The sequence below is a fragment of the Myxine glutinosa genome, chromosome 5 (genome assembly GCF_964187855.1).
Source record: "Myxine glutinosa chromosome 5, kmMyxGlut1.1, whole genome shotgun sequence".
Taxonomy (NCBI): Eukaryota; Metazoa; Chordata; class Myxini; order Myxiniformes; family Myxinidae; genus Myxine; species Myxine glutinosa.
In genome coordinates this window covers 27,074,509-27,146,597 of record NC_136265.1, presented here as the reverse complement: position 1 = coordinate 27,146,597, position 72,089 = coordinate 27,074,509, and the positions used below count along the sequence as shown (strand labels likewise).

General features: G+C 47.6%; 1 long non-coding RNA gene across 3 annotated transcripts; it reads right to left on the bottom strand.

Moving 5' to 3' along the window:
* Window positions 1-33,381: 33,381 nt before the first annotated feature.
* Window positions 33,382-66,794, bottom strand: LOC137427802 (uncharacterized). 3 transcript variants are annotated; one of them, XR_013623436.1, is made up of 6 exons: window positions 66,697-66,794; window positions 64,738-64,928; window positions 64,620-64,649; window positions 64,464-64,520; window positions 48,240-48,357; window positions 33,382-33,649 (listed from the first exon to the last, which is right to left on the bottom strand). It is a non-coding gene; the product is annotated as an uncharacterized LOC137427802 (long non-coding RNA). The 3 variants fall into 3 exon arrangements; XR_013623437.1 differs by lacking the exon at window positions 33,382-33,649 and adding an exon at window positions 42,831-42,907; XR_013623438.1 differs by lacking the exon at window positions 33,382-33,649 and adding an exon at window positions 42,892-42,910.
* Window positions 66,795-72,089: the final 5,295 nt, after the last annotated feature.

The following is a 72,089-nucleotide window of genomic DNA, read 5'->3' as shown; positions in this document are numbered from 1 at the left end:
ACAATTGAAATATAATCAATGAAATTATTTTTATGTCGCTTATTTCCTTAATCACGTGTTTGTGGTTACCTGCTCTGAGGTGCAGAAATGTTTCTAAACGAGGTTATTGATGAGTTTTCCACACAGTACAAATATCTAAATAACGAGGTTTCTGTGCAATATCCACAAAATATGAACTGCATAACAGACTAGTAATTATCATTTCAATATCATGGTGTGTACCTTGCTCTTCTTCAGCAGTCCAGGTAAACTTCACATCAGTTCCAGACATAATTAGTGCACCCATCGTTCAACACCTGTGCATACTGTCAGAGGAATTTACAGTACTGAGGGATCTCAGGTGTACATTAAACACGCTTCACTCAATCACCGCCATGTTCGCTCTACTCTTCTTCTTCATCTTCTAAAACTAAACTCAATCATTGAAGGTCCAGGTGTCCAAAGTGGGATTAGCCTCATCGTAAATACAGGAACAGGACACAACACGTGATCAATATGGTAAATAAAATCATCTTTGTTTGAGATTTTCTTCTCTTGTTTATCAAATTGAAGATTAAACAATTATCATTCTTCATGAACCACAAGATCCTTGTGTCTGTGTTTTCTTATCTTCTGGTAATTTCTTCACTATTTTTGCCATTTCCGGATAGTTTTCGGATTACCATGATGACATAACCCAATTATCCTGTCTCGTCGTAACAGAGGAGGTTATTTGTACCTGTTTTTTGTCTGCAGAGTCGAGGCTCATGGAGGAGCGAGAACGAGAACACAGAATGGACCAGGATATAACAGAACAAAAAGAAGAACAGAAGGAGAGGTGAGAACACACCTGGAGGAGGGTTGAGGGTCAAAATAGAGGGAGACTGGGAGACATCATGGATGTGGGGAAGAATGAGGGCAATGGAAGGAAGACCCTGGTTTCCATGGAATCAAGTTGAGCAAGGTGTGAGGCAGGTGTACTCGGCCGTAGGGGAGAGAAGTACTCCATCAAGAGAACAGTTTCCCAACACAGGTGTGAACAGGATGGACACAGCCGGAAACTCTCACTCAGAAATGGAAGAAAAAGCTGTAAACTGGAGGAGGTGGACATGGGGAGAGTTAATTGTGGTGGAAATGTGAGGGTTGGAGTGAACAGCTCTCTTGAAGATCTTGAGTGAAGAATGAGATTGAAGAAACTCAGGAAGTTGGTTAAACAGGAGGGAAAAAGAGGAATGAATGAGTCGAGGTGAGTAGTGGATCTGGATTTGGGGAGTTTCACCAGGAGGAGGTCACGGGCAGGTTGCGGATGAAGACCATGCAGGTAGATGGGAGTTCAGGTGAATCAAGGAATGACTTTGCACGACGGAGGATGACAAGTCGGTGACTGATTTGCTTATGGAGAAGAAAAGGAAAGTCTCAACATGATAAAATAGATTATTATGAAACAGCAGAACTCGATGTATCAAACACGATAATCTAAGATAAGAAAACTAATCACACGAGAACGAACGTTTCCCTAAACTTACCGACTATTTTCAATCAAATGAACAGGATGGGTCAACAGCAGGTGAACAGGTGTTGAGATGATCTCCGAGTGCTGTGGATCTGAGTGAATCCTCTTTTTATCAGAAACCAAATTGCTGATAATACCCGATTTGTATCTTCTCAATTTGTTAGTAAATCAATGCCAGGTAAAGCTGAATGCTCCTACAAAGCAGAAAATACCAAACACACATTTACATTTCAAAGAAACCCAAATACATCACTTGGGATATTACAACACAGGATGTATCTAAAGAGTTTGTACTCACAATGGAAGCAAATTATAAACTACACATGAAATCACAATTCATGAGAGTTTTCGGTCTGCATGGATCGTCCAACCGCCGAGCTGTGTGCACACTCTCCTGCAGGTACCGTTCCAGGGCTCGAACCTCGACACAGATATAAACTGTTATCCTGGTGCTTTACAAACAGGGAACCAGGGCAAGCTGTGTGTGTCTGTGTGTGTGTGTGTGTGTGTGTGTGTGTGTGTGTGTGTGTGTGTATTTATTGTAACGGTTTTGGGAAACCGTGCACTGTGTGTGTGTAAATGATTGTAAATATACCCCCTGTGGTAGTTTTTGTAAATGTAATGATTCTTGTAAATACCTCCGTTTCATGTAAAGATCAAAGGTCGTCCTTTTAGTTAGTCCATCGCACACACGTAGAGAACCATAGGATCCCTCAATAGTTATATCATTATTATGTGTTCCAGTTTGAGGCTCTGTTTTCCATTAGTTGACTCTGCATTGCACCAAATGAAATAAGGTAGAATCCCCTTTTAATTGCCCAAAACCTGCATTGCCAACTGCTTTGCCAACTGCATTGCCAACTGCATTGCCAACTGCATTTGACTCCATTGACCACGCGGTCATCACGGAGAAGAAGGGCGTGGCCCGCCCCTCGTCATCATGGGCGGAGCCAGGAAGAGGCCGTGCCAGCCAACCGGCACTGCAGTGAGCGACCCGGTAGGCGTGCCCTTGTAGCCCGCGGCTTGATCTCGGGGAGGACCATAAAAAGGGTGGATGAGGGACTGCTTGAGAGATGCGTAAGGGGCCAGAAGAGAGAGAGAGTTTTGAGGGAGGTGCGCTGGACCAGAGGCAGATTCTGTGGAGTGTTGAGAAACTTCGGAGACGCAGGAGGCGGAGGACGAATAAGAAAGCTGCCGGTGTGAAGCCGAATACGTGGAGCTGCCGGCTCCTCGCTGCCAGCCCGGAGCGGAGCTGTTTGCTGGGTTTTCGCCTCGACCCCAAAGCGTGGATCGGAGCACGTGCTTGGAGCCGGACCTCGACGCCTACCATCTGCCTGGCCCATTCTCTGCCTTCCCATGCCATCGATCCCTGGCATCCATCTACCCCCATTCGTGTGAGTGAGTTCATTCTGTCTGTATTGTCCTGGGTATAAGTTAAGCTGTATAAGGAAGAATTGCTCTGTGTCCTTCTGCTCCTTCCATTTTCCGTATATTACTTTGAGTTCTTTTATTCTCTTTGATTTTGGTGAGTGTAAATAATTAATAAATATCTGTTCCTCCATTCTTTGATTTCCTTCTTCCTCATCCAATCGTTTTAGAGATTTCCCCATTGAGTTCCTGTGGCACGATTTTGGCCAACGCTTTATGAATCGGGTTTAGTCTTTGCTAATGGTTCGAACCGCGGGCTGCTAAAATCGCTCAGCAAAATACCATCTTGGCCGCGGTTTCGAGCGGAGTTACCCACCTGCCTTGTGGAGGGATTGGCGGGGTGTACAGGAATCCCTTGACCAATCGCCTCGGCCAATCCCACCCCTCAGGGGAGCGGGGTAGCTTCAGGATCGGAGACGGCCAGTGCAAATAGAAGGGGGATTAACCCCCCCACTTTGCTAAGGGTAGCGCCATCTTCCGTTTCCGAAACAATATTGTTATGGTTTTTAGAACCTTCACTTTGTAAATTTTGGTAAATGTTCCCTTATAAATAATCCCCTGTAAATATCCCCATTATTTGGCTAGTATTAAAGATCGCACCCTAGTTAGTCCATGTACAACAAGTAGAACACCATAGGACCTCTCTGTAGTTATCTCATTATTATGTGTTTTAGTTAAGGATCTGTTCCCAATGGTTGAATCTGCGTTGTATTAATCAAATAAGATAGGCCCCTTCAATTATCCCCAATCATCTCCCTCTCTTCAAAGTGCAGTAGCGGTATGGCAGCTTTCGCTGCCCTTTGTTTTGGTTTTGTTTGCTGGCCCCAAGCCGCCATTACGCACGTGGTAATCTGGAGGAAAAAGGGGAGGAGTGGGTTCGAGCGCCAGGAACGAGGCGTGGCCTGTCAATGTCTCCTCAAGAGGTAGAGCCAGCGAGCCCTCGCCGGCCAACCAGGGCCGAGGTGAGCCGACCGGTAGGCGTGTCCTAAGAGCCGGTGGCTGGATACAAGAACGCCCAATAAAAGCGGCTGCGAGGGTCTGCTTGAGGAGATGAGTGCGAAGGTCCGAAATACAAGGTACCAGATGAGAACACGCTGAATTGTAAGGCAGGAGAGTGGGTCCGTTGACGACGACAATACCGATTTCTTGTCTAATCCCTTACAATAACTGTATAATCCCTTAAAATTATTGTCTAATCCCTCACCGGTACCCCTCGCTTCGTCCCTCATTACCCCCATTTGGCCCTCTAATCGCTCACTATCAGCCCTTATTTGCTCACTCTGAGCATCCATCCGATTCCCCATTTGTCCCATACTGCTTTTCAAACCTCTAATTTGGTCTCCCAATTGCTCACTATTCTTTTCCATAAGGGCCGTCATTTGCATTAAAAAAAAGATTCAAATCCACCGGTGGCGCTACCACGGTCGCGGGCGTGGGCGCCGTGGCCATGTGCGAGGCGCCATTTTGCGCGCCCGCAACCTCGTGCGCGACGACGCCATTTTGTGCGTCTGCTACCCTCACTGCTTCGCTCTCCTCATGTCCCTCAATTTGGTCCTGGATCGACCCTGCCTCACTCTCCTCTACCGGAACCCAGCCGTCTTGGTCTGCCATAGCGCGACTTTCAAAATTCGGGTTTTATTTTCGTAAAACACAATTAAATTTTGCCGTTATAATTTCGAGCGCGTGAAGCGCGCTCCGGATCGAATTCCACTTCCCGACACCAATTGTTACCCTAATGGTACAATTGGTGTTCCAAAATTTGGGCTAAATGAATTTAGTCCCAGGTCCGAATCCAACTCCTCGACACCAATTGTTACAGATCGTGGTTAGATGTTATAGACCGAGCGGTTGGTGACCGCGACCTAACAAACTTACCCGATTCCACCCGAACGTTGGCCGAGTCGCGCTACGCTAAATCAATTAAGGAAAGGACACAACGGCTGGGTTAAAATGACACGACACCAGGGGTACAGTTCTCAAGACCTCCGGAGGAGGTTATAATATTTTGGAACGTTAGATTACAAGGACAAGAGAGACAGCATAGGAAGGTAGGCACTTAATCACGGTCTTATAGTAACCCCGACAGACCACAGATAAACAGGACAAGACTGACTCACACGGGGATTGATGGCAAGGAAGGGCAGGTAGTCGGTGGACAGCACAAGGTGCACCTTGTGCTCAGGGACAGGATAGCGCGGCCCAAAAGATGCAGGGAGGTCTCTCAGCGCTCGGAGGTGGCGTCTGGTTCTCTTCACTTCAAGCTCGGGGTGCATCTCACGTCACGTCCGGTAAGTCGCTGCGTATATCCGGCGGGGAGTGACACGCCCTCGGCTCGTTAGCTCCGCCCCAGATGGAATCGGCCCGTTGCTTCTTATTGGGTGCGGGGGGTTACCGGGCTCCGCCCTTGACGAGGGGCCGACAGGCAGCCCCTTCGTGGTAACCCCGTCGGCGCACATGGGCAATGGCGGCTAACCGAGCCGGAGTGAGGACGCACACTCCCCGCGCGCTGTTGTGGTAGTTGTTGTTGTTGTTGTTGTTCATGGGGAAGATGGGAGGAGGTATGGGGAGGTCCTAAACTCACTACTGGTGCCATACAATCACATTCTGGTGCAACGAAGAGTCAGAATTAATGGAAACGAGTCCTTAACTGACATAGACTAAGAATAACTAGCAAGATGTCCGAAAGTTGTCTACGTGAGATGCGGTGAACCTGGGCACGACATTCAATGGGGGAAAAAGGGGAAGGTCGGTTCTACAGAGTGTTATTTACAGGCAATGGGACTGGGGAATGGGGGATTGGGGATAGTTGGGGGGTATTGGGGAAATAGGGGAATATTTACAAGCGGATATGGATGGAGGCCAAATCCCATATCCGCAACAATATATATATATATATATATATATATATATATATATATATATATATATATATATATATATATATATATATATATATATATATATATACATACATACATATACACACACACACACACACACACTTCTTTTTTTTTTTGGTTTGTTCCTCACAATTCTTTCTCTTATGATTTTCATATCTTATTTCTCTTATTTCATATCTTTTATCATATCATATCATATCATATATCATATATTTTCATATCTTATATATATATATATATATATATATATATATATATATATATATATATATATATATATATATATATATATATATATATATATATATATATATATATTGTTAGCGACGCGGCTTGGATGTTATTTACCGAGCGGTGGTATTGCCGCGACCTAACAGTTGCCCCGATTCTTCCCCAACTCACCCGATTCCACCCGACGTTGACCAGTCGCGCTACGCTAAATCAATGAAGGAAAAGACACAACGGCTGGGATTAAATTGACACGACACCAGGGATACGGTTCTCAAGGCCTCCAGAGGAGGTTCTATTAGGGCGGAAGGTTAGATTACAACTACAGGAGGGACAGCATAGAAAGACAGGCACTTAGACACACTTATATTAACCCCAACAGGGTTATATATATATATATATATATATATATATATATATATATATATATATATATATATTTATATATATATATATATATATATATATATATATACGTATATATATATATATATATATATTGTTACAGGCGCGGTCTTTGATGGTGATTTACCGAGCGGTTTGGTATGACCACGTCTGCAACAGGTTACCCGATTATACCCGGACGTTGACTAATCGCGCTATGCTAGATCAATTAAGGGAAAGGACACAACGGCTGGGATTACAACAAGGATACTACACCAAGGGTTCAGTTCTCAAGGCCTCCGGAGGAGGTTCTATTATGGGATATGCGGAAGGTTAGATTACAGGGACCAGAGAGACAGCACAGTAAGGTGGGCACTTAATCACAGTCTTATAGTAACCCCGACAGACCACAGATAAACAGGACAAGACGGACTCACACAGGGATTGATGGCAAGGATAGGCGGGTTGGTCGATCGCTCCAGGTGCACCTGGGCTCAGGGCAGAATCGACTCGGTTCGGTCCAGTCCAAAGATGCGGGGAGGTATCGTCGTGCTGGGGGTGGCGGTGGCTTCCTCTGCTCTCCGTAGTTCAGGCGCATCTCACTCTCACTTCCGGTGAGTCGCTCGTATATCCGGCGGGGAGTGACATGCCCACGGCTCGTTAGCTCCGCCCCAGATGGCATCGGCCCGTTGCTTCTCATTGGGTGCGGGGGTTACCGGCTCCGCCCTTGACGAGGGGCCGACAGGGAGCCCCTTCGTGGTAACCCCGTCGAGCACCTGGCCAATGGCGGCTAACCAAGCCGGACTGAGGACGCCCACTCCCCGCGCCGTCGCCGCGCCACCCCCCTCTGCTGTTGTAGTTGTTGTAGTTGGCGCTTCTTCATGGGGAAGAGATGCGGGGAGGTATGGGGAGGTCCTAAACTCACTACTGGTGCCATATAATCACATTCTGGTGCAACGAAGAGTCAGAATTAATGGAAACGAGTCCTTAACTGACATAGACTAAGAATAACTAGCAAGAGGTCCGAAAGTTGTCTACGTGTGATGCAGTGGACCTGGGCACGACATTTAATGGGGGAAGAAGGGGGAGATCGGCTCTACTGGGTGTTGTTTACAGACAATGGGACTAGGGAATGGGGTAACGGAGAGTTGGGGAGTATTGGGGAAATAGGGGAATATTTACAAGCGGATATGGAGGCCAAATTCCATATCCGCAACATTGCACCCTTCTCTACCCTCGGGGCGTCCCGACCCGATAAATTTTTACCTATTTTAGTGGGGCACTCAGATGTAGTTCCCTCTACTATTAACTCTACCCTGAGTGCGACAGTTTTACAGATATTCACAAATGAGTAAATATGTCCCCCTGCGACGTTGCACCCTTCTCCTCACAGAAACACACCCACAGGATAACCGAATCCGGAAAGAATTCGCAAACTAAACACACAGCCGGTAGGGAGCATTATTTACAAGACTACGCTGATATTTACACTACGATCCAGGACCTGTTTTTGGAGGAACACATGCAGATGTTATGCATAGAGAGAGCACGCATGCTAGCATCGATACACCAACCCACGAGTGCTCTGTGGCCTACGGCCTTTAATAATGTGCAGAGCACCCCTTCCCAGCACCAAAAGCACCACCCCATCATGTACTGTCAGCACCATCCGGTGCACCACCATTCTTCGTTAAAATAAAAACGACAACCCCTAACCCTGCAGGTGTCTCTTGCTCTTCCTGTGGTGCACTTGGCCTTCTTTCCGCTTTCAAAAATAAAGAAAGGCGCCAACCGCGTCCATTTCTATATTGTGGCCTTCAGGGGGCCAACTGTAAGTGGTTCACCTGTTTGGCATAGGTGCCACGTTGACCCAGAGGTCCATCCACGGGTGGTGCTTGGCCGCAAAAGAACTGCGGTCCGTTGTGGGTGGACACCAAAATTGCGGTCCCTATGGTGTATCGATCCAGGCAGCAAGCAGCGAAAGTGCAGGCCCACAACTGCGGAACCAGCACCTCTCTCTCCTCTCTCTCTGCCCCAAAGCCAGATCCTCGGAGGTGGGAGACAAAAGAAAAGACAAGTGAGTAAGGTGGTAAGGGCGCAAAAGTGCACGCAATGTAAGGTAATGCACACTGGGGGCACATGGGAACCAGGTGAGACAGGTACGTTCCTACCGTACGCTCCCCCCCCCCCACCAGGTAACCTACATGGCCCCTCCCTTACCCCTTACTGTATCCACAAAACACAACACTACCCATAAACATCTACTTTACAAATCCACAAACATCCCTACTGTCTTCCCCGTTCCTCCCATATACCAAATTCGTCTTCTCTCCCTCCTAACCAATCAAATTTGCCATTCTCAACTCTCATCAAAATTTGCCATCTCCAACTCAACATCAAAATTTGCCATCACCAATTCATCATCAGTCCCTCCTAAGGAGGGAGAGATGGAATCACCCCAATGTCTCATCCACGTCGTGATGCGTCTCACCAATCCACACAGCAATTCTCATTTCCTGCACACAGAACAACGAAAACACAGGTGTGGAGTCATCATCATCACCACAGGTAAGTGGCTGCGTATGGTGCGACAGGTTCATCAATCCTAACTATTTCCTAAATGACTTTAACAACTTTACATTACCCGGGGTCTTTCTCCTGCCAAACCTTTGGCCCTCTTACACTATGGGTTCTAAAAACCAATTCCCATTGGCCAACTGTGGTGCTTTTCAATTTGGGGTCTCACTCCCCCGATTCAACACTCGGTGCCCTCGCACAATTTCTGGGCTGTGACGTGTAGCTCTCCCAACAGGTCTACCCACCTGCACACCTCCACCACTGCAGTTGCCTCCGAGCTTACCTGCTCCTTACCCTACCCTAACTACCTGGGGAAGGCCCTCTGGCGCTCTCCCCACTCGGTGCCCTTTCTGGCACTGGGCTACCCGGGTCCGTCCTCCAGATCCTCGGGCCCCATCCACAACTCTACCGGCTCCCAGAGCCCACCTGCGGCCTCACCTGGCCGACATCCTCACAGTGGTGGAGTGCCCAACCAACTACACACACTAACAGGCTACACGCCCAGCCATTTCCACAACACTAATGCCCCCATCCACAATACCATTCTGTCACCCACACCACAGATGCCAATATCCAACCACAATTTACCTATACCCTCTACCTAACACTTACACTACCCGCCCCGGGTACCCGTGATGGGGGTCCACTCTTCCCCCATTCACACCTTCGCACCATGCACACCACTCCATACCACTTACTCCAACTCTCTCCACACACCTGCACTTGCACACCTGTGCTCTCACTCTTGGTGCCGCCTGCACCCTTCTCTCCCCAAGCGCATTCGCGCTGATCCACAACACTCACTACTCATACCCTGCTCCACACTGCTCCACTTCTCACACAGCATCATCTCATCTAACTCCTCCCCTCTGAAACTTGCGCTTCCCAGTCGTCCCTTTAAACTATTGCGCTCCCTCGTCATTATCATCCATACTACTCTACCTGCGTCCCCACTACAGGTATCAGTCACTAACTAACCTTAACGTCACCTAATGTCATCTTCGCTAGATCCCTACACACCATATCCTAACCCACCCGGGCTAGTTTTCACTGCCATCACCCCATAATCTATAGCGCATTTGCCCCCACTGGGAAGGGTGGCAGGGATGCCACCCTTACCCACCGGGCACATCGCTCACTACCAATTTTGCACATCAAATTTCAACAAATCAAAAATTTGCCAATCACTACCCATCATCTGCCAATCACTACTGCCAATCCCTTGCCAATCATCAAATTTTGTTTTTTTCTAATTTTGGGTCCAAAACACTAACCTCATCACCCAGTCTACTCACTACTGCCTCTCGGTGCGCCAATTCCCGTCCAAAGCCCGGCTTCGTAAAGCCAAGCCATGAATGCGGGTTGTTCTGCGCCAGCGGCTGGATGCGTCCGGCATTCGGTGCAGGGACGGGGGCTTACCCGTGCCGAGATCCCACGCACCATCTCGGCGTGGAGCCATCCCATGGCCCGACCTCGACCCGCCGGAATGCCTCAACAAAAAGTGGTCGCCATGACGACCCTTTCTATCGGGCTGCCAGCTCCGCCTAGTGGAGCACGGACGCGGCCGTTCAAAGCGAGGCCCGGCACGCACCGAGGGCCCGCTTCGGCTAAAAGTCGACCTAACCGCTGCTCCGTTTAACGTCGATGCTTCACCTGCCTGCTTACACCCCGCAGCCCGTTCCTTGCTCACACCTCCAGCCGTCTCCATACTCCTCGTACCTTTCCTTACACACCCAGGTACTCTCATTCCACTCACAGACTTGGTCACACACCTGACCACTGAACACCTTGGCACACATTCGTTGGTCGCACACCTCACCAACACACCTCTTCGCGCCCCCTCCTCGGTCACCTCCTCTGTGACAATCACAGGTGTGCTCTCATTCGCACACCCAACCACATGCCTCACTACCAATTCCAGCGTGCATTCCCACTCACGCCCTACCATTCCAGGTGTGCATCCTTCCACTCCAGGTGTCCATCCTCGCTCACCTGTCACAACCAACTCACGCTCCGTGCCACTCTTACTACTCTCACCTCCACTCTTGACAGCGCACTCACCCTTACTCCCGACAGCGCACTCTTTCCTCATGCACCTGTCCATTACACACCTTTCTCGCGCACACTCTCCCGTCACACCCTCTGTAACACTCACCACAGGCGTGCATTCTCCTCCACTCTTGACAGCGCACTCTTTCCCCATGCACCTGTCCGTCACACACCTTTCTCGCGCACACCCTTGCGCACACTCTCCCGTCACACCCTCTGTAACACTTTCCACACCGCGCTTCCCTGTGCTCCCTCGCACACGCGCTCCGACCAACTCGCTCCTGACGGCACACTCACTCCTCGGCGTGCACTTTTTCCTCACACACCCCAGAGTCGGACTTTCTCGCACACCTCCTTTTTCGCACACCAGACCTGTCGCACACCTCACCAACGGCCTCTCACGAACACCCGGGTCTATCTCGACCCCCAAGCTTATCAAATCACCTGGCGCATCATACGCACGACCATATTGGTCACCACTTACACCGGGTCCTCTTCCTCTTCGCTTCTCCTCCATCACCTGCGAATCCCTCATCCGGTTAATGAGCACATCATCACGATCCAAACACAGACTTTGGACCAATTCTTTTACTTCCTCCCTTATCTCTTTCTTATCCTCTCTCCGTCGCTTCTTAATTTCGCTCACCCCTTCTTCCACTTCTTCTAATTTCTGCTTCACCTCTTTTATTCCCTGGTACGTCTCCTCAAGCTCGTCCTCTAAGGCTACCTTGACCGTTTCCATGTGCGTCCTCACCTGCCGGTCCTTCGTCTCCATTACCTCTATCACCTCGTCCAACCTCGTTGTCAGTCCCTCACGTACCACCTGACATTCCCTCTTCATCGCTATCAAGTCATCTTTTAGTTCTTTCTGTGTCGCCTTTAACCCTCCTATTACCGCTGTGTTCTTCTTTACCTGGTCCATTAGTTCTTTTTGTCCCTCCGTCAGCTGTTCCACCTCCTGCGTCAGGTCCTCTATGCCCCCTTGCAATTTTACAGTCCCCTTTCTCACCTCCTTCTCCATGCGCTCCTTACAGTGCCTCACCTCCTCGCGCACTCCTCCGACCTCCTCACTCACTCCTCTTCTGATCTCCTCTCCCATTACTTGCATCTCCTGCCCAGATGCCACCCTCATCTGCTCCATTTCCTCCCTGTGAGCATCCAGTTTGGTTTCTACCCCCATTCTGACCCCTTCTATCTGCTGCCCCATTTGTTTAACTTCCCTTTCCGCTTGGTCCCTCATGTCCCTCAATTTGCCTTCCATCCTGTTTTCTAACCCCTCTAACCCCTTTTGCATCCCTTCCATTTGATTCTCTTGAGCGGCCATTCTGTTTTCTACCCCCATTAACCCCTTTCTCACCTCTTTTATCCCGTTGTCTAACCCCTCAAAATTATTGTCTAACTTCCCAAATTTCTTGTCTAATCCCTTAAAATTATTGTCTAACCCCTCACCGGTACCCCTCGCTTCGTCCCTCATTACCCCCATTTCGTCCCTCATTGCCCCTATACTGTTTTTTATTTCTTCATTATTCTTGTCCATAAGGGCCTTCATTTGCATAAAAAAAAGGTTCAAATCCACCGGTGGTGCTACCACGGTCGCGGGCGTGGGCGCCGTGGCCATCTGCGAGGTGCCATTTTGCGCGCCCGCTACTTCGTGCGTGACGGCGCTATTTTGCGAACCTGCTACCCTCACTGCTTCGCTCTCCTCGCGTCCCTCAATTTGGTCCTGGACCGACCCTGCCTCACTCTCCACTACCGGACCCCAGCCGACTTGGTCTGCCATAGCGCGACTTTCAAGATTCGGGTTTTTATTTCCGTATAACAAAATCAAATTTCGCCGTTATAATTTCGTCGAGCGCAGTAAACGCGCTCCGGATCGATTCTACCTCCCAACGTTTGGGCCTAACAAATTTAGTCCCGGGTCCGAATTCCACTCCTCGACACCAATTGTTACAGGCGCGGTCTTTGATGGTGATTTACCGAGCGGTTTGGTATGACCACGTCTGCAACAGGTTACCCGATTATACCCGGACGTTGACTAATCGCGCTATGCTAGATCAATTAAGGGAAAGGACACAACGGCTGGGATTACAACAAGGATACGACAACAAGGGTTCAGTTCTCAAGGCCTCCGGAGGAGGTTCTATTATGGGATATGCGGAAGGTTAGATTACAGGGACCAGAGAGACAGCACAGTAAGGTGGGCACTTAATCACGGTCTTATAGTAACCCCGACAGACCACAGATAAACAGGACAAGACGGACTCACACAGGGATTGATGGCAAGGATAGGCGGGTTGGTCGATCGCTCCAGGTGCACCTGGGCTCAGGGCAGAATCGACTCGGTTCGGTCCAGTCCAAAGATGCGGGGAGGTATCGTCGCGCTGGGGGTGGCGGTGGCTTCCTCTGCTCTCCGTAGTTCAGGCGCATCTCACTCTCACTTCCGGTGAGTCGCTCGTATATCCGGCGGGGAGTGACACGCCCACGGCTCGTTAGCTCCGCCCCAGATGGCATCGGCCCGTTGCTTCTCATTGGGTGCGGGGGTTACCGGCTCCGCCCTTGACGAGGGGCCGACAGGGAGCCCCTTCGTGGTAACCCCGTCGAGCACCTGGCCAATGGCGGCTAACCAAGCCGGACTGAGGACGCCCACTCCCCGCGCCGTCGCCGCGCCACCCCCCTCTGCTGTTGTAGTTGTTGTAGTTGGCGCTTCTTCATGGGGAAGAGATGCGGGGAGGTATGGGGAGGTCCTAAACTCACTACTGGTGCCATATAATCACATTCTGGTGCAACGAAGAGTCAGAATTAATGGAAACGAGTCCTTAACTGACATAGACTAAGAATAACTAGCAAGAGGTCCGAAAGTTGTCTACGTGTGATGCAGTGGACCTGGGCACGACATTTAATGGGGGAAGAAGGGGGAGATCGGCTCTACTGGGTGTTGTTTACAGACAATGGGACTAGGGAATGGGGTAAGGGAGAGTTGGGGAGTATTGGGGAAATAGGGGAATATTTACAAGCGGATATGGAGGCCAAATTCCATATCCGCAACAATATATATATATATATATATATATATATTGTTGTGGATATGAGGACTGTATATATATATTTTTGATTGTGTGCTGTATGATTATTATTATTGTTGTTGTGCTGTGCCTCCTGCCTCCGGAGCTGTGTAAGATCAAAAGGGCGTCCCATAGTCCACAAGCATACATGTCAGCCAATCATAGGATATTCATGTTCGATAGTTATATCTTATTCTGTGTATTAGTGTAAGGCTGTGTCTTCCATTAATTGAAATACTCCATTGCACCAGTAAAAGAGATAGATTCCCTTCATTCCCATTCCCACAACCTCCATTCCCCCTCTCGTCACTGCTGAGCCCTCGATTACCAATTAGCTCCGATCCAATTGCCGCCATTGAACCTGTGCTCGGGTCGGAGAAGAAAGGCGTGCCCGCCCGTCGTCATCAAGGGCGGAGCCAGAGGGTCGCGCGACCAACCAGGGCCGAGGTGAGCACCCCCGATGGGCGTGTCCAAAACGCCGGGGGCGTAATCGCCGGGGGCGCTATAAAAAGGCGCAACCGGAAGTGGAGAGAGAGAGATGCACTCTGGGTTGGACTGAGTCGGTCGCAAAAGAGAGAGAAGGGTTGTTGAGGGAGAAGAGTTGGTTGAGGAGTTGGTTGCAAGGTTGTTGGTTGCGGTGAGGAGTCGGTGGTGAGGAGTGAAAGAAGCAAGGAAGAGTTGAGGGTTTGGACCAGACCAGTCCTGAGAACGTAGCGGACAGAGGCCGCAGCCGCAAGACCACCCAACCGCCAAAGGGGGCCTGAACGGCGGTTTGGAGCAGGGCCAAAGAGGAACGGCGGCTGCTGAACGCGCCGGTTGTGCTGCGGGACCCCCCTTGGACCTCTCCCTCTCCCTCCAGCCATCCACCTTCTGCCATTCCTGGCATCCCCCGCGTGAGTCAGCGTTCTGTTTGTTCTGTCCTGGGGTTAGTTAAGTCTGTATAACGATAAGCTAGTACTTCCCTGTGTCACCTGCGTTTTGTACTTGTAAATAAACGTAATTCCTTCTTGTTGCTTGTGTGTAAATAGTAGAAATAAATTCAGTAGTATTGTCAAACCTTTTTGTCTCCGTTTTCCTCTTTGCATCCGTGTCGCTTTTGTCTTTTCCTCATTGAGCAGCTAGGGTGCGATACAACCAAAGTTCGGGTGGAATCGGGTGAGTTTTGTTAGGTCGCGGTTTTAAACCACCGCTCGGTCTATAACATCTAACCGCGGCTGTAACAATTGGTAGTCAGGAGGTGGGATTCGAACCTGGGACTAAATTTATTTAGCCCAAATTTTGGACACCAATTGTGTTAGTACAGTAACAATTGGTGTCGGGGAGTGAGATCGACCCAGAGCGCGCTTCACGCGCTCAAAATTATAAAGCGGACGAAATTTGTTTTGTTTTACAAAAACCCGAATTTTGAAATCGCGCCATGGCTGTCCAAGGCGACGGGATGCCGGTGGGAGCGATAGACAGGGAGGAATCGACCCAGGACCTCGGGGAAATGTGTGTGGAGGAAAGGGAGGAGGAAAATGGCAATGTGGTTGCGGGAATATCAGGCGCGCAAAATGGCGCCTCGCACATGGCCACGGCGCCCACGCCCGCGACCGTGGTAGCGCCACCGGGGGATTTGAATCTGTTTTTTATACAAATGAAGGCCCTTATGGCCCAGACTAGTGAGCGATTAGAGGGCCAAATGGGGGTAATGGGGAACCGGATGGATGCTCAGGGTGAGCGATTAGAGGGCCAAATGGGGGTAATGGGGAACCGGATGGATGCTCAGGGTGAGCGATTAGAGGGCCAAATGGGGGTAATGGAAAACCGGATGGATGCTCAGGGTGAGCAATTGGGGGTAATGAGGGACGAAGCGAGGGGTACCGGTGAGGGGTTAGACAATAATTTTAAGGAGTTAGACAAGAAATTTGAGGGGTTAGACAATAATTTTAAGGAGTTAGACAAGAAATTTGAGGGGTTAGACAATAATTTTAAGGAGTTAGACAAGAAATTTGAGGGGTTAGACAATGGGTTAGAGGGGGTGAAAAATGGGTTAATGGGGTTAGAAAATAGGATGGAGGACAAATTGCGGGAAATAGGGGAACAATCCGCCCGGGAAATCGAACAGATGGGGAACCAGATGGAGGAAATACGACGAGGGGTGAGTGAGGAGGTCTTGGGGCTACGCGAGGAGGTAAAGCGAGGCGAAAAGCGTATAGAGAAAGAGGTGAGAAATAATACGGCAAAGTTACAGGGGGGAATAGAAGATCTGACGGAGGAGGTGGAACAGCTGACAGAGGGACAAACGAAGTTAGTGGAGCAGGTTCAAAAGAACACTGCGGTACTAGGAGGGTTAAAGGCGACACAAAAGGACATTAAAAATGAATTAATAGCGACGCAGAGGCAATGTCAGATGGTAAGGGAGGAACTGACAATGAGGGTGGACGAGGTGACAGAAGTAATGGAGACGAAGGACCGGGAGGTGAGGAGGCACGTAGAGACGGTCACGGTAGCCTTAGAGGACGAACTTGAAGAGACGCACCGAGAAATAAAAGAGGTTAAACAACAATTAGAGGAAGTGGAAGAAGAGGTGAGTGAAATTAAGAAGGGACGGACAGAAACTAAGAGGGAGATAAAGGAGGAAGTCATGGAATATGTGCAAGGTCTGTGTTCAAATCATGATGCGGTGCTCACTAACCAAATAAAAAGTTTGCAGGTGGCAGAGGAGGTGCGACGAGGTGCCAAGGTGAGTGGCAATGTATATTATGTGAGGAAAGCTTCAGTTGGCTTGGGGATTGGTTTGGATCCGGGTGTTCGTGGAAGGCCGTTGGTGAAGTGTGTGACAGGTCAGGTGTGCGAAAAAAGAGGTGTGCGAGAATGTCCGACCATGGGGTGTGTGAGGAAAAAGTGCACGCCAAGGAGTGAGTGTGCCGTCAAGAGTGAGTTGGTCGAAGCGCGTGTGCGAGGGGGTACATGGAAGCGCGGTGTGGTGAGTGTTACGGAGGAAGTAACGAGAGAGTGTACACCTGTGGTGAGTGTTACAGAGGATGTAACGAGGAAGTGTACGCCTGTAGTGAGTGTTACAGAGGATGTAACGGGAGGGTGTGCGTGAGAAAGGTGTGTAACGGACGGGTGCATGAGGAAAGAGTGTGCCGTCGAGAGTAAGGGTGAGTGCGCTGTCAAGAGTGGAGGTGAGAGTAGTGAGAGTGAAACGGAGCGTGAGTTGGTTGTGACAGGTGAGCAAGGATGCACACCTGGAATGGTAGAGCGTGTGTGGGAAGGCACATTTGAGTTGGTAGTGAGGCACGTGGTTGGGTGTGTGAGTGAGAGCACACCTGTGATTGTCACAGAGGAGGTGACCGAGAAAGGGGCGCGAAGAGGTGTGTTGGTGAGGTGTGCGAGCGACGAATGTGTGCCAAGGTGTTCGGTGGTCAGGTGTGTGACCAAGTCGGTGAGCGGAATGAGGGTACCTGGGTGTGTAAGGAAAGGTACGAGGAGGATGGGAACGGCTGCATGTATGAGCAAGAAAGGGGTAGCGTATGCATGTAAGCCTGCAGGTGAAGCATCGATGGTAACCGGGTTAAAGGTTAGAACGACTTATAGCCGAATCGGGCCCTCGGTGCGCGTCGGGCAGCCCGATAGGAAGGGTCGTCATGGCGACCACTTTCTATTGGGACGTGCCGGCAGGTCGAGATCGGGACATTGGATGGCACCATGCCGGGGTGGTGCGTGGGATCTCAGCCCGGGTAAGCCTCCGTCCCTGCACCGAATGCGGGACGTATCCAGCCGCGGGCATAAAGGAACCCGCATTCATTGCTCGGCTGTACGAAGCCGGGCTGTAGATGTGAATTGGCGCACCGAGAGGACATAATAAGTAGACGGACTGTGACGAAGATAGGAGTGATTCGATACGAAATTTATAATAGTGGGTAGAATTGGCAGTAAATGGAAAATTTTTGATTTGTGGAATTTGGATGTGCAAAATTGATAGAAAGACCCCCGATGTGGTGGGATGGCAACTCTGTCATCCCTCACACGGGGGGCAAATGCGCAATAGATTATGGGGTTGATGGCAGTGAAAACTAGCCCGGGTGGGTTAGGATATATCATGTGTAGGGATCTAGCGAAGAGGACAGTAGGTAACGTTAAGATTAGTTAGTGACTGATACCTGTAGTGGGGACGCAGGTAGTTAGTGTGGTTGATAATGACGTGGGAGCGCAATAGTTAAAGGGACGACTGGGAAGCGCAAGTTTCAGAGGGGAGGAGTTAGCTGAGATGATGCCGTGTGTGTGAGTGATTGAACAGGTGTGATTGCACAGGTGTGTAACTGAACAGGTGTGTGGAGCAGTGTATGATTGAGTGATGGTGATTGTGTATTGTGATGACCAGATGGTCCAGGAAGAGGAGGAGGGTGCAGGTGGCACCAAGTGAGATTGCACAGGTGTGCAACGACAGGTGAATGGAGGACAGGTGTATGGAATAAATGGTATGGAGTATTGGAATGAATGGTCGTGGAGTGAGTATGGTGGAAATTGTGGAGTGGAGTGGATGGTGCGAAGGTGTGAATGGGGGAAGAGTGGACCCCCATCACGGATACCCGGGGCGGGTAGTGTAAGTGTTAGGTAGAGGGTACAGGTAAAACGTGGTTGGATATTGGCATTTGTGGTGCGGTTGCAGAATGGTATTGTGGATGGGTGCATTAGTGTTGTGGAAATGGCTGGGCGTGTAGCCTGTTAGTGTGTGTAGTTGGTTTGGGCACTCCACCACTGTGAGGATGTCGGCCAGGTGAGGCCGCAGGTGGGCTCTGGGAGCCGGTAGTAGTTGTTGTGGATGGGGCCCGAGGATCCGGAGGACGGACCCGGGTAGCCCAGTGCCAGAGGGCACCATGGGGTGACAGAGCCAGGAGAGGGGCTGTCCCCAGTTAGTTAGGTTAGGGTGAGGAGCTAGGTAAGCTCGGGTGGCAACTACAGTGGTGGAGGTGTGCAGGTGGGTAGACCTGCTGGGAGAGCTACACGTCGCAGCCCAGAAATTGTGCGAGGGCACCGGGAGATGAATCGGGGGAGTGAGACCCCAAATTGAGAAGCACCACAGTTTGGTCAATGGGGATTGGTTTTTAGAACCCATAGTGTAAGTGGCCAATGGATTGGCAGGGAAAGACCCCGGGTAGTGTAAAGTGTGTTAATGTCATTTAGAAAGTAGTTAGGATGAAGTCTCCTCGCACCATCTGCATCCACTCACCTGAGGTGACAGGTACTCCACACCATGCCATGGTTTAATTATTTTTATGATGCAAATGTTTGGATTGTGAGACGCATCATGACGTGGGTGTGACATTGTGCTTTGATGTTCCATCTCTGCCTCCTTATGAGGATTGATGATGAATTTGGTGATGGCAAATTTTGAAGTAGAGGGATTGTGGAGACGAATTTGGTATAGGGGAAATATGGGGAAGACGTGACAGTAGTGACGAATTGGTAATGTGTAGGTTTTGTACATATGGGGTAAGGGCAAGGGTGGGCTAGGTAACGGGGGGGGTGACGTACGGTAGGGACGAGCTTTCTCACTTCGCCCTCCGTACGCATTTCGCCTTGCATTGCCTTTTTGATGTGTACCCTTGAGACCTTACCCCTCGCTCATCTGTCTTGTCCCCCCTTTTGTCTCCCACATGAGGACCTGAGCGCCGTTGGGCGCCGAGGGGAGCGTGCGTGGGTCGGCCATTGTGCGCCCGAAATTCCCAGAACCAGCTGTCTGCATCGATGCACCACCTTATGGACCACATGTCAGTGGCCGAGCACCACTTATGAACCCCATGGGTTGGGGCATGGCCCCTCTGCTGGAACCGGCCATGAGGGCCCGAAATCTTGCTGGCGGACCTTGGCCACAGGGCACCGATGCCCCACAGGTGAACTACACTAGTCGGCCCTGTGGGCCATAAATAAAATAAATAAGGACACATTGGGTGCAAGTTTTATTGCAAATAGGCCGCCAGTAAGCAAGGCAAATGAAAATGACAACATCTGGAAGAAATAATAATAACCAGCAGAGGGAGCCGAAGAGCAAGAGATCACCTGCAGGGTTTGGGTTTGTTGGTTTTATTTTATTCATTGAACAATGGTGCTTGTATTGGTGCGTTTTTGGGTGCTTTAATGGTGCATTGATGCAGAGCAGACTGTCTCCCCCCAGAAAGAACAATTACAGGTCCTGGGTTAGTTTTGTAAATAAAAATAGCGTCAATTGTAAATAATGCTCCCCACCGTCAGTGTATAGTTTGAAGACCATTCCGCAATTCGGTTAACTGTGGGCGAAAGTCTGTTAGGCAGGGTGCAATGGAGCAGCGGGACACATTTATTTATGTTTAAACTGTCGCACTCAGGGTCAGGTTAAAAATAGAGGGAACTACACCTACGTGTCACGCTAAAGATAAACGTTGTAGGCCCGGGACGTGCCTAAGAGGAGGAGAGTGCAGTGTTGTGGATATGAGGACTGTATATATATTTTTTTGATTGTGTGCTGTATGATTATTATTATTGTTGTTGTGCTGTGCCTCCTGCCTCCGGAGCTGTGTAAGATCAAAAGGGCGTCCCATAGTCCACAAGCATACATGTCAGCCAATCATAGGATATTCATGTTCGATAGTTATATCTTATTCTGTGTATTAGTGTAAGGCTGTGTCTTCCATTAATTGAAATACTCCATTGCACCAGTAAAAGAGATAGATTCCCTTCATTCCCATTCCCACAACCTCCATTCCCCCTCTCGTCACTGCTGAGCCCTCGATTACCAATTAGCTCCGATCCAATTGCCGCCATTGAACCTGTGCTCGGGTCGGAGAAGAAAGGCGTGCCCGCCCGTCGTCATCAAGGGCGGAGCCAGAGGGTCGCGCGACCAACCAGGGCCGAGGTGAGCACCCCCGATGGGCGTGTCCAAAACGCCGGGGGCGTAATCGCCGGGGGCGCTATAAAAAGGCGCAACCGGAAGTGGAGAGAGAGAGATGCACTCTGGGTTGGACTGAGTCGGTCGCAAAAGAGAGAGAAGGGTTGTTGAGGGAGAAGAGTTGGTTGAGGAGTTGGTTGCAAGGTTGTTGGTTGCGGTGAGGAGTCGGTGGTGAGGAGTGAAAGAAGCAAGGAAGAGTTGAGGGTTTGGACCAGACCAGTCCTGAGAACGTAGCGGACAGAGGCCGCAGCCGCAAGACCACCCAACCGCCAAAGGGGGCCTGAACGGCGGTTTGGAGCAGGGCCAAAGAGGAACGGCGGCTGCTGAACGCGCCGGTTGTGCTGCGGGACCCCCCTTGGACCTCTCCCTCTCCCTCCAGCCATCCACCTTCTGCCATTCCTGGCATCCCCCGCGTGAGTCAGCGTTCTGTTTGTTCTGTCCTGGGGTTAGTTAAGTCTGTATAACGATAAGCTAGTACTTCCCTGTGTCACCTGCGTTTTGTACTTGTAAATAAACGTAATTCCTTCTTGTTGCTTGTGTGTAAATAGTAGAAATAAATTCAGTAGTATTGTCAAACCTTTTTGTCTCCGTTTTCCTCTTTGCATCCGTGTCGCTTTTGTCTTTTCCTCATTGAGCAGCTAGGGTGCGATACAACCAAAGTTCGGGTGGAATCGGGTGAGTTTTGTTAGGTCGCGGTTTTAAATCACCGCTCGGTCTATAACATCTAACCGCGGCTGTAACAATATATATATATATATATATATACATATATACACACACACACACACACACACACACACACACACACACACACACACACACACACACACACACACACACACACACACACACACATACACCTTGCCCTGGTTCCCTGTTTGTAAAGCACCAGGATAACAGTTTATATCTGTGTCGAGGTTCGAGCCCTGGAACGGTACCTGCAGGAGAGTGTGCACACAGCTCGGCGGTTGGACGATCCGTGCAGACCGAAAACTCTCATTAATTGTGATTTCATGTGTAGTTTATAATTTGCTTCCATTGTGAGTACAAACTCTTTAGATACATCCTGTGTTGTAATATCCCAAGTGATGTATTTGCGTTTGTTTGAAATGTAAATGTGTGTTTGGTATTTTCTGCTTTGTTGGACCATTCAGCTTTACCTGGCATTGATTTACTAACAAATTGAGAAGATACAAATCGGGTATTATCAGCAATTTGGTTTCTAGTATCCACCTCATCTTCAGGAAGGGATCACAGTACATTGTTCAAACTGTTCAACTTTTTCAGAGTTTTGTCCCAAGTTCTCTTTTCCGGATCGTCACCAAACCCCGGATTGCCTCCAGTTGTAGTTCATTTGTGTTAATATTCCCGGGGATGGTTTTTAAAATCACAGTGAGGTGCTTCTTTTGAGTTTATGTGAGTGAGGTTCTCTCCCGAAGCAAGGGAGGAAACCACTCCATTTATGACGACGAAACGTCTGATGCCCCACGTAGAGATGGATTTCTGAGGTTTGGGACATGGAATGTCGGGACAATTTTTTTTTTTTTTTTTTTTTTGTATACAAGATCGAGGCTCGTGAAAGAGCGAACATTAATCACACAGAAAGACAAACCGACACATAAAACATATAACATCGGGAGCGGTAGACAAGATGGGGAGAGAGGGGGAAGGACACAAACACAACATTTAAGAGCAGGGACCGAGAGACATGGAGACATCGAGAGATCTGAGAGAGGGCGAGGGCTTTGGGGGGGGGGGAGGGGCATGGGAAGGGGGCGGTGGGAGAGGTATAAAACATATGGACACTGCCAGGACTTCCAGGAAAGAAGTTGGAATTTCAAACAAGGTGGATCTGGGGTGAATTAGCGGGGGTAGAAAAGATCAAGGTTTTGGATGGGGGAAGATAAGAGATGGTGGTGAACAGCAGTTTTAAAGACCTGGCGGGTGGAGTGGGATTGAAGAGAGTGAGGGAGTTTGTTCCAGAGGCGGGAGAAGAGAGGAATGAAGGAGTGAAGGTGAGCAGAGAGTCTTGATTTTGGCAGTTTGACCATAAGAGGCTTGCAGGCAGATCTTGTGCGACCTGTAGGAATATTTGCGGGACAGAGCCCAGAGAGAGCTGGGGGGGCAAGGCCAGAGAGGAGTCGCTAGAAGATGGAAAGACCACCAACCTGCCTGCGGTGAGTGAGTGAGAGGCCCTTGGAGTTAGCTTCATCGCGAGAGATTCCAATGATTCTGAATGCTTTGGTTTCAACAGCGTGAAGACGAGCTAGGTGTGAGGCAGGAGCACCAGCCCAGAGGGGAGAGCAGTATTCCATTGAGCTGCGGATGAAAGCCTTGTATGTGGTGAGGAGCTCAGGTGTGCCAAGGAAGGACTTTGCACGACGGAGGATGCCCAGTCGGCGACTGGCTTTGGAGGCCAGATTTGAAATGTGGTTTTCCCAGGAAAGATCATGGCAGATAGTGAGACCCAAAAGCTTGAGTGACAGAACTTCTTTGAGAGGATTATTCAGAAAGTGGATGGGAGGGTTGTCCAGTCGTTCTTTTCGGAGAGACATCGTAAGAGTGTGAGATTTCTCAGGATTGAAAGACATGTTCCACTTGTTTGCCCAGTCTGTGATTTTGTCCAGGTCTGCAGAGAGTGAGGAGGCAGCAGACTGCCGATCTGAGGGATGAAGAATGGAGCGACAGAGAGTAGAGTCATCAGCAAAGAGATACAGAGGATTTTCAAGAGAGTCAGAGAGATCATTGATGAAGACCAGAAAAAGCACAGGGCCCAGAACACTGCCTTGTGGAACTCCAGCCTGAACAGGAAGAGGAGATGAGAGAAACCCATTCAAGGCCACACGTTGACTACGACAAGAGAGGAAGTCCGCCAGCCATGCATGGAGATTTCCATTGATACCAAAAGAGGAGAGTTTGGTGAGCAGAGCGGGGTGCCAGACCGTATCGAAGGCACGTGATATGTCAAGGGAGACTGCTCTAATTTCCTGTTTGGCATTGATGACCTCCATCCATTGTTGAGAAAGCAGAAGCAGCATGTCCAGAGTAGAGTGTCCAGGTCTGAAACCAAATTGATCATCAGAGATCAAGCCATTGGAGAAGAGGAAAGATTTCATATCTTAAGCAATGATGGATTCCATGACTTTGCTGATAATTGGGAGAACGCTGATTGGTCTGTAGTTGCTGGGATCTGTTTTTGCACCTTTTTTGTGCAAAGCGGTGGTGAACAGATGGGGGAAGATAAGAGATGGTGGTGAACAGCTGTTTTAAAGACCTGGAGGGAGGAATGGGATTGAAGGGAGTGAGGGAGTTTGTTCCAGAGGCGGGAGAAAAGAGGAATGAAAGAGTGAAGGTGAGCAGAGAGCCGAGATTTCGGCAGTTTAACCATCAGAGGGTTGCTGGCAGATCTTGTGCGACCTGTAGGAATATTTGGGGGACAGAGCACAGAGAGAGCTGGGGGTGCAAGGCCGGAGAGGAGTCGGTAGAAGACAGAAAGACCACCTACCTGCCTGCGGTGAGTGAGTGAAAGGCCCTCAGAGATAGCTTCATTGCGGGAGATTCCAATAATTCTGAAAGCTTTGGTTTCAACAGCGTGAAGCCGAGCTAGGTGTGAGGCAGGAGCACCGGCCCATAGGGGAGAACAGTATTCCATTGAGCTGCGGGTGAAAGCCTTGTATGTGGTGAGGAGCTCAGGTGTGCCGAGGAAGGACTTCGCACGACGGAGGATGCCCAGTCGGCGACTGGCTTTGGAGGCCAGCTTGGAAATGTGGTTTTCCCAAGAAAGATCATGGCAGATTGTGAGACCCAAAAGCTTGAGCGACAGAACTTCTTGGAGAGGATTGTTGAGAAAGTAGATGGGAGGGTTGTCCAGTCGATCTTTTCTGAGAGACAAAGTAAGAGTGTGAGATTTGTCAGGATTGAAAGACATGACAGGGAGATCAGGAGAAGTGGAAGTATTGGTCAGAAGAAGAGTGGACATATGTTGTGTGCAGGAGACGAGATGATGAAGGAAGTGGTGTGAGAATGGTGAAGGGTAGGCAGGGACAGAAATACAATTCTGTGTGGCAAGGGTGCCCAGAAGGCGTCCATGGTGTTGGTGTCCTGTTTCCTGAGGAGTTTTTCGGCGGTGTTGAGTGTGACTGATATGAAAAGTCGACATAAAGCCAGTTGTTGGGCTGATACACATTACTGTCCGATGGGGGTGGTCCTTGTGGAGATGGGCATATTGCGAATGGAGCTTGCCTCACCACCTGCTGTGAGAGTGGTAGACGGATACTCGATTCCATGATTCTATGAGAGCTAGGTAAGGATTTGCTGTTTAGTTGTAGTTGTTTCATTTAAAATGAATTGCAATGTATTCCTTGTATCATGGAGACTAATGTTATGCTTAAGGTGTTATGTTTTTAGATGCACCAGGTCGATTGCATTAAAGCCTCCCTTCTTCCTTGAGAGGTTTTCTGGCTCCGTTTTTACAACAATGTTATGCAATCTTCCTTTCTTGAGACGACCTCTGAAGGATGGAAAAGCTGATCCGCCTCGAGCGATTTTCTGGAGATCCGAACGCACCGGACTCCACTGATCAGCTCAATCATTGGTTGAACTCGCTACGACTCTTTACGGAACTGGATTCGGAGATTACAGAGGCACAGAAATTCGATGTATTATCGAGCAACGTTTCTCATGTTATCTACAGATACATCGCTCGTTGTCTGACGGACGACGAAGCAGTTGCGACCCTGAAAGCACTCTTCATAAAACTGTGCAGCACTGTTTATGCTGTTTACAGCGCAGAGACATTTGCTGGTGACACGCCGGCAGGACAGCTCCGAGTCCATGCATCAGTATGGCCAGGCTCGACACCCGCTGGCACAGGATTGCGCTAATCAAGACAGAACGGCTCTGCAGTACACAGATGATCTGCTCCATGACGCCTTTATAATGGGTCTGCAGTCTTCTACCATGAGACAACGTTTGCTTGAGAAATAGACGCTAACTTATCAAGAAGCCTTCGACCAGGCTCGGGTGCTGCAGTCGGATCAAGCCATATCCGACACTTATGGTCGACCCTTCACGGCTGCTGGTGCTACTGCTCACGACACGACTCGTACACACGACCACGGCGACCTGGAAGTTGATGCCGGGTGAGCGCCTGCTCGAGTGGCCACTTGATGCGCAGTATGCAACGATAGCTCTGATGATGAAATAAACGAGCACCGTACAGCCTCGGTGACCTTGCCCGCTGGTCAGACTGGCAAATGTTTTTCTGCGGCAATCGTCGCCATCCTCGCAGGACTTGCCCCGCCAGGGAATCGGTGTGCCATAATTGTGGGAAGCGCGGACATTTTGCTAAAGTATGGTGCATGCCCAAGACCAAACAAGCGACGCTCGCAGGCGCGCGCTTGTCGACGGGAACCCGGTGAGCTCCGAGCGGACTCGATTGTGCCTTGGTGTCAGTCGTAATCACCGGACAGACGGTGGAAGCATTGGTTGATATGGGGAGCGATGGAAGCTACATCAGCCCTCGTCTCGTGGAGCGATTCGGGTGGACTCCCGCCACCTCGACTCAGCGCGTGTACATGGCCTCGGGAGCCTTATGGCAGAAAGCGTGCGGATTGTGTATGGTGGAGCTGGTTGCATGATGGTTGCATGATGTTGTATGGTGGTCATGATGTTACTTATCGTGATGTTAAATTGCTTGTGCTCCCTAACATCTGCTCCAACATCCTCCTGGGTCACGATTTTTTGAATCGGCACAAACGATTCGGGATGCAGTTCGGCGGCACTCACACGCTATCTGTGGGCTCAGAGCCACGCCTGATTTGCGCCCTCATCAAGATAGATGTCGAACCGCCTCGACTATTCCCGAGCTTGACTGCCGATTATCATCTGCTTGCCGTGAAATCTAGAAGGTATTCCCAGCCGGATGCAATCTTTATAGCCACTGAAACTAAACACCTTTTACACGAAGGCATTATCGATCCCAGCCGGTCGCCGTGGCGTGCACAAGTCCTGGTCGTCGACACCCCAGGCCACAGGAAACGCATGGTAACAGATTATTCCCAAACGATTAATAGGTTTACCCAGCTCGAGGTGTATCTTTTACCCAGAATGGATGACATGGTAAGAGCGGTATCTAAGTATAGTCTTCAGCATGCTCGACCTCAAAAGCACATATAATCAGATTCCTATACGCACTGCCGACCGACCTTACACGGCTTTCAAATCAGGCCAGAGGCTGTATCAATTCCGTAGAAAAAACCCCGTTCAGTGTTACTAATGGAGTAACATGTTTCCAGAGGGAGATACACGAGATTTTGGCAAAAGAACAAGTGAAAGATGTATTCATCTACGTTGATAACGTGACCATTTGTGGCTGGAATCAAACAGACCACGACTCGAACCTACGTCGGTTTTTGGATGTTGCTCGTAAATACCGACTGACCTTCAAAGAATCGAAATGTAGCTATTCTGTGGGAACCATAAATCTGTTGGGGTACACGGTGTTTGGAGGAGAGATAAGGACTGATCTGCTCGCCTGCTGCCCCTACTCAACCTTGCCCCACCCGTTGACCATTCGACTCTCCGATGTACAATGGGACTACTCGCTTATTATAGCATGTGGGTCTCACGCTTCTCAGAGAAAATAAGGCCGCTTGTGGAATGCAAAACATTTCCCTTGCCCTTGGCCGCGCTGATGGCATTTCAACAATTAAAGGGTGACGTCGCCTGCTCGGTCATGACTTCAATCGACGAGACAATTTCTTTTGTGATAGAAACAGATGCATCCGATTGCGCAATCACAGCGACACTGAGCCTGGGAGACCACCCAGTAACATTCTTCTCACTGTCTCTAACTGATAGTGAGCGACGCCACTCCTCCATCGAAAAGGAAGCGTATGCCGTGGTAGAATCAATCCGCCGATCAAGGCATATCCTTCTTGGACGTCCTTTTACTGTCATAACCGATCAACAGTCTGTTTCGTTCATGTATGACCGGAAGCATTCTCAAAAGATAAAGAACAAGAAGATTTATCGTTGGCGCATAGAACTGGCTGACTATCACTTTGTCATTAAGTACAGGCCGGGTATGCTCTACATCGCTGCTGATGCGCTATCAAGGCCCGTCTGTGCTGGGATGACCGTCGGCGACCTGCGTGATGTCCACGCGGCGCTCTGTCACTGGCATGATGCGGATGGTTCACTTTGTGAGGAGAAAGAACTTACCTTTCTCTGTGGAGGAAATACGACATTTATGCAAGACCTGCAGGGTTTGTGCAGAACTAAAACAGAGTTTCTACCAGCCGGCGGTGGGTACTCTCATACACGCTGGTAAACCATGCGTGTCGATTTGTCGAAATGACTGAATGTCGATGTCAAGGGGCCCCTGCCTGGTAATCGGTACATGCTGACTATAGTGGACGAGTACTTTCGGGTCCCATTCACATTTCCATGTGCTGACACATCTGCCCTGACAGTGATTCGTTGCTTTAGGCAGCTGTTCCTGATGTTCGGATATCCTGCCTTCATACACAGTGACCGTGGGACAGATTTTATGTCACGGGAGCTTTAGCAGTTTCTCCTCGAATGTGGCATCGCTTCCAGTCATACCACCGCCTATAACCCCCGAGGGAATGGACAAATCGAAAAATATAATGGTGTTATCTGGAGTGCGGTTATGATGGCTTTGCGGACCCATGGCTTAGCCCCGACCATGTGGGAACGGGTGCTCCCGGAGGCTTTACACGCGAGCCGCTCCTTGTTATTCACCTCCACTAATTCCATGCCTCATGAGAGACTCTTCCGATACCAAAGTAGAGGTTCTAGTGCTATATGGGCCCCTTACCCACGTGGCTGGCTGAGCCCGGACATGCACTTCTAAGACATGTGGTTCGTCAAAGAAAATATGAGCCACTTGCTGACCGGGTAGACATACTGGAAGCGAATCCGCAGCATGCACATGTTTGGCTGCCAGACAGCAGGCAAACTATGGTTCCTCTGCGCCACCGAGCACCTTGTGGTGAGATGAATGAAATGGAGGCTGACTCGAATACCCCCGTCGTGCCCGACTCGGACCCCACCGATGCTACGTGGGATGACACTGCCTCGCTGTACAAAATCATGTCTCCCTTGCCTCCGGCTGTGGACTCGCCCGGTTCTGATAGGAGATCGCAGGGTGATGGTGAGCAGCAGTCTATGCCTAGCGTCGGGGCCTATGACGACAGTGTGTATCGCACTTGCGGCGGTCGACTGTGTCAACCTCCAACCCGCTTCGGATTCGACTATTCCTATTAGTGGTATTCTTAAGGCAGGGAGAATGATATGAAAAGTCTACATAAAGCCAGTTGTTGGGCTGATACACATTACTGTCTGATGGGGGCGGTCCCTGTGGAGATGGGAGTATTGCAAATGTAACCTGCTGTGAGAGTGGTAGACGGATAGTCGATTCCATGATTCTATGAGAGCTGGGTAAGGATTTGCTGTTTAGTAGTAGATGCTTAATTTAAAATGAATTGCAATGTATTCCTTGTATCATGTAGATTAATGTTATGCTTATGGTGCTATGTTGGTAGATGCACCAGGTCGATTGCATTGAAGCCTCCCTTCGTCCTTGAGAGGTTTTCTGGCTCCGTTTTTACAACAGTGACTAGAGTGAGTGAAAGGCTGATGATGGTGAGAAGGACGATTGGAAAGCTCTTGGTGAACGTCATCTCCGGATATGCCCCGCAGGCCGGTCGGAGCAATGAAGAGAAGGACAAGTTCTGTTGTGCAATCGAGAAGCTGATGGAAAACGTGAACGATGAGGAAGTTGTTGTGGTAGGAGACCTAAATAGACATGTGGGAAGGAGTACAGATGGTTTTAAAGAAGTCCATAAGGGTTACGGATGTAGTGTGAGGAATGGAGACAGTGATAGGGTTTGGGAGTTTGCTGATGGAGCTGGTTTGTTGATTTGTAATACTCAGTTCCAGAAAGCGGATAATAAGCTTGTTACATAAACGTCAGGTGGGTCGACGAGAACCGTTGACTTCCCGATGGTGCGTAGGCGAGGTATGGGGCACCTCCGGGACACAAGGTGATCCCGGGGGAGGAGGCTGTTTCACAGCACCACTTGGTTGTCTGCGACATAAGGGTGAAAGGTGCGAGGAGAGCTCGGCGGGTGAAGTACCAACCGAGAATGAAGGTGTGGAGGTTGAAAGAGGTGACAGTGAGGGAGGCATTAAAAGAGACGCTGAGTATGGCAGAGGATGATGTGGTTGAGGTTGAAAGTGGTTGGATGTCAATGAAAGATAGTCTGCTGGGAGCCATTGGTGAGGTATGTGGATGGACAAAAGGACCACCGAGGCACTCGAAACATGGTGGTGGGATGATAAGGTTGGAAAGAGGATTGACGAGAACAGGAAGAAGTTCAAGGAGTGGCAGAAGGCGATGGGTACGGGGGAAGAAAAGGCAGCGCATGAAAGTTGTAAGGCAGCCAAGAAGGCTGCAAAGAAAGAGGTAGCAAAGGCGCAGGAGGCATCCAGGAAAATGTTCGGAGAACGCTTGGATTCGGAAGAGGATCAGAGAGCAGTATTCAGGATTGCAAAGCAAATAGCGAAAGAGGTGCGGTGTGATGGGGGTGAGTTGCTTGAAGGATGAAGTGGGACAAATCGTTGTGGACCCAGATGGAATTAAAGGAAGATGGAAGAGATATATGGAAATGCTGTTGAATACAGAGAATTAATGGGACGGCAACATAGAGAATAACCCAATTTTAGGAGCGGCAGAGAAGATAACTGGAAGTTATCCACTACACTCACTACTCGTGTGTGTGTCGTTGTTTTTTGTGACTTACTTCCGTTCGCCGGGCACTTTTAAACTGGCGTTGCTGGCGTGAAATCTGTAATTCAAATAATCGTTCAACATAATTTTCAGCATTTAAACGAAAGAGTGGCAATTTCGATATAGTTAACCGTAAATGTTCTGGCGTGAAATCTGTAATTCAAATAATCATTTAACATAATCTTCAGCATTTAAATGAAAGAATGGCAATTTCGGTATGGTTAACCGTAACTGTTCTGTTCCAAAATGCAAATTGGACTCACACAAATACGAGAAATATCTGAGGATGCAATGTGTCGAGTTCCTATCATTTCCTGTTTTTAAAAGCAAGCGGTTGCACAAGCGGACGTGCACACTTCTTTTAGCAATAGATGCAAAAATATAGTAGAATTTCTCTTTTGGCCCCGGAACCAAACAAACATTTATAAACAGCCCTCACAGCTCCCATCCCTCCAAACATGATTAATAGTAAATATCATTTTAGAAGTCAACTTAAAACTTACTCTTTACATTCACAAGCCCATATATGTCCTCATTCGTGTTCAGATGCACACAAATGGTGTCTTCCTCAGATAATTCTACCTGGTACATCGAGCTCCCACGTAAATATAGCTGACACAAGGTTTGTGTATTTTCACGTCACGAAGATGTCCTTTGTCGAATAGTTGGTTGCCGTTACTTGGTAATGACGTACAGCATCTTTTCAAATTGCAGACGTCCATTAAATAAATAACCAAACCTGCCATGTTCACAGAAGGCACTCTCACAAGATGCAAAGTCCATTTCCTGGTAATGATCCATCAGGGGTTTGCGAAGCACAGGCCCGTCCACTCGGGCCTTGCCCACATGGTTGGGGGTTTTCACTTTGAGTAGTTGCCCATTCTGCGAGCTAAGTTATCCAAGTCTTACATTGTGCAGAGGCACAGCCCTTTCTCTCAGGTACATTTCCAAGTATTTCCGGCTTCTTTTAGTCATTATGGAGCCATTTTTGGTGACAATCCTTATCTCGCAAGGACGATATACTTTAAGGTGCCCCCGAACACCGCCGTTTCTTGGGGTGTCTTGCACGCCAAGCATTCTGGAGCAGACTATGTCATTTTCAAAGTCCCGTCTTGTCACAGAGCCGTTGTTGAGGCCTCCGGTTTGCATCGCTACATTACACTTGACCAGCGCTTTAAAATCAGTGGTTGGACGATCACTTATAGTCAGCCAATTTCTCAAGTGGTCGAAGACCAAAGAAATTGGATCTCAAGGTCAAATCTCAAGATCTCAAGTCGAATTTCTAAAATCTCAAATTTTCTTCGAATTTACTTGATATTTGAACAGGGTTTGTACATCAAATCAAAGAAATGATTCCCCCAAAATAGGAGCGATCGATTTAGCCGTTTTGAGACATCAACTGTTTCCATGACAATTTCACCACATTATCATCAAATGGGACTTTGTGATTTTATTATTGTCACATCTCAAAAAGTTTGCAAGACATTAAACTGACACTTACACAGCTTATTTGTACGCAGCTTATTTGTACACGTCTGCTCATGTAAAAGTTAGTCAAACTTAGACAAGGTCAAGGCGTCTAAAACATATAAAACACCGATTAGGTTGTAGTAATATTTGTCAACAAAATTCGTTTTGCGTAACGATGAATCATGGAAACATTTGGCAAGGCAAAGTTTAGAAATTGCTGTTTCCATGGCAACTAATTTTAATTTATATTTCACAAGTATCATGCTGTGCACAACATCTTTCTTGTTTATTTATTCATTTTGACCATGGTTTATTTAAAATCAGATATACCAGATGGTGCTCTATTTCATCATGAAAATGTATCGGGATATCCAATTTGACTTGGATTGTTCCTGCAATTTCAGACTTTAGCATGGAGCGGGAACCACCATACTGTACTTCAATCTCTAAAACGTTAATCATCATGACCATCGAGCTTTAAATATCCAAACCTCACTACTGCTTACACAGTACACTCACTACATCCTCCCAACTGCCTGCACTCGATATACCCTCACTCCTGCCGACACTCACTACATCCTCACAACTGCCTGCACTCACTGCACCCAAACCACTGCCTGCACTCACTACACCCTCACCACTGCCTGCACTCACTACACCCTCACCACTGGCTGCACTCACTACACCCAAACCACTGCCTGCACTCACTACACACTCACCACTGCCTGCACTCACTACACCCTCACCACTGCCTGCACTCACTACACCCTCACCACTGCCTGCACTCACTACACCCTCACCACTGCCTGCATCCCAACCATGTATTAAAAAGACTTGTCCGCTTTACATGGAGCGACAAATAAGTAGGACTCACCCTCCCGCTTCCAATAAAACGAATACAACTATCCACTGATCTGCTACAAACACAACTGCAACCTTGAGTGATGCCAAATGAACAATACCTGATACAAAATCACGATAACAATTGTGCAAAACAACAAAATGTAATTGCAGGTTCAGGTTTTGTTTTACTTTCCCCTTTCCCAATGAAAACACAAAGGTAACGAGCTGAAGTGTTTATTGCAAGCAACAGGTACATGATCGATGGACAGACATGAAATAGTGATTTTACATTCATTGATTTGATGAAGAGTTTATATTTGATGAGAAACTGTTAATGTTTATAATCATTGCTAAACATCAACATGCAGCAGAAACACAAAGAAGAGGAAATGTTGAAGCAGTTTTCTTGTTGGAAGAGGAGATGAGAAGTCGTAAGGTGCTGTACTCGGTCTTGGTCCATGAACTCTTATTCAACCCCATAAAACACTTGGGGTGAGAAGGAAATATGGAATTATTTGTTTTGTTCATGAGATTGGTTGATCATGTTAATTAATTATTACAAGCAGATCGTCCCTTAAACCGGATCAACAAATATTAACACGACAGGATACAATTGGGGTCTCACACCCCACACTCTTATCACACCCCGTCTAGAAGAAGTAACTTGGGGTCTTTCACAACCAAACCCGAAATAAAGACGGAAGGACCCAGCAACTATAATCCCAAAACTATCCTGGTTTATACCTTACGATACATGGTGTGCTCCCAGATGCAGCACTACCTGTTGGCATCAGAATGTTTGTTTTATTGAAGTTTCAGAGTCAGGACTCAAACCCAACGACACTTAGGTTAAAGTGAAACTCCAAACGGGGCACCAGGACCAAACACCAGTCTTACTGAGCTGGGAATCATTAGTCACACCAATACCAACCGTGTTTATCGATGTAAAACTATGTCGGTTCCTGGTAAAGCCCGTGCTCGGTAACCCCGTACCCACTCCAATCTGAGGGTCCAAATCACATGCTGGTGTGACCTCTTCTTTCCTCTCTTCATCCTTTCGTTCACGTACTCATCTATATATATATAAAACACAGTTTGTGTGTGTGTGTGTGTGTGTGTGTGTGTGTGTGTGTGTGTGTGTGTGTGTGTGTGTGTAATGTTACCGGTAGACTCCTAAACGGAGAGGCTCACATACTTGATATTTGGCACAGACATGGCCATTGAGCCTGGGACGAACATGGCCGACCGAAAAATTGATTTCATAATATTTTTTAACCATATTTTTACCTCAGCGCATTTCAGCGAGGACTTTATGCACGGAATCTGACCGGTCACAGAGCAGTGCGCTGATTCGCTCAGAGCGATCACGTGATGTTCCTTGCCGCCATTAACTCAGTTACGCGTTCGCACGTATTTCAGAGCGAAAAGCGATTGCGTTTTTTCACATTTCAGCGAGGAACATTTCCATTCACACCACAGAGGTTTTTTTTCCCTTTCATCTTTAGATCCATATTTTTTGCCATAACGTCGCGCATTATGGCTCTCTCGAGCTCGAGTTAGCCAATCACCTGGGAGCATGAGGCCACGTTGGCCACGCCCACGACAGGACGCAGAGTTGCAATCGATCGCTCAGAGCGATCACGTGATGTTCCTTGGCGCGCGATTGCGTTTTTTCACATGTGAGCGACGAACATTGCCATTCACACCACATACCCTTTCATCTTTAGATCCATATTTTTTGCCATAACGTCGCGCATTATGGCTCTCTCGAGCTCGAGTTAGCCAATCACCTGGGTGCATGAGGCCACGTTGGCCACGCCCACGACACGACGCAGAGGTGCAATCGATCGCTCAGAGCGATCACGTGATGTTCCTTGCCGCGCGATTGCGATTTTTCACATTTAAGCGACGAACATTGCCATTCACACCACATAGTTTTTTTTTCTTTCATCTTCAGATCCATATTTTTTGCCATAACGTCGCGCATTATGGCTCTCTCGAGCTCGAGTTAGCCAATCACCTGGGAGCATGAGGCCACGTTGGCCACGCCCACGACGCAGAGTAGCAATCGTGCGTTTGCGTCGTTTCTTACCACGTGTAAACGTGGTATTTTGTCTACGAGTATTTTGAATTTGGTATTTTGAATTTGTCTATGAGTGAGTGACTGGAAGACTGACTGTGATAAAGGCAATGGCACCGAAGAAAAGAAATTTGTCACGTTCAACCTCCCGAGCAAGGAAAATCGCTGATCGGAGACTCCATGAAGCCGATGAAGGTACTTTTCACCATCGACAAGCCAATCAAGAACGTGTCTCTAGATTCAGACAGCGAGAGACAGAAGATGAGACAGAGGCACGTCTAAACGCTAATCAACAACGTGTGGCGATAGCCAGACAGCGAGAGACAGAAGATGAGACAGAGGCACGTCTAAACGCTAATCAACAACGTGTGGCGAGGGCCAGACAGCGAGAGACAGAAGATGAGACAGAGGCACGTCTGAACGCCAATCAACAACGTGTGGCGAGGGCCAGACAGCGAGAGACAGAAGATGAGACATAGGCATGTCTGAAGGCCAATCAACAAAGTGTAGCGAGGGCCAGACAGCGAGAGACAGTAGATGAGACAGAGGCACGTCTGAACGCCAATCAACAACGTGTGGCGAGGGCCAGACAGCGAGAGACAGAAGATGAGACGGAGGCATGTCTGAACGCTAATCAACAACATGTGGCGATGGCCAGACAGCGAGAGACAGAAGATGAGACAGAGGCACGTCTGAAGGCCAATCAACAAAGTGTAGCGAGGGCCAGACAGCGAGAGACAGAAGATGAGACAGAGGCACGTCAAAACGCCAATCAACAAAGTGTAGCGAGGGCCAGACAGCAGGAGACAGAAGAACAGCGCCAAAAACGACTCAACAACTGGCAAACATCAGGCGGACGGCAGCCGGCCATTGCATGGGAGAAGGCTGCATTCAGTTACAATCCGAACACTGACTACTCCTCAAACGTTGATATTGGCTCCATGTCGTTCACCTGTCAGTTTTGCCATGCCTTGAAATGGAAGGGAGAAACACCAGGAATGTGTTGCAGGGGAGGCAATGTCCTTTTGCCTTCTCTCCAATCTCCACCGGAACCTTTGAAAGAACTACTTAAATCAACTACGACTCAATCCAGACACTTCCTGAAGGGAATCCGTAATTACAACTCTTCGTTCCAAATGACTTCGTTTGTAGCAGATCGTGTCGTCACTGAGCAAGGATTCATGCCTACATTCAAGGTGCAAGGCCAGGTATACCACCTCATTGGCTCTATCCACCCTCAACCAGGTGAGCAACCGAAATTTTTACAAATCTATTTTATGGGCGACCACCGAGAAGAAGATGCCCGAACCCCCTCCCCCTCCCACTCCCCCCCTCCCCCTCCCCCCCTCCACCTCCCCCTCCTCCCCTCCCTTCCGCTCCCACTCCCCCCTCGTTGGTGAGGGAGTTGAGACGTTCTTTCCCAGTACTCGGGGACCTTGTGGAATTCTGATTTTTTTTGACCCGTTAAGCTGCACTCCTCAATTGGGACACCACAACTTGCGTATGTTACACAAGGATTCATCGATGGCAGAGACGAGGTCGTGGTTTCCTGCGCATGACTTGTTATGGTCAGAGTGGAGACCAAATAGCAGACTTCCACCGATATGTTGGGCCTGACAGACACCTTGGGCACCTTAGATTTCTCAATATAACGGTGATTTGTGGAGCTAAGATGATGTTGGATTTGTATCATTTGCAGGTCAGAGAATGAGATTTGGGGATTTGTGAACTAATCCCGCTGGCACCACATCTCATGGGCAGAGAAGCCTTGTCCACAAATTCACGAACGAAGACTGGCGGTGGCCAGTGTGAGGGTTAGTGGGGTTACTGGTCCCATAGGCTCCTCTCGTAAAGGTTCGTCTCCTCATTCTTGTTGGGATTTTTAAAGTGATAATTCTTGATGCACAAACATTAATGTTTAAGAAGATCTTCGTGAACCAGACATAACAAGCGGGGGGCAGAATTTGTGCGGATGACAGCAGGTGGTCCATCCAATGGCTGGAGCTTTATGCAGAAGCAGATCAAGTTATCTGGGAGTGTGATGTGTTGTTCGTCATCCACGATGCGGTGTAAGAGGAGGTACATTCTCGCAATACAATAATTTAATGGTGATGGCGTTTGATGATATCTGGTGCGAAGGAGACACTGACGACACAGGGACTGTTTGATGATGGTGTGGGTTGTGTTGCACAATGCAGCACACTGGTGGCACCTTGAAACCACGTCATGTCCAAGGCATGAGTGTGGAAATGGCAGTTAATCACGGAACTATGTTGATGACGACTCGGGTGATCCACCTGAATGTGTAGTGCTGTTCGTAGGCCATTGAGCACCTGACGTGGATAATGATGCACACACGTGCCGGTGACAGGGGCTCGTCCTGGCAGACAACTACTAGGCCATCTTTGGAAACTGAAGCGACCTGGAGGTATATTTGGTTTGACATCTTTGATGTTGGTAGCCTTCTTTGATGGGTGGGTGTCCTGAGCTAGTTGGGCATGAGTTCGCCTGAAGTCTGAGTGCACTACCTGCCTTGCTGACGAAGCACCTCTGTTAGTGAAGGGCAGTTTGTCATGTCCGGAAATAATGTCCTGGGCTGATGCATGCAGGACAACGGCTTCCTCCTTGCTTCTGATGAAGGCACAAATTTGACAGGTGGTGTTTGTGCAATCTGGGGCATTGCAGCTCGCAAAATCAGATGGGGTGTTTGCGGACACCGTGAGGTGCCATATTGTTGCCTGAAACCGGCTGAAAGTGGAAAGGAAGGTGGATATACGAGGGCTCGCTGAGAACTCAACACGACAAAGCTTCTTATAAGCTTGTACGCACGGCTTGCTATCGGTGAGGATGGAAGTGTAATGTTTAGACTGTATAATGAAGGAACTGAAGTGTTTCTCTGAGGTGGTAATGGAAAGGGCCTCCACGTCATAAGGCAACGAGGTAGGTTGGCATCCGCGTAACTTCACATGAAAGAAACCCATGAGGTTAGGTCCTACGCTGCTCGTGATGTACAAAGTCTATCCAATGCTGTATTTTTTGACAGAACCATCTCTCATAATCCACAGCTGATCACGAGCATGAGGAAGAGTCATTGTATGGGTCAAAGTAAGACTGGCTTGGGCTCTGCATAAGGCAACTCATCAGGCTACACAACTCTGTCCAATGTTTGGTATCCAGTCATGGGGACATCCATCCAATGTTTGGCATCCAGCCACGGAGTCATCCATCCAATGTTTGGCATCCAACGATGGAGTCATCCATCCAATGTTTGGCATCCAGCAACAGCATCATCCAAGAGGGATAGCAGTGTGGAGCAGTCAGTGATGAGCGAGAACCTCATATGCCCCGATAGAGGATCTCATTCCCAAGCAAGTGGAGAGGCTAGCCATGCAGTGTGAGCTGGCCTGGATCGTATGACGAGACCAGATCTAGCCCAAGATGGTGGTGCTGTTCGGACAAATAACTGTTTTCGGAGCTGAGAGGCGTAGTCGACATTTGAACAAGGCATGTAAAACCATTCTCCAGTTTTGAAGAAGCTCATCTGATGTGCCACCGTTGCAATGGAGGTCACCAGTGAGTTTTGTGACAGTCACCTTCTCTAAGAGATAACCAAGGAATCATCACGAGTTATTTGAGTGCTGTTTCTGATCCAGGCATTCCCATTGTGGGTTGTGGGTTTCTCAGGAGCACAGGCCGCCCCGTGCTGGAAGCTGACCTTCAAGATTGCATGCGTGGCACTATGGGTGCGTGGCATGTCCTTGGATGGAATCTTCCTCTTGGATGTTCTTATCTCTGCTGCACTGATGTCTGAATGCGCTATTGTTTGAAGGGGCTTCGACTCTGTGTATGTAAGCAGAGTACATCGTAAAAACGGATGAGAAGGTACTTGGCATTATCTGGAGCCTTCCCTTTCCCGCATATGTGTGAATTCCATATTAAACGGCTTGTATCTTCAGTACGGTGTCTTTAGTGTCTACATCGGACATCCGACATCGGACTTCGACAGACAAAGTGCGAGTGTGAGATTTGTCAGGATTGAAAGACATGTTCCACTTGTTTGACCAGTTTGTGATGTTGTCCAGGTCTGCAGAGAGTGAAGAGGCTGCTACCTGCTGATCTGAGGGATGAGGTATGGAGTGGCAGAGAGTAGAGTCATCAGAAAAGAGATAGAAAGGATTTTCTAGAGAGTCAGAGAGGTCATTGATGAAGACCAGAAAAGCACAGGGCTCAGAACACTGCCATGAGGAACGCCAGGCTGGACAGAAAGGGGGGATGAGAGAATTCCATTCAGGGACACACGTTCACCATGACAGGAGAGGAAGTCCACAAGCCATGTGTGGAGATTTCCATGGATACCGTAAGAGGAGAGTTTGGGGAGCAGGGACGGGGTGCCCGACCATATCAAAGGAACGAGATATGTGAAGGGAGACAGCTGTGATTTCCTGTTTGGCATTGAGGACCTCCATCCATTGTTGAGACATCAGAAGCAGCATGTCCAGAGTAGAATGACCTGGGCTGAATCCAAATTGATGAGCATGTCCAGAGTAGAATGACCTGGGCTGAATCCAAATTGATGATCAGGGATCAAGCCATTGGCGAAGAGGAAGGATTTGATATTCAAAGCAATGATGGATTCCATGACTTTGCTGATTATTGACAACCGGCTGATTGGTCTGTAGTTGCAAGGATCTGTTTTTGCACATTTTTTGTGTAAAGCAGTAATGTTGTCTGATTTCCAAGCAGATGGCAGGTGACCTTGAGTACAGAGGGTGAAGTGAACAGAGGAAGGGTGAGATAGAGCAGCACAGCAGGATTTTTGGACCCGTGGGCAGATGCCGTGTGGTCCAGTTTCAGAATCAGAATCGAGGTTTTACAGAAACTTCTTCACCTTGTCAGGAGAGAAGGACACAGAGTCCAGGAGCAGCTGGGTTCGACTGGGTAACTGGGTGGGTACATAGAGCGATGGGATTGGGAAACAGGATTTTGAGGCTAACACAGAGTTGAGGCATTCGGCTTTTTCACGTGTGGTGTCAGCTGTGTAGCCATTTAAGGTAAAGGAGGGGATGGAGGGGGAACAAGCACCAGAAACAGATTTGAGCAGACGCCACCAGGATATGGAGGAGGTAGACAGGTTTGAGAGGCGAAGGCAAGTTGTTTCAGGGCAACTCCCTCACCACAATATTCAGTGTACCATGGACGGGAGGAAGGGTATGACAACTGAAGACGAGATTGGATAAATCTGTGCATGAGAGAGAGCAGTTTACTTTGGAAGAATTCCCAGGAAGAGTTGATGTCAGAGGCAGTAGAGATGAGAGACCAGTCCAGATGTTTGATGACTGCGTGAAGACCATGCCATTTGGCCTGAGTGAAATGCCAGACACGTCGGCGCTGAGGTGTCTCTCTGAGAATGGATTCCTATTAACTCTCCGAGCCACAGAGTAGTTTTGTGAGGTGAGGTCATATTAGCTGAGCTCAGCGTATGGTAGAGCGATCAAGGCTCTTTTCCTGAGAACCATTCACGTACGTGGTGCCATCACCCAGGATAACTTGGTGCTGAGCAGGGCGGACTAACATATTGTTAGTCTCCATGAAAGGTTTTCCTGCTAGTACCTCTGTCGGCCTCGCCCATATTAACTCTTAAACTAATCCTCTTGATATTCATTTGCATAATAGTTACTCGTAGACCATTCATTAAACTTGCTATAAATCCCTTTGTAATCGTAATTTGTAGGGACGTTTAAATAATGTGACTTGTTATACAATCAGCTTGGGTAGAATTGGGATCCATATATGGGAATACAACTTATGGTATTTCACCGGTTAAACTCGGGGTGACCTTCTCTCTCTCTCGAAAAAAGGATAATTCTCTTTGATTTCTCACCAGGCCCGACGAGTGCAGAACCGCCCGCTGGGGAAAGGACAATTAATTCCGGCCAGGCTCCGCGTTATCTCAAGGCAGACTTGGATTCACTCGAGCGTTTGTTGGGATAAGCTCGTGGGAGCCCTTCTCTCGGGCAAACGGCCGGATCTCAAATCTTGCAATGTCATAAACAGCTAGAACTCCCTTTGTCTTTCTCTCTGCTTCACTCTGCCATCTGGCACATGTAAGGTTTTACGATTGTGTTATCTGATGTTGAAATGTACAAATACGTGCACAGCACGATTCTGCTTAAGAGTTTTCTCGGCAAGGCCACGGGTTGTCCAGCTTGTCCGTGATCACTGCTCCACGGCGCAGTGCTGACCTGATTGTCGAATAAACTACGTTTCCTGAGAACTGCATTTTTGCCTGGACTCCGATCTTCTGAATCCGAGCGAGCGGACCGATGGCTTGAAAGGATTCCAATTCGACACCTCCACATCTAGATTCTCTACCACCAGTACCTCAAATTGGAATTGTCTTCCATCTTGTGTTAGTCAGTCTGGTCTCGCTAAAAAATTGAAGAAGGGAGAACGCATCCGCTTGATGAGTGGACTGTGCGCTCTTCTGAATCTTGGCTCCAAAATTGTTTGCAGTGGTTGCGTGAATCAGGTTTCCCATGGCACCACTGTCGATGGTTGGGTTTTGTGGTGACCCTGGAAGGTATCTAGATACGGAGACTGGCAAATCTGGAAACGTACCGAAGTGGATGGTTCTGGGAAATTTATGTCTTTAACAATCTTGTCCACATGGGCACATGTTCAGTTTCCTCACTCGTCGTTTAACTCTTCAGAAATGCCAGCCACTTGGCGTGCTCTTGTAATGTACCGAGGATCTCGTTTGGGGAGGGACGGACATTCACTGAGGAAATGACTGTAATCAGCATGACACTTGTTTTCGACGGTTTCGAAGTTTTCGAGGTAAAGAATATGATACATTTGGAACCAGGTTGTCTGACCCTGTAAGGAAGTTTAAAACTTGCTCACCATTTCCATTGTGTTTGGTAAAACTAATTTCCATCGACACAATGTCCTGCATTTGCAATGATTGTTTGTCTTTGGCTAAACAAACTTGGTTTCATTGTAGCTGTTCTCCAGGTCAAATTAACTCAGTGTGTGATATGTAACGAACATTGTTGAATCTTCAACGGTCGTTACATCACAGGAAGATGCAAAATACTTTGTAAATCACAATCAAGGTGGTGGAAGGTGTTCCCTCCCACCTAAGGGAATGAATGGTTTTGATTACCTGACCTGTGGGGGTTTGGTCACGTGAGTTTGTTCTTCCCATCCCACCTATTCAAATCATGAAGGTATGTAAGATTGTTCTGTGGGACTGTTAGGCAGAGCGAACTGTGATGTCAGCCAAGCATCAAGTCCGTCTCTCCTATCAGATGTGCACATTATGATCGTTTTCGCTGTGAATGGATATATTTTTAATAAAACGATTTCAATGAATCTTTGAACCTGATTTTCCCTCCACAAAAGTGAAGCCATGTGAGCAGAACAAAGTTCTCCAGTGAGGAAGACAATTTCTCATCTTCAGTGATGACCTGGTCATGGTGGAAAATGCCACCTTTTTGAGGAAGCAAGTTATCCTCCACAAATGCCATCAGACATTAGCACAAGTCTTCATGGCGCTCCTCGGGATTATGACGTACCGCTGCAAAGTCAACGAGAAATCATCTGAAAATGCAAAGCCAGTCCGTGTCCATTTGTATCCAGATGTCTTCTTCTTCTTCTTCCATCTGCTTAAAATAATGAAAACAGTTTTAAAAAAATACAAAATGATTTTGATTTTATGCAGTCTTGACCTTTGAGATTTAGATTTAACAAAATCGGTAAGGAAAGGAGTAAAGTTGGGTTCAAGTGATAAAATATGAAGAAGATTGTGTCTCTAGTTTTGAAAGGTGTTCACTGTTTCAGTTTTGCTGAGTGACCACTACTTTGGTGCACGGGGTGTGGTCGCCATTTTGATGATGAGCCCTGTCGTGAAAATCAAGCTCAGACACGACTTGACCCTTGGGTAGGTTTAATATCATTTAGATCTGAAGTAACATCCTGTAAAAAATACATTCATGCAACAGGCATTAAAATCTGAGTATTTCATGGGCAATGGCCGATACCAATAGAGAGAACAATCAGCGCAGCATATAGGGGCGTACATACCATTCAAACTACAGGACTATGTCACAGTGAGTGCCGCTGGAGTGTACGTGCGCCCCGGTTGTCCCGGGTCTTATGGATGCCCCTTTTGAAGCGAGCACACCCTGGGTTCACCTTGGTATAATTTCACTACATTCTCCCCGCCGTTAGAACTATACTGCAGCTCGGCAGGTTGCAAGCAAGCGTCAGCAATAATCGAATGGGTCACGTCAATCCACGTCAGTCGGTCCACCCGTAGCGGTCGGGGCGGCGAACTTCCCTGCCAGTTCGTGTTCGGAAACTACCGGGTACGGCGTCTCCAAGCCCGGAGTCCCCCGCGTCGGAAAAGCCGCCGGAGGTGGGTGTCGGAGGGGGCGCCCCAGTGCCGACGGGCACGGGAGTGGGTGACGACGGAAGTATCGGTGGTAGTTCCATAGGGGAAGTTTCGGTAGAGTCCATAGACTCGTAGACGGGTTCGTCGATATCCCTGTCGTCGTCCCCACATAGGGCGAGATGGCGTACGGAGACAGTAGACTCGCGGCCGTCCGCCGTTAACACGCGAGCATGCTCGGGATTAGCCTGGAGGACCCGCACCTTGTCAACAAGGGGGTCGTACTTGCTAGCGCGAACCGCTCGTTTGAGATAGGCGGGCCCCGGCTCAGCGAGCCAGCTGGGTAAAGATTGGATACTGCCAGAGCTTCTAGGGTGGTGGAACAGTCGCTCGTGAGGAGTCTGGTTGGTGGCAGTACATAGGAGAGCCCGGATCGAGTTTAGAGCGGCAGGTAGCGACCACGCCCATTTATCGAGGCCTCGGCCGAGGGTCCGAAGGCTTAGCATGACGGCCCTCCATATAATCCCATTAAAGCGTTCGATCTGCCCATTCGCTTGGGGCCAGTACGGGGTGGTGTAGCTCGAAGCGACATTATGCTGGAGCAAGTAGCCCCTCACCTCCTGGGACAGGAACACCACACCCCGATCGGTATGCACGTAGGCCGGATACCCGAACATAGAAAACAAATTCTGCAGGCACCGAATAACCGTGGCAGCCGACATATCCCCGCACGTGTAAGCAAAGGGGAATCGTGAATACTCATCGACGATAGTGAGCAGATAGCGAGAGTTGCTCGACATTGGCAGCGGCCCTTTGAAGTCCATCGCCAAGCGCTCCCACGGTCTAGTAGCCCTAATGAGCGTCCCCATAGGAGGGTTGTAAAAACGCGGCTTGAGTTCCGCACAGATCGTGCAATCACGGCAGATGCGGCGGATGTCCTCAATCGAGTACGGCAGATTTCCCTCACGCACAAAATGCGCGAAACGCGTTACCCCGGGATGACACATAGTGCCGTGCAAAGTGCGCAGCCCCTCCAAAGTGACAACCCCCGCGCAAGTGGCCGGCCTCGATAAGGCGTCGGCGACCAGGTTATCCTTCCCCGGGCGGTATTTGATGGTGTAGCAGAAGTCGGCGAGTTCGATACGCCAACGGGTGATTTTCTCATTCTTAATGCGCTGAGCATGTAAGGTGTCGTACATAAACGCAACGCTTTGTTGGTCCGTGACGATTTGGAAACACCGCCCAAGCAGGTACGGCCGCCATCGCCGAATTGATTCGACGATCGCGTACGCTTCCTTTTCGACAGACGAATGCCTCCGCTCGGCGGAGGTGAGAGTCCGCGAGAAGAAAGCCACAGGGCATCCCCCTTGGGAGAGAGTCGCCGCTATCACATGATCTGAGGCATCACTCTCCAAAACGAAAGAGGCACTCTCGTCAATCGTCGCGACAGCGGCGCCAGCGATGTCGGCTTTAAGGCCCTCGAAGGCCGCCATGGCGGCCGGGCCCATGGGGAATGTGTCGCAGGCCACGAGGGGGCGGAGCTTCGTGGAGAAATTTTGCACCCACTTTGAATAGTGGGCGAACAGCCCATGAGCGCGTTTCAGCGAAGCCCGATCGCTAGGTGGAGCCATATCGAGCAAAGGGCGCAGACGCTCCTTATCCGGAGAGACAGAGCCATGGGTCATGGTGTACCCCAAAAGATCTACCGTGCGTAGAGAGTAACGACACTTAGCCGCATTCATGTTTAGGCGATATTTCCGCACGACCTCGAGGAAGCGCTTCAGATTAGCGTCGTGATGCTCCTGGTCATACCCACAAACCGTAAGATTGTCCAGATAGACAAAGACATCGGTCAAGTTCTCCTTCGCAATGAGGTCATCCATAGCCCTCTGAAAGCAAGGGACTCCGTTTGGTACCCCAAAGGGGAGTCGAGTGAACTGGTACAACCGCTGACCTGATTCAAAGGCTGTAAAGACGCGTTCAGCCCTAGAGATGGGGACCTGATGATACGCACTACGCAGATCGAGAGTGCTATAAACGGAATACAGGGCCACCTGGCGTACCAGGGCGTCCATCCCCGGTAAGGGGTAGGCATCCAGCTGTGTAAAACGATTAATCGTCTGCGAATAGTCGATTATCATGCGCCGGCGGTGGGCCTCACTTCGCACCACTAAGACTTGGGCCCGCCACGGTGACCTACTGGGTTCTATAATACCGTCCTTTAAGAGCTGGGCCATTTCTTCCGCAATGAATTGCACGTCTGCGCGAGAGTAGCGCCGCGATTTGACGGCTACAGGGGTACAATCAGTGGTCAGGTTGGGGAACAGCGAGAGAGGCTCCACGTCCATTTGAGCGAGGGCGCACACAGCAAGCGTGTCCGGCCCACCGAAGTCTATTTCCAAACGTCCATGCCGCTTAAGGAAATCAAGTCCTAACAGAACGTCGGCACATAAAGCAGGTAATACCATGAGATACACGTCCGGGAACGTGCGTCCCTTTATCACAAGTTTCAATCGACACGCCCCTTTTGTGCTCAACCGAAGTCCCTGAGAGGCCATGAAGATCCGGCGGGTTGTCCCGAGAACCGGCCACCCATGTTGATGCACTAGTCGCTGATCGATAAAACTATCCGTAGACCCCGTGTCAATCAAAGCTTGCGCAAAAACGCCCGCGACCTTGAGCGGAATGATGGCCTGCGCAAGGCCGGCAGACCCGGCAGGTATTGTACCGGCCGGGCGAGAAGATCGCCCCTCGCGGGTGGATCCCACTCCGGCTGCAATCCTTCGGGCAGCGTCGGCAGGTTGGGCCTCAGCAGGAGCATAGAAGTCGTAATACCCACTGTCAGAGGACGTTCCCACGCCGGCTGCAGTTTGCCGGTCATTCGGGCAGCCCGGGGAGAAACCCCGTGACAAGCGCATAGTTGGCTCATCAGCAGTTTCATTTGCCAGAGTGAGTGTGTGTAGGTCGTAAGAGCCGCCGCCAGATGGCACTCGAGTCACGTGAGAAGGATCACTGCCGTCTGCAGATTCATATGCCAAAGTGGGTGCATGTAATTCGTAAGAGCCGCCGTCAGATGGGGCTCGAGTCACGTGCTGCGTTTGCCATACATCGAGAAGAGTTTCCAAAGCAGGAGCATGTCGCTTGTTTGAAGTAGGCGTTCGAATGCCAGTCAAGGTAGGTCGTGCTGCGGCCAGTCACGTTCGCGCCATTTGTTTCGGTGGCCCGGTGTATCTCACCAAGGTCGGGCGTGCAGCCAGAGGCCCACGAGAAGGAGGTCGGCTCATCAAAGCCGAGTGAGGCACCACGTCCGGCGCTCGATCCGTTGGCTCAGCGATGAGCCCATTCAAGGTCGCGTGGGGACGCGTGCCCCGAGTGGCCTTCCTGCAGACCTTTGCAAAATGGCCCTTGGTGGAGCACAGGTGGCATATGGCTTCCCGAGCCGGGCAGTCAGATCGAGGGTGCTGCCGATTCCCACAGAAATAACATTTTGCATACCGGTCAGGCCGTGGCCGGGCAGCGGCGGCAGCAGTTAGGCCGGAAGCGGAGTCCGCTTCAGGAGCACCCAGAGACTCGGCCGTAGTGGTCGGGTCCTCCTCCATATCCTCGGAGGTACCCCTCTCCGGTCGCGCAGGTTGAGAGGTCCCCGCCACGACTCGTGGGTGATCATAAGCGGTGGATTGTTCTCGGGCATCTGTATAGATGCGTGCCAGCCGTAGTGCCTCCGTAAATGTCAGATCCGGGGTCTCCAAAAGTCGGAGCCTCAAGACTCCAGAATTAATTCCGGAGACGAATGAATCTCGGAGCAAGTCGTCTTGCACTTGCTCGTGGGTCCGTACTTCCTGCACGCAGTCCGCCAACAGGTAACGCAACTCCTGCGCATAGCGATCGATCGATTCAGATGGTTGTTGTCGCCGCTGGGAGAGTTGATGCCGGCCGTGCACAGCGCTCCGTGTTTTTACGTATAGTCGCTTCAGCTCGGCCAGAGCCGTAGCGTACGTCACAAATCGAGCAATGCTCCGGAAAACGGTGTGATGGACCTTCGACTGTAACACGGACAGCTTCATCGCAGCGGTGGGCTCTGTTTCGTGAGCAGCAAAGTAATTCTCCAGCGTTTTGAGCCAGTGGGTGAACTCCGATCCCGATCCCTCAGCTTGAGAGTCGGCTCCGAGAATCGGTACCACAATCATCTTGTGGTCAGCCATTCCGGCGATCTAAATGATATTAAATGTCGTGAAAATCAAGCTCAGACACGACTTGACCCTTGGGTAGGTTTAATATCATTTAGATCTGAAGTAACATCCTGTAAAAATACATTCATGCAACAGGCATTAAAATCAGAGTATTTCATGGGCAATGGCCGATACCAATAGAGAGAACAATCAGCGCAGCATATAGGGGCGTACATACCATTCAAACTACAGGACTATGTCACAGTGAGTGCCGCTGGAGTGTACGTGCGCCCCGGTTGTCCCGGGTCTTATAGACGCCCCTTTTGAAGCGAGCACACCCTGGGTTCACCTTGGTATAATTTCACTACAAGCACATTGTGGAATGCAAGATGATGTACATGACACAGACAGAGCACAAGCTCGTTGGTCACTCACCTTTTTGTGGGGTGTGATCGGGGTTGGATGATCTCATGACGTGGTCTTCTGCACATTGTCGCCTTGAAGGAATTGACGTCGTTGTGGACTTGGTGGTACTGGAATTGCATTGCCGAACCTGCCAACAAAAGCCACTTAGGTTAAAGGGAAACTCCAAACTGAGCACCACGACCAGTCCAACTGAGGTGAGAAATCAACTTTTTCACACCAATAATAACCATGCTGACTGAGGCAAAACAATAGCCGCTCCTGGTAAAGCCCGTGCTCGGTGACCCCGTGCCCGCCCCGACTCGAGGGTCTAAACACATCCTGGCGATAGATGTACCCGACAGAGCACTGTGTGATCCTATATGCAGCACTACCGGTTTCACAGCATGATAATCTTGGTTTTATTTAATTTTCAGAGCATCGGGACTTGAACCAAGTCTAACACACCTCAATGCCGAGTGAGGTACCAAGCTACCTGTCCTTTTGCTGTCAATGAGCTGTTCAATGATCGTGATGTATAATTTTACCCAACTGCATATGCATATTAAGTATATGTATATGTATATATAAATTGGGGCGCCCCCATGCGAACTCGCATACAACACAAGGGGAAAACGAAAGTGAAAAATAAAGGTGTTGGTGTGGTGCGTTTGCCTGCACTCTGCGGTCTCTTCAAGCGGTCCCCACACGGCACGGCACACTGCCATCACGGAGCCACAAACTAAGAGCATCAGAGTCCGCAAGCTAGTAGCCCTCACTGCGCAGCCAGTACAAAGCGAAAGAAAATGCGACTGTTCACTTTGAAGGCCATCCCGGAGAGAGCAAACTGACTGCACACTATCAACGCAAGACACAACAAGCATTCTGAGTATTGCGCTGCAATACATGTCCCCTACCGGCAGTCTGTCGTCCGGAAAACTGTTAGGGAAATTACCAAGGGTTATTTACCCACAGGTTCTGAATCGTTCCCAATCGCAAATTACCTCAGGACGGGCTCACCTGTGATTCACACTCGGGACTTCGATTAATACACCTTGCAGACAGGTCAGCAGAAGCACGAGAAAATAAGTTGTTGATAAAGAACCTTTCGAGTCGCTAAATATCAGTAATTTATAATTATATTTTCCGGTTCACGATCAATGATCGATGTGTATATATATATGTTGCTCGGCTTGGCTCCGCCCCTCAGGAAAGCGCGCACTGTGTCGCACTGTTGACGTTCGCGAGACGAGGCTGAGGGCACGCGGTGCGGCTTGAGGAGAACTCTGGAATAAACAAGAGATATCCATTTAAAAAAAATATATTTTCGTTTAATTAACGATATCTGTCAAACCACGTGCCCTATCGCAAATTCCAAAAGGACATTTTAGTAGACTGACATGCTGAACAGATCTGTGAAGTTTCCCCTCGATTGGATCAAAAATAAGGGAGGAGCTCGGTTTTAAAGGTTCATGCTTAAAAATGTCATAACTCTGAAACCATGTGACGCATGGCGTCATGCTCGATGACTTTTTTGTTCGTCATAGGTAAGTGATCCTGTCTGCAAAGTTTGGCCTCGATCTGTTCAGCCGTTGCAGAGAAAAAGGTTTTTTTTGTGTTTTCACGAAAAACAATATGGTGGCCGAAGCATGTGACCTGTGGCGTCATAATTACCATTAAAATATTCTACAGACCGAGTCCCTCCTATGGTGAAAATTTTATCTCAATCGGTCCAATTATTGCAGAGAAATTGTTTTTTAAAGGAAATTAAAACTTAAAATGGCACTGAGTTAAGGATCATCAGAATTATCAGAATTCCCAAAGTTCAAAGTGCCATAACTTTGTCAAAAATGATCGAAACGTCGTGAGGTTCGAACTTGATCTGTAACTTATCATGAGGAAACCATGTACCAAGTTTGAAATCATTAGCATTAAGCGTTTAGAAAAAAAAGTCCAGAAAACTGTTCTTTGCGTGACGGACTGACGGACTGATGGACGGAGGGACAGCATGCAAACCTATAGTCCCCTCTGGTGTACACCGGTAGGGGACTAATAAGGGAGAGAATAGCGATGCTCTGCCTTTTCGTTCCTGGTCCTGACGTCACCCGCATGCAGCATGCTTCAATCAGTGAGTGCCATCGCAGCAGTCCATCACCCTGACCAATCATCACCTCTCAAGGCAGGGCCCTGCCTGCTTGGTGCTGCGATGACTTGGTTGGTCGTGTCAGCGGCAGCAGCATTCAATGTCTGAATCCTGGTGGCTTTTATTTAGTGTTATTAATTTCGGTGTGTAGTGCATGGCTGGTGTGGTGTTTGTCAAAAGGAACAAAGGAAAAACCACAGAGGCGATTCACATACAGGGAATTATTATTATACCCTAACTCATTAGCATAACTCCACCCCTCGCATGGAAACAAGTGTACAACCTTACCAGACACACGGAGTTGACTTAAAGTACAGGTTTCTTCTTCTTCACGACAGTTGGAGCAAACTACCCTATATAATCCTATCTGGCCCTAAAGTATTTCATTGGTACCCCCCACAAACGTAAAAAAAAATAAATTTTTTTATATATATATATATATATATATATATATATATATATATATATCTCTCTATATATAAAGGAGGAGTGTCTGTGTGTGTGTGTGTGTGTGTGTGTGTGTGTGTGTGTGTGTGTATATATATGTGTGTATATGTGTGTCTGTCTGGATGTCCGCTTATAACTCAAGAACTACACATCGGAGAAAAGTTTTAGACACAGATTCGGAATCAGCATAAAATCCTGGTGGTTATAGGCTACGTTTTATTTTAATATCAATGGTTTAAAAAAACCGCGCCACCTGCATTTCCATGGTGGTTTGTGGCGGCGCTAGACGTTCGGGGTGTATTGCAATGGTTTGTCGGGTTTGGCTGTGGGTCCAGAATAGCTCCCATTTCCTCATGTTTTTCCACTTTTATTTTGATGCTTCTGTTACAACGCCTTCCTTATGTACCTTATATCCCCCCGACGAGGCCTCTACATAATTTCATGCGGCAGAATTTCGTACATTTTGAGTGAAAGAAGTGAGACGAAGTTGTAGAAGGAAGAAGAGGCGCGGCCATTGTGGAGGGCCTCGATCGTGAGTGGAAATGGCGGGAATTGCGTTTGTATCGCAAAGTAAAGGATCTGCATTCATTTCTGAACTTGCATTGGTGGATTGTTATACATCTGCATTCTTTTCATAAAAAAACTTTATGTTGAACTTGAAGGCTCCAAGCATGGACTATATATATAGCCCTCATTGAGGTAAAAATAAAAGTACAAATCCTGCTATCGCTTGCCAAGCTAGCCGTTCCCCCCCCCCTCCTCCTCTCCTCCTCCCCCTCCCTCCGCCTCCTCCCTCCTCTTCTCTCCTCCTCCCCCTCCCTCCTCTTCTCCCCTCCCCCCCTCTTCTCCCCTCCCCCCCTCTTCTCCCCTCCCCACCCTCTCCTCCCCTCCCCCCTCCCCTCTCTTCCTCCCCCTCCCTCCTCTTCTCCCCTCTCCTCCTTCCCCTCCCCCCTCTTCTCCCCTTCTCCCCTCCCCCCCTCTTCTCCCCTCCCCACCCGTTCCCCTCCCCTCCCCTCCCCCCCGTTCCCCTCCCCCCCTCCGTTCCCCTCCCCCCTCGTTCCCCTCCCCCCCCCGTTCCCCTCTCCCCCCCCCCCCGTTCCCCTCCCTTCCCATGGTCCCATGGCCTAATCCGGAATAAACCTTGGCTTGAAGAGACGTACCAAGTTCTTTTAATCTGAGTTTCATCTCAAATTATTACCTTCAGGGTTCAGTAAAAAGTTCCCTGACAAGACCCAAAAGACCCCACAGACCCAAAAGACCCAAAAAGGACCAAAACACCCTGAAAACACAAAATACCACCAATACCTTATATTCACAAAAGACGCAAAATATCTAAAAGATCATGAAGACCCAAAATAACCAAAAGGCCCCGAAGACCCTTAAAGACCCGAAGACCCAAAAGACCATGAAGACCCAAACCAAAAGACCGTTTGGACACATTAGACCTCAATATCATGAAGACTACCCAAGACCCATAAATACGACTTTTACCTTTAAGATCCTTTCAATACTTGAGACACCTTCAGATCCCTTTACCCTTCCAACCTTCTTTACCCTTTAAACCTTTACACCCCTTAATTCCCCTTAGACCCCTTAGACCTTAACACCATTTAGACCCCTTACACCCTTCAGACCGATTGGACAGCTTGGAACCTTGACCATATTGAGCTTTACACCACTTTGACCTTATATTTAGATTACAAATCAATAATATCACCAATATTACAAATAAATTGCCAATAAATAATATCACCAATATTACATATAAATTACAAATAAATAATAACACCAATATTACAAATAAATTACAAATAAATAATATCACCAATATTACAAATAAATTACAAATAAATAATATCACCAGTATTACAAATAAATTACAAATAAATAATATTACAAATAAATTACAAATAAATAATATCACCAATATTACAAACAAATTACAAATAAGTAATATCACCAATATTACAAATAAATTACAATTAAATAATATCACCAATATTACAAGTAAATTACAAATAAACAATATGACAAATATTACAAACAAATTACCAATAAATAATATCACCAATATTACAAATAAATTACGAATAAACAATATCACCAACATTACAAATAAATTACAAATAATTAATATCACCAATATTAGAAATAAATTACAAATAAACAATATCACCAATATTACAAACAAACAACAAATAAATAATATCACCAATATTACAAATGAATTACAAATAAATAATATCACCAATAGTACAAATAAATTCCTAATAAATAATATCACCAATATCTATACAAATAAAACACAGTTTGCTTGTGTGTGTGTGTGTGTGTGTGTGTGTGTGTGTGTGTGTGTGTGTGTGTGTGTGTGCGTGCGTGCATGCGTGTGTGCGTGTGTGTGTGTATTTTACCGATAGACTCCTAAACGGGGAGGCTCACGTGCTTGATATTTGGCATAGACATGGCCATTGAGCTTGGGAAGGACATGGCCTATCTAAAAATATTTGACGAGATCCATATTTTTTATTCTTATTTACCTCAGCGCATTTCAGGGAGGAACGTTATACACAGAATCTCAGCTTGTGCCAGAGCAGCTCGCTGATTCGCTCAGAGCGATCACGTGATGTTCCATCCTCGCTGCCAGACCACTGAACGGAAAATATATTGAATGACCATTGCCATTCACACCACATAGGTGGAGATGCAGCTACCGGGCGCCATCTTGGTTGGCACTCGATGCTGGGCAATGGTGATTTCCGTCACGCATTTACACGTAATTCAGAGTGAAAAGCGATTGCGTTTTTTTTCCTTTTGTGCGATCGTGTTTTGTGTCGATTTTTGTCGATTTTGTGCGATCTGAATTAAATGTCTTTGAAACAGCTGTGAAACGTCTTTCCACAACCCTTCCTTAACCGATTGGAGCAGTTTATTGCCGCACAAAATGGCATTTTAACAGTTGTCTTGCTTTTAAAATCTGGGACACGTTCAAAACAAAGGAGATCCGCGAAGCGAGTTGGTCGAGGTGTGCTAACCAAGATGGCGACACGGCAGCTACACTTTTCACGGAGTATGAGCGTTCTATATATTTTCAATTCAGTGCGCCAGACTCGTTCACGTACTTGATTTGTGGCATAGACATGGCCATTAGGCCTTCACGGTGTAATTTGTGCGAGGCTTTTGTCCGAGTGAGCTTGAGTGGAGAGGGCGAATGTACGGGTTTGGGAATGTACGGGTCTCCCTTCCCCCGCCCGGCAACGCCGGTATTGGAGGGCGTCACAGGATCGGTGAGTCTCCAAAATCGGCTTCGTGCTGTTGTTGCGAAGATGCAGGACGATGTCGCGATTGTTGTGCTGCTCTCCTCCCATGAGAACTGCAACGTCATTGTTGACTGGCCCTCCCCTTCCTCCCCTCCCCTTCCCCCTCCCCCCTCTCCCTCCCCTTCCCTTCCCTTCCCCTCCCCTCCCCTTCCCCCTTCCCTTCCCCCCTCCCCTTTCCCCCTCCCTTCCCCTCCCCTTTCCCCCTCCCCTTCCCTTCCCTCTTTCCCCTTCCCCTCCCCTCTCCCTCCCCCTCCCTTTCCCCCTCCCCCTTCCCCTCCCCACCCCTGCTCTTCCCCCTCCCCTTCCCCTCCCTTCCCCCTCCACCCTAACCCCTCCTCTTCCCCCCTCCCCCTCCCCTTCCCCTCCCCTCCCCCGCCCGGCAATGCCGGGTACTTCTGCTAGTTACAAATAGATTACAAATAAATAATATCACCAATATTACATGTAAATTACAAATAAACAACATCACCAATATTACAAACAAATTACAAATAAATAATATCTTCAATATTACAATTAAATTACAAATAAACAATATCACCAATATTACAAATAAATTACAGATAAATAATATCACCAATATTACAAATAAATTACAAAAAAAATATCACCAATATTACAAACAAATTACAAATAAATAATATCACCAATATTACAAATAAATTACAAATAAACAATGTCACCAATATTACAAATAAATTACAAATAAATAATATCACTAATATTACAAATAAATTACAAATAAAGAATATCACCAATATTACAAATAAATTACAGATAAATAATATCACCAATATTACAAATAAATTACAGATAAATAATATCACCAATATTACAAATAAATTACAAATAAACAATATCACCAATATTACAAACAAATTACAAATAAATAATATCACCAATACTACAAATAAATTACAAAAAAAAATATCACCAATATTACAAACAAATTACAAATAAATAATATCACCAATATTACAAATAAATTACAAATAAACAATGTCACCAATATTACAAATAAATTACAAATAAATAATATCACCAATATTAGAAATAAATTAAAATTAAATAATATCACCAATATTACAAATAAATTACAAATAAACAATATCACCAATATTACAAATAAATTACAAATAAATAATATCACCAATATTACAAATAAATTCCTAATAAATAATATCACCAATATTACAAATAAATTACAAATAAATAATATCACCAATATTACAAGTAAATTACAAATAAACAATATCACCAATATTCCAAACAAATTACAAATAAATAATATCACCAATATTATGAATAAATTACAAATAAACAATATCACCAATATTACAAATAAATAATATCACCAATATTACAAGTAAATTACAAATAAACAATATCACCAATATTCCAAACAAATTACAAATAAATAATATCACCAATATTACGAATAAATTACAAATAAACAACATCACCAATATTACAAAAAAATTACAAATAAATAATATCACCAATATTACAAATAAATTACAAATAAACAATATCACCATGAGCCTGGTGTTGGCTTAGCGGTTTGGGTGCTGGCTTGGGATCCTAGGATCCTGGGTTCGAATCCCAGTCGATTGCTGAATTAACACCATGGGGGTTGACTCAGCCTGTCATCCTTCCGAGGTCGGCAAATTGAGTACCAGCTTTTGATAAATACAACTTTGCCAAATACAACTTTTTATAAATACAACTTTTGATAAATACAACAAATACAAAATACAAAATACAAATACAACTGATAAATACAACGAAAGATAAATACAACTTTTGTCGAAACTGTATTTATCTTTCGGTGTGTGAAGTTATAGTGTGCACCTTGGAAGTTTCTTGGTGTTTATCTTTCATAAATTAATCGTCTGTTTGCCGCGTCGCGAGCGATTTGAAATCGAAGTTAAGTAATCGTTCCCATTTGTATTTTCGTTATAACTGTATTTATTTTATGGTGTGTGTACGTATATTGTGTCCCGAGGAAGAATTTCGGTGCAAATCTTTCATACCTGTATTGAAAATCGTGTTAATTCGTGTCGTGTCTTGAGGCCTTGTACAGTGTACAGTACAACCTTGAGGCTTTGTTTTTCTCTCAGCGGTCCGTCGTTTGTGATCCAATAACTTTCGTTCTCTGCTTTTCCCAGTCTTTTCACCCCATAGCCTACTTCCTTGTGTAAATCTCAACTCAAAAAAAAAACAAAAAAAAAACATTTCCTTCTCTGTTCTTATTCTTGTTCTCATTCGTTTATTCATTCTTATTCATTCGTTCGTTCTTCGACCACGTGTTTCTGCCCCATTTCCCCAGATAGTTCTCACTGTTATTAACCTTCAATGTTTACACTTTCCCCTCAAGTTCTGTATTCCGTCATATATTATAACACCTTTTTCTTCTTCTTCTTTAAAAGGCTGCTTTCTACTTGCTCACCAAATCTATTCATCCCCAAAAAAAATTCCATCTCCTATAGTGCCTTTTTTCTACATTCCCTAAACTCTCCTGCACTCCATCCTCCATCCAGCGTCCTTAAACGTATTTTTAACTCGAAGGTCACAAGAAACTCATTTTGCAATAAATGTTCGTTTCCCATTAATCGTACACTTTCTAAAATCCAATCTCACCCCTCCCCTCCAAATCTTCTCCATAACCCCTCCCCTCCAAATCTTCCCCATCACCCCTCCCCTCCAAATCTTCCCCATCACCCATCCCTTTCTAATCTTCCCCCTTTCCCCTCCCCTCCTAATCCTCCCCATCACCCATCCCTTTCAAATCTCCCCCCTTGCCCCCTCTCTCATAAACTACCCCCTCACCCCTCCTCTCCAAGACTCCCCCTCGCCCCTCCCCTCCTAGACTCCTCCATCACCCCTCCCCTCCAAATCTCCCCCATATCCCATCCCTTTCAAATCCCTCCCCTTGCCCCTTCCCTCCCAAACTCCCCCCTCGCCCCTCCCCTTCAAATCTCCCCACCCTCATTTCTTCTCAATTTCCCCCCTCTCACTCCCCCTCCTCAAAGCGTCCTCCCCGCTTCTTCCCCCTTCCAACTCTCACCTCCATCTCCCCCAACCTTCTGCCTCGCTCTTCCCCCTCCTCAAATAACACCTCATTGTGCCTCACCCAATCACCATCAAACCTTTTGTCCGCCCCATCCTTCCCTTTCTCCGAGCTATTCTGAAATCTCTGACACACCTTCAACAGCTCTCCCTACCTCTTCCACCTCTTCCACATCTTACCCTACCCCTCCTCCCCCCTGTTCTGTATCCGATGCTCCCCCTTCCTCTTCATTAACGGTATGGACCTCAAACATCCGGGGCCTTCGTTCAAACTTAACTGATCTCTCCATACAGGTTGCTTCTGTCAAACCAGACGTGATCTGCTTAACAGAAACTTTCCTCCTTCATGATGTCTCTGATTCCTTAGTATCTCTCCCGGGTTACTCCCTCCTCCGGTATGATAGACCTGAGCCTCGTCCTGAAGGTGGGGTTGCTATCTTTATCAAAAACTCTCTTCCTCACTCGCCCTGCACTGCACTCTCTCCACCTCACCCCCAGGAATACCTCTGGCTACGGCTTCCCCTTCGCTCCCACCTCTTGTTCATATGTGTGGTGTACCGTCCACCAAACAGTGATGACTCCATCTACATCTCGCTGTCTGATAATATGGACCAACTTCTATCTACTCATCCCAACTCTCTCTTCCTCATATGTGGTGATTTCAATTGTCACTATGCCAGTTGGCTGGGTGTGGGTACCTCTCTCACCAGCCATGGCTCCTCAGCAAAGGACTTCTGCGACTCACTGGGACTGACACAATCTGTCAATTTCCCGACCCGGATCTCAGTCAATGGAGCATCTTCTCTTCTGGACTTGGTTATGACTAACTTCCCTGAAAATGTCTGCTGCTCTTCTTCTGCTCCAATCGGATCATCTGATCATGTCCTTGTTAAAGTGGACATCTCTCTGACCATTCTCAGGGAGCCTGCTCAGCGTCGACGAGTCTGGCATTTCACTCAGGCCAACAGGCACGGTCTTCAAGCAGCCATCAATCATCTGGACTGGTCTCCCATCTCTACCACCTCTGACATCAACTCATCCTGGGAATTCTTCCAAAGTAAATTGCTCTCCCTCATGCACAGATTTATCCCATCTCGTCTTCAGTTGTCATACCCTTCCTCCCGTCCATGGTACACGGAATCTTATGGTTAGGCTGTTGCCCAGAAACAACTTGCCTTCGTCTCCTGGAAAGCAAATCCAACGGAAGGAAATCTCATTTCCTTTCACAAAGCCCTAAACAAGTGTGTGTCCACCCTCAGGAGAGCAAGGAAACAATATCTCTCCGTTCTCAAGACCGAACTCTCTTATCTGTCTCCCTATTCCAAATCCTGGTGGCATCTGGTCAAATCTGTTTCTGGTGTTTGTTCCCCCTCCATCCCTTCCCTTTCCTCAAATGGCTACACAGCTGACTCCGCACGTGAAAAAGCTGAATGCTTCAACTCTGTGTTTGCCTCTAAATCTTGTGTCCCAAACCAATCCCTCTCTGTACCCACCATACCCAGTCGCACCCAGCTGCTCCTGGACTCCGTGTCCTTTCCTCCTGACAAGGTGGAAAAGTTTCTGTCAACCCTCGACTCTGATTCTGCAACTGGACCTGACGGCATCAGCCCACGGGTCCTAAAATCATGTTCTTCCGCTCTTTCACTCCCTCTCTCTGTTCTCTTCACCCTCTCTTTTGCTCAAGGTCAACTTCCATCTGCTTGGAAATCAGCCAACATCACCTCTTTGCACAAAAAGGTGCAAAAACAGATCCCAGCAACTACAGACCAATCAGCCTTCTCCCAATTATCAGCAAAGTCATGGAATCCATCATTGCTTCGGATATGAAATCTTTCCTCTTCTCCAATGGCTTGATCTCTGATCATCAATTTGGTTTCAGACCAGGTCACTCTACTCTGGATATGCTGCTTCTGCTGTCTCAACAATGGATGGAGGTCCTCAATGCCAAACAGGAAATTAGAGCTGTCTCCCTCGACATATCACACGCCTTCGATATGATCTGGCACCCCGCTCTGCTCACCAAACTCTCCTCCTTTGGTATCCATGGAAATCTCCACGCATGGCTGGCGGACTTCCTCTCTAGTCGTCGTCAACGTGTGGCCCTGAATGGGTTTCTCTCATCTCCTCTTCCTGTTCAGGCTGGAGTTCCCCAAGGCAGTGTTCTTGGCCCTGTGCTTTTTCTGGTCTTCATCAATGATCTCTCTGACTCTCTTGAAAATCCTCTCTATCTCTTTGCTGATGACTCCACTCTCTGCCGCTCCATTCCTCATCCCTCAGATCGGCAGTCTGCAGCCTCCTCACTCTCTGCAGACCTGGACAAAATCACAGACTGGGCAAACAAGTGGAACATGTCTTTCAATCCTGACAAATCTCACACTCTTACGATGTCTCCCCGAAAAGACCGACTGGACAACCCTCCCATCTACTTTCTGAAAAATCCTCTCCAGGAAGTTCTGTCACTCAAGCTTTTGGGTCTCACTATCTGCCATGATCTTTCCTGGGAAAACCACATTTCCAAGCTGGCCTCCAAAGCCAGTCGCCGACTGGGCATCCTCCATCGTGCGAAGTCCTTCCTTGGCACACCTGAGCTCCTCACCACATACAAGGCTTTCATCCGCAGCTCAATGGAGTACTGCTCTCCCCTCTGGGCTGGTGCTCCTGCCTCACACCTAGCTCGTCTTCACGCTGTTGAAACCAAAGCGTTCAAAATCATTGGAATCTCCCGCGATGACACTATCTCCGAGGGCCTTTCACTTAATCACCGCAGGCAGGTTGGTGGTCTTTCCGTCTTCTACCGACTCCTCTCCGGCCTTGCTCCCCCAGCTCTCTCTGGGCTCTGTCCCCCAAATATTCCTGCAGGTCGTACAAGATCTGCCTGCAACCCTCTTATGGTTAAACTGCCAAAATCAAGACTCTCTGCTCACCTTCACTCCTTCAATCCTCTTTTCTCCCGCCTCTGGAACAAACTCCCTCACTCTCTTCAATCCCACTCCTCCCTCCAGGTCTTTAAAACGGCTGTTCACCACCATCTCTTATCTTCCCCTATCCAAAACCTTGATCTTTTCTACCCCCGCTAATTTCACCCCAAATCCACTTTTTTGAGGTGACTTTTTACTTCTTTCCTGGAAGTCCTTGGTGTCCTTGCGTTTTATACCTATCCTGCCTCCCACCAGGCCCTCTCCCTCCAAAAACATCTCCTGATGTCCCTGCTCTCAAATGTTGTGTTTGTGTGCTTCCTCCCCTTCTCTCCCCATCTTGTCGACCGCTCCCCTTTTTATATACTTTGTTTGCTTGTTTGTTTGATTTGTTTGTTTGATAAATGTTAGCTCTTTCACGAGCCTCGACTCTGTATACAAAAAAAAAAAGAATAAGCTTGCTGGGATGAATGATCACGGTGTGTACACCGTATCCCTGCGTATCGCAAGAGCGTGACCAAGGGGTTTTTTTTTTTGTTTTTTTTTTGTATACAAGATCGAGGCTCGTGAAAGAGCTAACATTAATCACACAAAAAGACAAACCGACACACAAAACACAAAAAACAAGGGGAGCGGCAGGCAAGATGGGGAGAGAGTGGGAAGGACACAAACACAACATTTGAGAGCAGGGACATCGGGAGGACTTGGGGGGAGGTGGGAGAGGAATAAAACATATGAACACTGCAAGGACTCTGAGGTGAATTACTGGGGGTAGAAAAGATCAAGGTTTTCGATGGGGGAAGATAAGATATGGTGGTGAACAGCTGTTCTAAAGACCTGGAGGGAGGAGTGGGATTGAAGGGAGTGGGGGAGTTTGTTCCAGAGGCGGGAGAAAAGGGGAATGAAAGAGTGAAGGTGAGCAGAGAGCCTAGACTTTGGCAGTTTAACCATAAGAGGGTTGCAAGCAGATCTTGTGCGATCTGAAGGAATATTGGGGGGACAGAGCACAGAGAGAGCTGGGGGAGCAAGGCCGGAGAGGAGTCGGTAGAAGACAGAAAGACCACCAACCTGCCTGCGGTGAGTGAGTGAAAGGCCCTCGGAGTTGACTACATCGCAGGAGTTTCCAATGATTCTGAAAGCTTTGGCCTCAACAGCGTGAAGCCGAGCAAGGTGTGAGGCAGGAGCACCAGCCCAGAGGGGGGAACAGTCTTCCATTGAGCTGCGGATGAAAGCCTTGTATGTGGTGAGGAGCTCAGGTGTGCCAAGGAAGGACTTTGTTTCGAGCAAAGGACTAGAAAGGACTAGAAACACACTTGTTTCGAGCTTGGTGGAAGGAACTGAGATTGCCTTCAGTTGGATTGGCCTTCCAAGACGCAAAGCCAAGTTGTTTCAGGGCAACTGCCTCACCACAAGATTCAGTGTACCATGGACGGGAGGAAGGGTAAGACAATTGAAGACGAGATGGGATAAATCTGTGCATGAGAGAGAGCAGTTTGCTTTGGAAGAATTCCCAGGAAGAATTGATGTCAGAGGCATTAGAGATGGGAGACCAGTCCAGTTGATTGATGGCTGCTTGCAGACCGTGCCAGTCGGCCTGAGTGAAATGCCAGACTCGTCGGCGCTGAGGAGGCTCTCTGAGAATGGCCAGTGAGATGTCCACTTTAACAAGCACATGATCAGAAGAACCGATTGGAGCAGAAGAAGAGCAGCAGACATTTGCAGGGAAGTTAGTCATAACCAAGTCCAGAAGAGAAGATACTCCATTGACTGAGATCCGGGTCGGGAAATTGACAGATTGTGTCAGTCCGAATGAGTCGCAGAAGTCCTTTGCTGAGGTGCCATGGCTGGTGAGAGATGAACCCACACCCAGCCAGCTGTCATGATGACAGTTGAAGTCGCCACATATGAGGAAGAGAGAGTTTGGATGAGTTGATAGAAGTTGGTCCATGTTGTCCGACAGAGAAATGTAAATGGAGTCATCACTGTTTGGAGGACGGTACAGAACACATATGAACAAAAGGTGGGAGCGGAGAGGAAGTCGTAGCCAGAGGTACTCCTGTGGGTGGGGTGGAGAGAGGGCAGTGCAGTGAGAGTGAGGAAGAGAGTTTTTGATAAAGATAGCCACCCCACCACCAGGACGAGGATCAGGTCTATCGTACTGGAGGAGGGAGTAACCAGGAAGAGATATTAAGGAATCAGAGACATGTTGAAGGAGGAAAGTTTCTGTTAAGCAGATCAAGTCTGGATTTTCAGAAGCAACCTGAATGGAGAGATCAATCAGGTTTGAGTGAAGGCCCCGGATGTTTGAGGTCCATACCGTTAGTGAGGAGAGAGGGGGAGCATCGGGTGCAGGACAGGGGAGGGAGGGGTAGGGTCAGATGAAGGGTGTTAGGGGGATGTAGGAAGAGCAGTTGATAGTGTGTCAGAGATTACAAAAGAGTTACAAGAAAGGGAAGGATGAGGAGGACGAAAGGTTTGATGGTGATGGAATGAGGCACAGTGAGAGTTTGTTTGAGGGGGGGCAGAGGAAAGTAGAAGGTTGGGGGAGGTGGAGGTATGACATAGGAGGGAGAGGAAGTGGGGAGGAGGCAGCTTTGAGAAGGAGGTGGGATGAGGGAGAATTTGGGAGGGATGGTTGGGGGGGAGATTTGAAGGGGAGGGGCAAGGGGGGAGTTTAGAAAGTGGATGATTAATGAAAGATGAACATATATAACAAATCGGGTTTGTTGTGATTTTCAAGTTAGCGATTCGTTTAAGAACGATGGAGGAGGGATGGAATGAATGAGAATTTAGAGCATGGAGTGATTTGGAATCATAAGAGATTGAATATTTTTTTGAAATGGAATGAGTTGAAGAGGAAATTGAAAGGAGCCTTTTAAATAAGAAGAAAAACAGCGTGTTGTAATAAACCACTGAATAAAACACTGAAGGGGATAGTTGAAACATATTTAAACAGAACTGTGAAGAACAATCTTATATTCACAAAAATACCAATGGGGAGAGGAAGCCTAGAGCGACGACCACGAGTCACTTGAACAGGGCAAAAGGTGGAAGGCAAGGGGAAAATGGGGGCGGGGCGAGACAGCGCACGTGGGCAGAGGCAAAAGCACACGAGGAGAAAGGGAAATAAAAGTTTTTTTTGTTTGTTTTTTTTTGTTGGTTTTTGGGTGGGGGTGTGGGGTTACAACGTTAGACAAATAGTAGATGTTTGGTGAAGCTTGGTGGAGAAGGGGAAATCAAAAAAGCTAGCAAAACAGTGAAGGAAGGAACAACCTTCGACGGGGGAAGCCCGAGGCTGCAAGGCCTTGCTCGCGACGCAGCAAACAAACGATTAATTTATGAAAGATAAACACCGAGAAACTTCCAAGGGGGACACTATAAGTTCACACACCGAACGATAAATACAGTTTCGACAAAATACAATTGTGAACAGACTTTACTTTAAAAAACGTGGAGACCGTGTGGACCGTTGAAAACCCCTGCCACAATCTCCAAGATCTCGCGAGGTTGGCGTCAGGAAGGGCATCCGGCCATAAAAACATTGCCTCAAACAGGGAACCATGATTGTCATGGGGCCCGCAAGGCTAACCCCCGCTCTAGCAGGGAAAATGGCCTTAAAACGATCATTCATTCATTCATTCAATATCACCAATATTACAAACAAATTACAAATAAATAATATCACCAATATTACAAACAAATTACAAATAAATAATATCACCAAATTACAAATAAATTACAAATAAATAATATCACCAATATTACAAACAAATTACAAATAAATAATATCACCAAATTACAAATAAATTACAAATATATAATATCACCAATATTACAAATAAATTCCTAATAAATAATATCACCAATATTACAAATAAATTACAAATAAATAATATCACCAATATTACAAATAAATTACAAATAAATAATATCACCAATATGACAAATAAATTACAAATAAATTACAAATAAATAATATCACCTATATTACAAATAAATTACAAATAAATAATATCACCAACATTGCAAATGAATTTCAAATAAATAATATTACCAAAATTACAAACAAATAATATCACTAATATTACAAATAACTTTGTACAAAATAAATGTTTGTATTATGATTGGTGTTAATCAGGACACACAGCAACTCAAGTTCAGTCAGATCATTATCCTCAGTTAAAACAAGCCTGTGCCTCTGCAGTGACATGTGGTGAGGTGAGTTAAGTGAGGTGAGCCACGTTTGTGGATAATAAATATTTTTGAAAAACTAAGTGAACTAAAATTCAAATTGTGAGTAAATGATGGAAACATTCAATAATTCCTCGTTTGGAAGGTTTGAGACACAAACTGGCGATCCACAGACCTGTTATTCCAAATGTAACAATCACTTCCATTGAGGAAACACACTTTGTATTTCAACCTGAGAAGACAGGACATTGATTATTATTAGAGCAGTAGCAGGTGGGAGAGGGTTGGAAAACAAGAAGTCGGATGAGGAGAGGAAAATGAAAAGACATACTGTTGTCGATTCTGATTCACCTGAAGCATTCTGTGGAAGGGAAATTTTGTGAAACAAAAAGGAAAATATAAAATATGGAAGCATTTTATTATCGGGAGTGTTGTGTGCACTTACCTACCTCACATCATGGGTGTCCTTACTCCAATGTTGTTTGTATACACGTTTACAAAGTGGTGATAACAAGGCACAATTGATGATCCTCGCTGTTCCAGTGCATCGTCTCCTGGTTCGGTTTCGTCCATCAAGGTTGAAGACCCAATGCAGACCATGGTAAGGAGCATCGCACTCAATATCAGCAACTTCATGATCCTGCAGCCACATTGGAGAGGGGTTTGTAATGGAGTTATACCAGAGATTATTGGTGTTATTTTAGAACAACAACGAAGGTTTGTAGAACATGGAATCCCCGTGTTAACCTGCATTATCAAACAAGAATACCTGTAGTTGTGTCGATATCGAGTAGATTCTCTTATTTAACAGAGTAGTTGGGATTTGAGGGATGAAGGACCAAGTTGAGAACATTCGATTTATCAAATATTGAACTTTTGGATTGTTTTTGTAACTACAATTGAAATATAAATCAATTAAATTATTTTTATGTCGGTTTCTCCCTTAATCACGTGTTTGTGGTTACCTGCTCTGAGGTGCAGAAATGTTTCTAAACGAGGTTATTGATGAAGAGTTTTCCCACACAGTACAAATGTCTAAATAACGAGGTTTCAGTGCAATATCCACAAAATATGAACTGTATAATAGACTAATAATTATCATTTCAATATCATGGTGTGTACCTTGCTCATCTTCAGCAGTCCAGGTAAACTTCACATCAGTTCCAGACATTATCAGTGCACCCATCGTTAAACACCTGTGCATATACTGTCAGAGGAATTTACAGTACTGAGGGATCTCAGGTGTACATTAAACACGCTTCACTCAATCACCGCCATGTTCGCTCTACTCTTCTTCTTCTTCTTCTAAAACTAAACTCAATCATCGAAGGTCCAGGTGTCCAAAGTGGGATTAGCCTCATCGTAAATACAGGAACAGGACACAACACGTGATCAATATGGTAAATAAAATCATCTTTGTTTGAGATTTTCTTCTCTTGTTTATCAAATTGTAGATTAAACAATTATCATTCTTCATGAACCACAAGATCATTGTGTCTGTGTTTTCTTATCTTCTGGTAATTTCTTCACTATTTTTGCCATTTCCGGACAGTTTTCAGATTACCATGATGACGTAACCCAATGATCCTGTCTCATCGTAACAGAAGAGGTTATTTGTACCTGTTTTTTGTCTGCAGAGTCGAGGCTCATGGAGGAGCGAGAACGAGAACACAGAATGGAGCAGGATATAACAGAACAAAAAGAAGAACAGAAAGAGAGGTGGGAACACACCTGGAGGAGGGTTGACGGACAAAATAGAGGGAGACTCGGAGACATCATGGATGTGGGGAAGAATGAGGACAATGGAGGGAAGACCCTGGTTTCCATGGAATCAAGTTGAGCAAGGTGTGAGGCAGGTGTACCAGGCCGCAGGGGAGAGAAGTACTCCATCAAGAGAACAGTTTCCCAACACAGGTGTGAACAGGATGGACACAGCCGGAAACTCTCACTCAGAAATGGAAGAAAAAAACTGTAAACTGGAAGAGGTGGACATGGGGAGAGTTAATTGTGGTGGAAATGTGAGGGTTGGAGTGAACAGCTCTCTTGAAGATCTTGAGGGAAGAATGAGATTGAAGAAACTCAGGAAGTTGGTTAAATAGGAGGGAAAAAGAGGCATGAATGAGTGGAGGTGAGTAGTGGATCTGGATTTGGGGAGTTTCACCAGGAGGAGGTCACGGGCAGGTTGCGGATGAAGACCATGCAGGTAGATGGGAGTTCAGGTGAACCAAGGAATGACTTTGCACGATGGACGATGACAAGTCGGTGACTGATTTGCTTATGGAGAAGAAAAGGAAAGTCTCAACATGATAAAATAGATTATTATGAAACAGCAGAACTCGATGTATCAAACACGATAATCTTAGATAAGAAAACTAATCACACCAGAACGAACGTTTCCCTAAACTTACCGACTATTTTCAATCAAATGAACAGGATGGATCAACAGCAAGTGAACAGGTATTGAGATGATCTCCGAGTGCTGTGGATCTGAGTGAATCCTCTTTTTATCAGAAACCAAATTGCTGATAATACCCGATTTGTATCTTCTCAATTTGTTAGTAAATCAATGCCAGGTAAAGCTGAATGCTCCAACAAAGCAGAAAATACCAAACACAAATTTACATTTCAAACAAACCCAAATACATCACTTGGGATATTACAACACAGGATGTATCTAAGGTGTTTGTACTCACAATGGAAGCAAATTATAAACTACACATGAAATCACAATTCATGAGAGTTTTCGGTCTGCACGGATCGTCCAACCGCCGAGCTGTGTGCACACTCTCCTGCAGGTACCGTTCCAGGGCTCGAACCTCGACACAGATATAAACTGTTATCCTGGTGTTTTACAAACAGGGAACCAGGGCAAGCTATGTGTGTGTGTGTGTGTGTGTGTGTGTGTGTGTGTGTGTGTGTGTATATTTATTGTAACGGTTTTGGGAAACCGTGCACTGTGTGTGTGTAAATGATTGTAAATATACCCCCTTTTGTAGTTTTTGTAAATGTAATGATTCTTGTAAATACCTCCGTTTTATGCAAAGATCAAAGGTCATCCTTTTAGTTAGTCCATCACACACACGTAGAGAACCATAGGATCCCTCAATAGTTATATCATTATTATGTGTTCCAGTTTAAGGCTCTGTTTTCCATTAGTTGACTCTGCATTGCACCAAATGAAATAAGGTAGAATCCCCTTTTAATTGCCCAAAACCTGCATTGCCAACTGCATTGCCAACTGCATTGCCAACTGCATTGCCAACTGCATTTGACTCCATTGACCACGCGGTCATCACGGAGAAGAAGGGCGTGGCCCGCCCCTCGTCATCATGGGCGGAGCTAGGAAGAGGCCGTGCCAGCCAACCGGCACTGCAGTGAGCGACCCGGTAAGCGTGCCTTTGTAGCCCGCGGCTTGATCTTGGGGAGGACCATAAAAAGGGTGGATGAGGGACTGCTTGAGAGATGCGTAAGGGGCCAGACGAGAGAGAGAGTTTTGAGGGAGGTGCGCTGGACCAGAGGCAGATTCTGTGGAGTGTTGAGAGAACTTCGGAGACGCAGGAGGCGGAGGACGAATAAGAAAGCTGCCAGTGTGAAGCCGAATACGTGGAGCTGCCGGCTCCTCGCTGCCAGCCCGGAGCGGAGCTGTTTGCCGGGTTTTCGCCTCGACCCCAAAGCATGGATCGGAGCGCGCGCTTGGAGCCGGACCTCGACGCCTATCATCTGCCTGGCCCTTTCTCTGCCTTCCCATGCCATCCATCCCTGGCATCCATCTACCCCCATTCGTGTGAGTGAGTTCGTTCTGTCTGTATTGTCCTGGGTATAAGTTAAGCTATATAAGGAAGAATTGCTCTGTGTCCTTCTGCTCCTTCCATTTTCCGTATATTACTTTGAGTTCTTTTCTTCTCTTTGATTTTGGTTAGTGTAAATAATTAATAAATATCTGTTCCTCCATTCTTTGATTTCCTTCTTCCTCATCCGATCGTTTTAGAGATTTCCCCATTGAGTTCCTGTGGCACGATTTTGGCCAACGCTTTATGAATCGGGTTTAGTCTTTGCTAATGGTTCGAACCGCGGGCTGCTAAAATCGCTCAGCAAAATACCATCTTGGCCACGGTTTCGAGCAGAGTTACCCACCTGCTTTGTGGAGGGATTGGCGGGGTGTACGGGAATCCCTTGACCAATCGCCTCGGCCAATCCCACCCCTCAGGGGAGCGGGGTAGCTTCAGGATCGGAGACGGCCAGTGCAAATAGAAGGGGGATTAACCCCCCCCCCCCTTGCTAAGGGTAGCGCCGTCTTCCGTTTCCGAAACAATATTGTTACGGTTTTTAGAACCTTCACTTTGTAAATTTTGGTAAATGTTCCCTTATAAATAATCCCCTGTAAATATCCCCATTATTTGGCTAGTATTAAAGATCGCAACCTAGTTAGTCCATGTACAACAAGTAGAACACCATAGGACCTCTCTGTAGTTATCTCATTATTATGTGTTTTAGTTAAGGATCTGTTCCCAATAGTTGAATCTGCGTTGTATTAATCAAATAAGATAGGCCCCTTCAATTATCCCCAATCATCTCCCTCTCTTCAAAGTGCAGTAGCGGTATGGCAGCTTTCGCTGCCCTTTGTTTTGGTTTTGTTTGCTGGCCCCAAGCCGCCATTACGCACGTGGTAATCTGGAGGAAAAAGTGGAGGAGTGGGTTCGAGTGCCAGGAACGAGGCGTGGCCTGTCAATGTCTCCTCAAGAGGTGGAGCCAGCGAGCCCTCGCCGGCCAACCAGGGCCAAGGTGAGCCGACCGGTAGGCGTGTCCTAAGAGCTGGCGGCTGGATACAAGAATGCCCAATAAAAGCGGCTGCGAGGGACTGCTTGAGGAGATGAGTGCGAAGGTCCGAAATACAAGGTACCAGATGAGAACACGCTGAATCGTAAGGCAGGAGAGTGGGTCCGTTGACGACGACAATACCGCAGTATATACGCCTTGTCCGTCCACGTGAAACTGATATGTGCAGCTGCCGCCGGGTTTCACCTCAAGCCCGGAGCGTGGACCGGAGCATGGACTGGAGCGGACCTCGACGCTCTGCATCTGCCCGGACCTTCCTGCCCTGCCATCTGCTTGGACCTTCTCCCCCTTCCAGCCATTCCTTCCTGCCATTCCCTATCAGTGTAAGTCTGTTTGTTCTGTCTGGGCGTATGGTAATATAAGACTGTTTTAAGGCTGCCCTGTGTATCTGCTTCTTCCTCTCCTTGTATATTCCCTTCTTTCATTTCCTCTTCGGGTTTCATGTACATAATTAATAAATATCTGTTCTTCCTTTACTTTGGTTTCTTTTTCCCCCGGTTGCTTTAGTCCGTTTCCCAATTGAGTACCTGTGGCACGATTCGGCCAATGCTCGGAATCGGGTTTAGTCTCTTGTTAACGGCCCGAGTCGCAGCTCGCTTCACTCGGCGCATCCATTCACGCTGCGGCCCGGGTGGGGGTATCTCCTCGCTTATGGCCGGTGGTGGTAATTAGGTAGTAGGACAGATTGGGCTTACAACCCTACTCACTACCGACCGGAAGTGACGTCATACTTCCAGGACCAGCGGACGGCCAGCTTAACAGGACAAGGGGATTAACCCCCTCTTGCTAACTTGAGTGCCGTCCCCCGGATCCGTAACAATTGGTGTCAGGAGTGTGGGATTGGACCCGAACCAAATTTTTTACTTCAAAAAAAAATTGGCCAAAATTTGGAGCGGCCGAAATTTTTATTAACACCACGAAATTATCATCGTGCCATGGATGATCAAGGCGATCGGGTGCCGGTAGGGGAGAATGAGGAGGTAGAGGCGACCCAGGATCCCAGGGAGGAGATGGGGGAGATAGAGGAGGAGATTGGAGAAGGTGTAACAGCGGGGGTTGCAGGCGCACAAGATGGCGGCGCCTCGCACGTGGCCGCGGCAGCCGGGCCTGCAGCACTAGTGAATCTGGACCTCTTTATGATACAAATGAGGGCCTTTATGGTCAAGACGGGTGAAGATATGGCAACAAATAGTAGGGAGATGGGAAATCAAATTGGGGAATTGGGAAGCCAAATTGAGGAAATGGGAAATGATTGGAAAACCAAATTGGGGGGATTAAGGAAAGAGATGGGAGAAATAAGGGCTGATCGTGAGGGAATGGGAAACAGAATGGGGGAGCAATTGGGAAGCAAATTGGGGGGATTAGGAAGCAAATTGGAGGGACTCGGAAGCAAATTGAAGGGACTCGGAAGCAAATTGGAGGGCATAAATGGCCAAGCCCGAGAAATTAATAAGGGGCTAGCGAGGGACAAAGCCACGTATGAGTCAAAAGAATTGGAAAGGTAGGTTAACCGCAGGTCGGGCGGGAGGAGCGCATTTGCACATGACGAGGTAGCTTTGTTCCTGCTTTGAACCTTGGCCCGAGTAAACCTCCTCCCCTGAACCGAATGCCGGACGGACCCAACCTGCAGGAGACCAAACCACCCGCATTCATTGCTCGGCTTTGCGAAGCTGAGCTTCGGAAATGTGATGACGCACCGAGGCTCAAGTTTAATGGACATTTGGTAGGGATAGTGAATATGATTGGCAAATTGGATTGGCAAATTTGATGGGCAAATTTGATTGGCAAAATTGGAAATTGATGGCAAAAGGTATATGGTGTAGAGGGATGGTAAATCCACCATCCCTCACATCGTCAGGGCACATGAGCATTAGTTTATGGGGTGGCTGTGCAAACTAGCCCGGGAGGGTTAGGATAAAATGATAGGGATTTAAAGTGACCACAGGTAACATGAGAGTTAAGTAGTGACATTGTACAGGTAGTAGGGGACGTAGGTAGCTTAGCTGGTTGATAACGACGGGGGAGTGCTTCGTATAAGGGAAGACGGGGAGCACGAGTTTCAGAATGGAGTAGTCAGATTAGATGATGTAGTGTATGATTGAGTAATTGTGAAAGTGTGTGATTGGCATTGTATTGAAGTGAATGGTCCTGGGAGGAAAGGAGGGTGCAGGTGGCACCAGGTGTGTGGGCACAGGTGTGCAAATACAGGTGAGAATGGTTGTGGTGAATAAATGGTCTGGAATGAATGGAGTATAGAATGGATGGTGTGGAATGAGAGTGTGGAAAATGTGGAGTGGGAGTGCATGGTGCGAAGGTGTGAATGGGGGAAATGTGGACCCCCTTCATGAGTACCTGGGGAGGGTAGTTTAAGAGTAGGTAGAGGGTATAGGTAAATTATGGTGGATATTGACGTCTGTGGTGCGTGTGTAGAATGGTGTTTGGATGGGTGCATTAGTAGAGTTAATTGGCTGGGCGTGTGGCCTGTTAGTGTGTATGGTTGAATGGGCACTCCGCCACTGCTAGTCTGTCGGCCAGGTGAGGCCGCAGGTAGGCTCTGGGAGCCAGTAGTGTTCAGTGGGGCCCGAGGATCCAGGGACAGACCCGGGTAGCCCGACGTCAGGGAGGGCGGTAGTGGGGAGAGAGCCAGAGGGCCTTCCCCAAGATAGGTTAGGGTAAGGAGCAGGTAAGCTCGGGAGGCAACTACGGTGGCGGAGGTGTGTAGGTGAACAGGCCTGCTGGGAGCGCCACATGACCCAGCCCTGAAATTGTGCGAGAACACCGGGAGTTGAATCGGGGGAGTGAGACCCCAAATTGGTGAGCACCACAGATGGTCAGTGGGAATTGGTTTTTAGAACCGCATAGAGTAAAGTGGCCAATGGTTTGGCAGGGAAAGACCCCGGGTAGTGTAAAGAATGGTAATGTCATTTAGAAGATAGGTAGAAGGAAATCACTTCGCACCATATGC